This window comes from Cucurbita pepo, chromosome 2 (assembly GCF_057944985.1).
Source record: "Cucurbita pepo subsp. pepo isolate OVF chromosome 2, ASM5794498v1, whole genome shotgun sequence".
Taxonomy (NCBI): domain Eukaryota; kingdom Viridiplantae; phylum Streptophyta; class Magnoliopsida; order Cucurbitales; family Cucurbitaceae; genus Cucurbita; species Cucurbita pepo.
The window spans coordinates 9,797,478-9,859,481 of record NC_141799.1 but is presented as its reverse complement, the minus strand read 5'-3'; the positions used below and the strand labels follow the sequence as shown (position 1 = coordinate 9,859,481).

At 37.2% G+C, this 62,004-nt stretch overlaps 3 protein-coding genes across 3 annotated transcripts; all 3 read right to left on the bottom strand.

Annotated features, from left to right (window-relative positions):
- Positions 1–6,393: 6,393 nt before the first annotated feature.
- On the bottom strand, positions 6,394–7,072 carry LOC111788993 (cucumber peeling cupredoxin). The gene is made up of 2 exons (XM_023669602.2): positions 6,846–7,072; positions 6,394–6,772 (listed from the first exon to the last, which is right to left on the bottom strand). Exons 1-2 carry the CDS (start codon positions 7,018–7,020, stop codon positions 6,564–6,566), a joined length of 384 nt encoding a protein of 127 aa, XP_023525370.2. The 5' UTR covers positions 7,021–7,072; the 3' UTR covers positions 6,394–6,563.
- Positions 7,073–28,844: 21,772 nt separating this feature from the next.
- Positions 28,845–29,331, bottom strand: LOC147793598 (uncharacterized). Its single transcript, XM_087121153.1, has one exon. The coding sequence runs from the start codon at positions 29,221–29,223 to the stop codon at positions 28,960–28,962; it is 264 nt and encodes an 87-aa protein (XP_086977279.1). The 5' UTR covers positions 29,224–29,331; the 3' UTR covers positions 28,845–28,959.
- Positions 29,332–59,323: 29,992 nt separating this feature from the next.
- Positions 59,324–59,725, bottom strand: LOC147793597 (secreted RxLR effector protein 161-like). The gene has a single exon (XM_087121367.1). It carries the CDS (start codon positions 59,723–59,725, stop codon positions 59,324–59,326), a length of 402 nt encoding a protein of 133 aa, XP_086977493.1.
- Positions 59,726–62,004: the final 2,279 nt, after the last annotated feature.

Sequence of the window (62,004 nt, the reverse complement as noted above, 5' to 3'; positions counted from 1 at the left end):
TTCATTCTTGAACTTAGAGTATCACATTGATTACTTAAAAAACAAAAGGCTATTTGAAACTTACTTCTTGATCTTTATCCTTAGAGTAGCATATGATTGCTTGAAAAATCAAAGCAAATTATGGTTCATATGGGTCAAAAGGTAGCATCCTAATCCAGAGTTGTCTTAAAATGTATCAAAATTTATCTTGAAGTAACATCCAAAACCGGAAGCTTACCTAGAGTTCATCTTATTTTAAGGTAGCCACTTGATTATTTCAAAATCCAGGGCTATCTTAATCTTATCATGAAGTAGCATCGAGGGTGCTGAAAGATCAAAAGCTAACCTTGAGCTTATCTTGAGATAGAAAGCATCTTTAAAATTTCAGAGTAACAAGGTTCATTTACTAGGTTATTTTAACGACCATTCACAATTATTGCTTTTGTAAACATAGTAGTTAAATAATCTCAACGTGCTTGATTTTCGAGGAAAACGCTCGATTCCAGCCCTTAACTCACGATTTTTGATATTTTTCTTTCCTATTTTCTTAATTCATATAAGGTTCATACTAAAATTCAAACGATCTTTCTGAAGAAAATTTTAAGATGGCTACGTACCTTGTCATTGATGTTCAGGACCTCCGCTCTCAAGCTTTCGATACCAAAATTACTCCAAATTTTCTTTGACAGACTCCTTAGAGTGTCAAATTTCTTGAATCATAAAGTATTTCATGAGAACCGGTCTGGAAGGCGGCTAAAATTAAGAAAAGCGAAGGAAGGGTCATTTTTGGGCTTACATGACTGGTTCAATTGGATCGACAACGTCATCATCTTCTTCCTCAGGAAGGAAAATCGTCATTTCGTATATCGCCACCGCTTGAAACTTTCTCTTTTCAACTCATGTTAGATCGTTTCTCTCCTCGATTTATTCATGAAAATTAAAGATGGAACATCAAGGAAAAGCTAGGGACCGATCTCTTACCTTTCGGTGCACTATGGCGTGAGTTATGCTCGTTCAAAGTTGGCAGAAAACTTAAATCCGCACCCGCGTAAACCCTTTGAAACTCTTTATTGGCCAGGTCGACTGGGACACTTTAAGGCCACAATTTCTGCATGAAAGTTTTTTCTTATATGTCCCTCAAGCTTAATAATTTATTTTGGAGGGACGAATTTGCGTGTGACCTTAATTTTGGAGTCAACTTCCTCGAACTACATGTTAACCAAAACACAGAAATAGGAATTCTTGGGCAACTCGATCCTTACATACTTATGTCATGGCTCCTTCATGAAAATCATCCGTCTTAGGCCCCTAAAGCTTAAGGAATCATCAATTTTGGACGAGAGGGGCTGTAGAAAGGAATTTAAAACTTACCCCTAATCTTACCCGAAAATGAATTTCTTCAATTGGACATTCTCCTGGACTTATTGGTCTTTAAGGTTTTCAACGAAAATGTTTCTTAGAGGTACAAAAACCAATTACGATAGGTCTTACACGATGAATTTGTGTGTAGTCTCCAATTGAATCTCCAAGTTTTTTTTTTTAGCTCCTTTAATAGCATATTGATTTGGTCTTATAGGTTAGAGGCACTTTCAATTTTGGCTTTCTTCACCAATCTTGTGGGCAATCTTATTTAGAAGATGAATGACAAGTTTAAAAGAAATTGGTGTACTATAGCACTCGAAAAAAGTAAAGGCTTGTAACTTGAGTTGGAGGGCATGTTAATTCTTGATTCTTGTTCCAAATGAAAGCCCTACTTCAAACTTTGTAGAGAGAGCTTAAACTGACCTTGTAACCTCAAAAATTACCATGATTTTAAGGAATTTTGTAAAACCTCTGCCGAAGATATCTTCTTTAATAAGGATTTTGCCGATTTCATCTTTGAAGTTTCATCGTTGGATATCATGAGTTATGGACATTCTAGATCATACCCAAATTTAAAGGAAATCCAATGCCTACATGGGTTCGATAGCAAATATGACTTGATTCAGCAGTGGCATTTTCGTAATTTTCTTTTAACTTTAAGGGGTTTTTGATAATTTGATTTTTTTTTTTTTTATAAAACTCTAAAATATTTCTAAAAATTCCTTATTCCTTGTGTCACATTATTCTCTTCTTGAGTACCTTGAAATTCATTCTTTTATCGAGATTAAAAGGATAGAAAGCTCCTTAGAAATAAAAAATGACAATTTTGCCCTTTAAGCCTACGTTTTCCTTTTTGATCTTCCCCCATGGCCCTAAATCCTTATGAAGCCTTTTTAGGGCTTTGAATTTACCTTCTTGAAATTCTTAAAAATTTTCTTTGATGTATTATAAAATTTAAATATTCACGTGTCACCAGCATTACTATATTGATTACAAATGCTAAATATTTTTAATTTTCATAATAATTTTAAAGTTAGGATAAAGTTGGGTTGAGTTGATCGTAACTCTAATTTTTTGATTGATTGGGTTGACCGAATTTTCAATTTTCCAAAAATTAACCCAATTTAAAAATAAATAAATAAAAACTCAGATTGAATTGGGTAGTATTGGTAACTCAAATTATCGGGACACATGAACTCCTTAGTGTAGCACAAATGTTAACCAGACGATGAATTGAGGTTACAAAGTTAATCATTGTAGCCACTCATCATTGTACTACTAACCCCTTAGTCACTCATCATCTTAGCCACATTTATCGTGGATCTACCATGGCTAGAGACGAACCAATTTAATTCTGCATATAATGGTTTTGTTTTCCATTGATTATATTACAAAGTATACTAGTTGAGCTATCTCATTTTAGATTATTTTTTTATTTTATTAGAAAAGACAAGAATGTCTTTAACCCTTTTTTAGATTAAATTTCTAGTTAATGAGTTGTTGGATTTTATAAAGTAGAAGAGTGAGGCGAGAAATTAACAAAAATAATGTTGGGTCGATTGATGTAACACTCCAGTCTCAACGAAAAATTAAAAATTCGATTTTTACTTTTAAACTCAAATTTATAATATTTTCTTAAGAGTGTTAGAGACCGAATTTCACAATAAGATAGAACCGAACAATGCTTAGAACCATTCTAGAAATTCAAGAAAAATATAAAATAAAATAGTGAATATATATATTTTTTTAAATTGATTAAAGTCAAATTACATATTAGTAAATGGGTCATTTTGACCCTCCCTTTATTAAGGATTTTGGATTAGCTCTAATCATATTGCTAAGAATGAAGAGAAAGAAAGAAAAGAATAAGAGAGAGGAAAGAAGATGAGAGTTTAGTGATTCTTGAGAGAGAGAGTTAGAGAGAGAAAATTGAAATCTACTCCAAATAATTGAACTTCCTTGACAAGAATTGCTCGGTGGCTTTGGGAGAACCATTTTGAACTTTTGATTTGTGCAAACTCGTCAAGAATCAAGGAAAAAAGATGAAGTAAGTATTTGAGGTTCTTGATTCCAATTTTCGTTCAACTTTTCTTAAAGTTAAGTTATGAACTCTTAATATGTTAAAATTGTAGGATTTGACACAAGTTTTAAGTTTTATGAAGGAAGTAGAGTTGATTTAGACTAGAAGGTGACATTTTGAAAAATGTCAAGAAATTAATATATATATATATATTTTTTTTATAACATTTTAGTTTTGGATCACAATTTTTTGTTCGATATTTGAGGATTCTATTGACATGGTATCAGAGCCATGCCCTAAACTTAACTATGTCAATAGAATCCTCAAATATCGAACAAAGAATTGTGAGCCTCGAAGGTGTAGTAAAATGACTAAAGTGTCGAACAAAGGGTGTACTTTGTTTGTTCGAGGGCTCTAGAGAAAGGAGTCGAGCCTCGATTAAGGGGAGGCTATTCGAGAGCTCCATAAGCCTCAGGGGAGGCTTATAGTGGACTTTGTTCGAGGGGAGGATTGTTGAGGATTATTGGGAGTGAGTCCCACATTGGTTAATTTAGTGGAAGATCATGGGTTTATAAATGAGGAATACTATCTCCATTGGTATGAGGCCTTTTGGAAAGCCCAAAGCAAAGCCATGAAAGCTTATGCTCAAAGTGGACAATATCATACCATTGTGGAGAGTCGTCATTTGACAAAGTAGTGGAATGCATAGGTGTGTTTGACCTTAGTTAAAATCACTTTGCTTGAATTATAGCAAGTAGAGTGAATTTAGAAATTTTGGAGCTTCTAGCATGTGGAAATTGGTAAGACACGCGTCATCCAAGTATCCACAGAGACTTTAGACAAGTAATACGTGTAGGGATCATTTAGGACATGTAGCATGCGAACATTTCTTATCTTAGGTGGTTAAAAAATACATGTTAAGGACTTCATAATACCAAAATGCCTCTATTTCTTATCTTAGGTGGTTAAAAAATACATGTTAAGGACTTCATAATACCAAAATGCCTCTAGGATGAGACGTGTGATGAATGCTGTTTAAATGCTTTTCGCTGTGTTAGAAAGAAGGATGGACTTTTGTGATATGTGCTCTAGGATGGATGTTATCTCTCCGGATAGCTTGTTTTCTTGTATGTATGTATGATACGACTTTTGTGATATGTGCTCTAGGATGGATGTTATCTCTCCGGATAGCTTGTTTTCTTGTATGTATGTATGATACGGTATATTTTAGCTCCAGGCGTTCGACTATATATTCTCCCTGTAAAATGTGTTTATTTGCATAAGGTTAGCGCATTAGAGTTAGGTTGGCTAGACGATGACCTAGGTCAAGACGCCTCTAGTAGGATTGTGAGTGGGCAGTCAGAGGGTCCGGACCCTAGTTCTCCCAAACCGAGATAAACTTAAGGAGTCATTTATTATTCTTTCCTTTTATTGTTATTTTCATATTATTTGTAATTTACCATATTTCTGTATTCTGTAAATGATTATAAATAAAAGAACTATCACCACCATTGAGGTGTGGAGGATTAAGCAAACATTCTCACGCGTTATGAAATGACATGTTAAAAGCATGGAGCATTATGTTATGTTTTCTAAATTGTATGTATACAGCATGTTATGAATGACATGATATCACGATAAATGAAATTAAATATAACCCCGTTAGGATTATGTATGATACGTAGATTGAAAAATGAGAAATGACATGTTAAGCATAAAAGATGATAGCGAGGTTATATTCATTAATGATAAAAGTAGAAATATTTGGGACCTTATGCATTATGTCTGCTCATGCATTTGGGGGATACCCCTATTCCATCACGAGGGTACGGTAGCGTACATCCAATGGCAGGACAACGGTCGTTATGTTTTGCATAACGTTGTCGTGACGGTTACTAGTTCTAACGGGTGTCCGGCCTAAGGAGCTCCCAGAGTATGCTCGCCCGACAAGGAAAGTGGCCCAGCAGTGTGCGAACTGACTAGTGAGCCCATACTCGCATGTATGGGTTGTGTGTAGAGCATATGATACACGTCCAAATTACCTGTTAGGACAGTACAGTAAGAAAATAGATTGAAAGAATATGTCCCGTCATTGCATTGTCATGTTCTTGAATTTAACCCCAATAATGGGGTCACTTACTGAGTATTTCTTTAAATACTTAAGCCATGTGCAATTACATTTTTCAGGTTAAGGCAAGACATTCCTGTACGGCTGACGACGACATCGCAACTCGAGACCATGACACATGCATATGATAGTGGTATTTATTTTCTTAGACTTAGGCTAGAATAGAATGTTTTTAACTTAAACGCTTATTTATTTTATTTAGTCTTTTGTTGTGTCGTTTTAAAGATGTTTTCGAAACACGTAAGTCTATGGCTGTGTTTTAAGATAAAGGATATATTTTATGGAATTCAAATGAAGTCTTCCGCATGCCATATTTAGGATATGTATATAGTAGTGACTTTAAATTAAGTAGAAAATTTTAGATCCTTACAGCTTGTATGTGATTTAGCTTTTGAAGGAGAATTAACTTATCAACAAATTTAAGAGATAATAACATGTGCAACAAGTTTACGTGAATTAACTTGTGAAGCAAACTTAGAAGATTATAATTTGTTGAGCAAGAAAATTAACTTACGGAGAAAATTTAGAAGATGGGTAACATGTGAGAAAATTTAGGAGAATTAACTGGTAGAGCAAACTTAAAGAGTCCTTCTTCCCCTTTAAATAATCTATGATTTATTCACCTTAAGAAAATAAAAAATTCATTATGCTTAAAAGTTTTTTTAATACAAATCAATTATTTCAAGTTATTGTGTTTTTTTCTGTTTCGATTATTCGCTTAAATGCGTTTCAATAGAGGGTCAAAAAGGTCAAAATTAATAGAGATAGCTGTTATGCAACAATAAGTACCTACCAATGGAGTTATGAAGTAGAATAGATAGCTGCTATGCAATCTTAGATCACCATGCTGACCAACTTAGTAGAGACGCTATCAACACAAGCAAGCATTACGACAGTAACACAGTTGTTAAAATTTGTTGCTTTAATTTTGTTGAAATATATCTTCAATGAGGAAAAGAAAAGATGAACATAAGAGTGGTTTAGAGAAGTAGAGAGTGGAGGAAGTCCCACAATTATGTGTTTGGTATTATTTGAAAATGATGATATCATCCTCCAACAATTTGGCATTCATGTTCACAACAATGGTAGGACGTCGATACCAAATTTCATTCCTGCATTGCAATCATTTCCCATAGCGGAGATAAAATAAAAGCGGCCAACACGCGGTAGCGAAATGAAACCAACAAAATCATAAAAAAATGGTGGGAGGACACATCCGTCAAAATCTGCTTGAGATTTTGGGCTTGCAACGTCGTGAACTTCGTTGCCTCTTGATTTGATTACTGCCCAACAACACATGCATTCAAGTTACGAGTAGCAGAAATGAAAGAAAGAATGAATGAAGTGAATAATTACTGAGTCTATCATTGATGTGGAATGTTGAATTGCGAGCCCATTCGGAGAAGAAGGTGGGGGTTGGTGGGAGGTTCCACCCATGATCGCCTCCGACAATGTGGCCGATGGCAACCGCGTGGTGGAGGAGGGCTCCAAGGAAGAAGAAGGAAGCAAGGGAAGTGATTGAGGCACTCATTTTTTTTTCTCTTTTTCTTGATGATTTTGATTTTGGATTGGGAGGAAAGAATAAAGTAATTTATGAGCTGTCACGAATGGGATTTTAAAACCACTACGCCCACAGATTTATTTATTTTTTATTTTTTAAGATTTAAGAAAAATATCCCCTCTCTCAAACAAAATTGGCTTCCTCCATTAGAGCTGTCAAGGCTGACCGACATAGGTAGGAATTCCAATTGAAGTAGGAAGTAATAAAAGAATAAAACAGATTTCTTCCATCCCTAACTATTTTAATATTCAATTTATTAGAATGTTTTATTTTTTTAAAAGATAGAGAACCTAGTTCTCTCAAATTTTGTACACCGGTTCTTGTCATAATAGGCACAAAAGAAAATTAAAAATTTGATAGAGATTAAAATTGAAATAGGAGGTAGAGACGGAGACTGAAAGGACTTCTTTGTCTCTGCCTACTCTACCCCACGGCACCCACCCCATAAATATCTATAAATAAAAAAAAAATATATTTATGAGAGTGTTTTTGGAGGCCAACTTTAGATATAACCAAAATAGTTAGTCTTAGAATTAAATTTTATTTTGGGAGTTGGAGTTCCACAAAGATTATAAGTTTTAAACTAAGCTAACTAATAGATAAAAATAAACGGACAAAACATAACCCTTACCGAAGTCATCTTGAGGAAAAGCGAAGGAACTTACTTTAAAAAAAACTAAGTACAATGATTACTAGAAAGATGAAAAGAAAGGAATCTTCATCTTCATCTTAATGTCATATGCCATCCTTAGGGTCTTGCCCGCGGACGCCTTAAAAATAATAATAAGAAGAAGAAAAAAGGATGGAGTATAAAAAATATTTAGTAAACAACCTTCTTGTAAGCTTTAGAAAATTGGGGCTTAGTCTCTATTGTTATCTAAGCTTTTTGGGTACATCGAAGTTCTAGGTAGTTATCTAGCTACTCATGGACTCTATGGGTTCGAATAATGTGGTTCAACCTTTCACGACATCACAAATTTGCCGAGCAACAAGTGACATCTCTGGGGTAAACTACTCTTATGTTTTTTAATTTAAGGTAATTTTCTTTGTCTATGTAGTGAGAAACCAATGTCGTGGGTTGAGGCGCCTACCTCATAAAGCTTCTAGTGAGACAATATGGTGTTTGCTAAATCTGAAAATCATCCATAGAATGTTAGTTGTAAACTCTCCCATAAGACCATAAAGTTACCTAAGATTGGGGGGAGTGTCCCCTGCATGCCAGCTGTCACAAGTATGAAGAAAGTAGGTTATGACCTTCATGTCGAGACAAACAAAGCGGCGACACTCAAGTAGCGCCCATCAAGCCACGTGAGAGTCAAGATAGATGAGTGTCATGATGCGACCAATGAAGACAGTGCATCATCTAACACATCATATAAAGTAGACATTGAAAAGAAGACAAGACATAAGATAGGGGAACAAGTAGACAAGAGTGTCAAAGATAGGCTTGTTGAAAGGTCGAATAGGGCCCCTAACCTTAACCCCAAAAGTCAGAGTTCTAGAGGGAACTTGAGCATGCAGTTTTGGAGTCAAATCCATCCATTGAAATATAAAAGCTCACCAAATTTAGTGTCAATTGGACATTGAACGAACACTCCACAACATAGTATGTCCGTTCGGCAAAAATCATGTGTACACCTATCAAATAAAAAAATGCCTCAAAAGTACCTTGGGGGAGGAATGATGTTAGCTCTCCACCACCCTTGGGCCTTGTGGTCTAAGCTAGCTACCCTATGGCACATGCAGTGTCACAATGAGGGCAAGTGTTGCGAGACGAGTGTCTTAGGCGACTTCTTTTGAAATGGATCTTTCAAAGATAGTGGCGGACCATACAAGTGTGCTGACATTGCGTCCTTGCCCATGTGTCAGAGGTTGAATTATGCACTCATTATCCAGAATGAATTTCTTAAATGAACTAGAATGGACACAGAAAGGCCAATGCCTTGATTTAACCTAAATGGATGGATGTTCAAGATGTCCTGATGATATGAATGACACATGGACTCGTCCTCGATGACCATGATCAAGTGAGCTCAGCTAGCCGATGACATTCCTGGACCTGAGGTGGAATCGAGACGTGATGATATAGTTAACTGGGAACCAAGATGAGAATTGAGATGCGATGTTGCATTGAGAGACCTTGGCCCCAAGTAGAGGCAAGGTCAAACTAAATGACTTTGCCTAGTTAGAGCAAGTCGCTTGGGTCGTAGAAGATTGAACATGTATGCACAGACGGCTTGTGTCGTCGAACAAGCTTGGATTCTACACAAGTTGTGTTCGGTTGACAAAGACAAACCTTGCCTAAGGTCTAACGAAGCCACAAGGACTAGAGAAAAATATTCATGAGGCTTGCGTTCTCCTCAAAGCTTGTCATGAGTGTGCCAAGATCACAACGTCGTACGTTTAAAAAAGTACGTCCGTGACACCGGCCAGCTACTGGGTCAATCTATGTGGTCCCATGCTCCCCTCTCGGGAATAGATTTATAACTTAGTGACCCTTTTCAGGAGACCCTTGACCACATGGTTGGGGAACACATTCCCTAACTGGCCTATGCCTAACTCGACAATACTGGTGCCAGAGTGGAAAGGGTAGTGTAGTGGAGACTCTGACGAAACTATTCATACTATTATAGTCTTGAAAGCTACCTGGGCCACACAAGGATGTCGTGAAGATTTATTAGGTTCTTATGGGCGTCTATGCAGTTTGGTTCTCAATTATCATTTACAGGAATCTAACTTATCACCGCTCAAGATCCTAGGGAGCTCAGTCTATTGGAAGTGTACTAAGCTAGGTTAACTTGCAACTGCTCTAGCTTTAGCGTCCTAGTCTTAGCTTGGTTTGTTAGGAATCACAGATCTCCACAATGGTATAATATTGTCCACTTTGAGCATAAGCTCTCGTGGCTTTGTTTTGAGCTTCCCCAAAAGGCCTCATTCCAATGGAGATAGTATTCATCACTTATAAACCCATGATCTTCCACTAAATTAACCAATGTGGGACTCACTCCCAATAATCCTCACTCTTGTGCATTCTTTGTTTGGGAGATTATCCTATCGATTATAAGAGTGTGGTATGCATAATCTAAATCTTCGTGCAAACTTATTAGGAAGATATTTTATCAATCACCTAAAGTAATGAAAATATACACTAAAATATATACCAAACAAAAAACCTTTATAAGGAGATAACATCCATCAACCGCCTGGAACACAGATCACAGTATATGGACAAGGAGTGCGTTTCTATTGAGTGTGGAAACAGGTCAAAGCTGACGCTACGTTCTCGTAAATCGGTCATGAAGAAAGATTTGAGACTACATAGGTAGATGATAAGGTGAGTGCTTATATTAAGTGTAGGGATGGGTCCAAGGTTGAGACTGCGATATCATAAATTTATCCAAAAAGAGGACTTGGGACTACACAGTTAGTTGACTCATGATGGTTGCCCGTGGTATGTGTAGCAACTTCCAGACCTTGAAAGGGTCTATGAAATGCAAGATAACTACTTGGAACTTCAAAACCTACTCAAAAGCTTAGATAAATGTGAAATTAGGCCCAAACTTTGTAAATATTAAACAAAAGTCTGTGGAAACTTACTTGGATGAGAGCGATGAGAGTTTACAAGTAGGCTGCTTACAGAATATTTTTATACATCTTTTTCTCTTTTTATTCAGGTACCAATCAAAAGGATGCTCTAAAGCTGCACTGTTACAGGCGGATGTCGACCCGATGTATCAGTTTAATTTGTATTTTAAAGATTGACATTCATATTCATTTGTATCGTGCTCCCGTTTCCCATTTGTAAGTAACTTGAACAACACATGTATTGTATTGTTATAATTTTGGATTTTATATTTTGACTATGGTGTTGTGTTTTGGTTTTTAGTCAAGGTCCCAAATTCTAAACCTAAAAAATCGGATCATAAAATTTTATTGGATACTACCTCGAGGTTAGAATTTTATTTTTATCATTCTTGTGTGTGGAAACAAACCGAAATGAGTACCTAATAGTTTGGCAAGCATGAGCTCTCTCGTAGAACTTGACATTATATTATGAACCTACTTATGGTTCACCAAACTAATCTTTTGTAAATGAAAATTCGGTATTCATCAATTCTATTTTATAGACCTTGTACTAAACCGCCAACTGCGAGTTTGTGCTTTGCAAAATGATATCATGAACTTCATTCATTTAAATCTCTCACGTATGGGAAGCTTTAGAGTCCATTACAATGGTACATGCATCAAGTTTACCTCCTAAGTCTTTGTAGATTCTTACGCCAATGATGCGTTATTGAAAATCCTACGATAATGTTATTAATCAATAATCTTGACTTGTACTTAATTTTAATTTTTCTATGGATCAAATTTAGGAGAAAATAACTTGTAGAGCAATTTTAAGAAAATTAACTTGCAAATCAAATTAAGAGATAATAATTTGTGGAACAAGTTTAGGAGATTATATTTATAATCTCTTCACAAGTTTAGAAAACTATTGTGTTTCTTTTTGTTCCGATTATTCATCACCAACATTTGGTATCAAAGATAGGATGCTAAAACAAATGTCATAAGTGCAAAAGATCATCAAAGCAAATGTGACGGTGATATAGAGCAGAAAGAAGGGCAGTGTAAAGCTCCGGTAACCATTACTCACGAAGAGTAACTATGCATTATGGTTGATAAAAATGTGTGTTAATTTATAGGCACAAAGAGTGTGGGATACCTGTTAGGATCGCACAACAACGCACACGCTCGATCTAGATGAACACAAAGAACAAGATAGAGAAAATTGCAAGGAGAACTCTGGCTAAAAGAATTTTTTATTGATGACTTCAGGTATGTACAACAAGAGAGAGTACAGAGAATAGAAAGTACATTTTCAAAGGTTTACTGGACCGGATATATATATGGTTCAGTCTACTAAATATAGCTTTACCAGATTTAACCATCTACTATATATAGCTATTTACCATATATAGCTTTACCGGATATAGCTTTACCATATATGGCTTTACCAAATATAACTTTACTGAATATAGCCGTTGACCAAGCTATAAATACAGGGAGCAGACTCCATAACTTAACAATTCTCCCACTTGGAGACTGATCCTACACCATACCAATTAGGGCTTTGCATAACCTTAATTTTCCAACATCAACACATTTTGTCAACATGTCTGCTGGATTCTTTGCACCCTCTATCTTCTCCAAACACATATCGCCTTCTTCCACTAACCTGCGAGTGAAATGGTACCGTCTTCTAATGTGTTTTGTCCTTGAATGATAGACTGGGTTTTTCACCAACTGTATGGCACTCTGACTATCTGTATAAAGGATCTTCTTGCACTACTTCCAGCCTAATTCTTCTAGATAGTCTGTCATCCATATCATCTCCTTTCTAGCTTCAGCTATGGCCACATACTCAGCTTCAGTAGATGAAAGAGCAACGTATTTCTGAAGCTTGGACATCTAACTCACTGCTGTTCCATCTATAGTGTAGATATACCCAGATGTGCTCTTGCTGGAGTCTACATCTCCATTCAGATCAGCATCCACAAAACCTTGCAAAACTACTTTGCCATTGCCATAACAAAGTGTAGTATTGGATGTACCACTCAGATATCTCAGAAGCCACTTCACAGCTTCCTAATGTTCCTTCCCTGGATTTGCCATGTACTTGCTAACAACTCCCACTGCATGTGTTATGTCAAGTCTAGTGCAGACCATAGCATACATCAAACTCCCAACTGCAGAAGTGTACGGAACTGATGCCATGTGCTCACGTTCCTCAACTGTCTTGGGAGATTGCCCCTTTGACAATTTAATATGATTTGCCAAGGGGGTAGTCCTAGGTTTAACGTTATTCATCTTGAATTTGGACAACACCTTCTCAATGTACTGCTCTTGAGATAGATTTAATGTGCCAGCAGATCTATCTCGAGAAATCTTCATCCCAAGGATCTGCTTCGCTGCACCTAAATCTTTCATCTTAAATACTGAAGACAAGCTTGCCTTCAGGTGGTTTATCTCCCTCATACTTGATCCAGCAATTAGTATATCATCCACATACAGAAGTAGAAACACATAAGAATCAGTGTATTTCTTGAGGTAGCAACACTGATCCTTTTCACTTCTGTGGAAACCACTCTTGCTCATGAAGAAGTCAAACTTCTTGTACCATTGTCTCGGTGCTTGTTTCAGTCCATACAAGCTCTTATTGAGCTTACACACCATGTGCTCCTTGCCTGGAGCTGCAAACCCTTCTGGTTGTTGCATATAGATCTCCTCATCTAGATCTCCATGTAAAAACGCCGTTTTTACATCCATTTGCTCAAGGTGCAAATTCTCCGATGCAACAATACTCAGCAGAATTCGGATAGTAGTTAATTTCACCACTGGAGAGAAGATCTCGGCATAATCAATGCCTTTTCTTTGTGAATATCCTTTAACTACTAACCGAGCCTTAAACCTCCTTCTGCCATCTGGTTCAACCTTGATTTTGATCACCCATTTGTTCAACAGAGCTCTCTTTTCTGTAGGCAACTCAGTCAGCACCCACGTATTATTCCTTTCAAGTGAGCTCATCTCATCATCCATGGCTTGCTCCCACTTGGTTGAATCTTCCACTTGTAGGGCCTCATCAAAGGACTCTAGTTCTCCTTCGTCAGTCAGCAACAGATAATGTAATGAGGTTGAATAACTATCTGGTGCTCTGGTAGTTCTGGATGATCTTCTCAACACCTGCTCAGGTGCAACTTGCTCCACGTCTGGTTCTTCAGCAATAGGATCAGGAGTTTCTTGAGCTTCTGTTGTACCATCATTGCGTGAAATTTCTTGCCACTCAAGTTCAACTCCCACTTGCTTCGTAGTCTCAGAGTTTATCTTCTCTCTGTCCTTGTACATGACATTTTCATCAAAGGTCACATCACAGTGTCTTAGGATCTTCATATTTTTCTCATCCCAAAACCTGTACCCGAACATGTCAGAGCCATAGCCTATGAAGTAGCATTTCACAGCCTTAGCATCAAGCTTATCTCTCTTCTCTGGATCAACATGAACATACGCAGTACAACCAAAGGTTCTCAAGTGAGAGTACTTGAGTTCTTTTCCTATCCATACTTCTTCGGGCAATTTGAACTTCAAGGGTACTGACGGCCCTCTATTAATCAAATATGCTGCTGTGTTCACAGCATCAGCCCAGAATGTCTTTGGCAGTCCAGAATGAATCCTCATGCTTCTTGCTCGCTCATTCAATGTTCTGTTCATCCTTTTTGCAATACCATTTTGTCTTGCCTTACCGAGAATTGTTCTTATTAATCTAATTCCCTCAGCTGCACAAAATGTTATAAACTCTGATTTGTTGTACTCTCCTCCATTGTAAGACCTCAAGCATTTGATCTTCAAGCCGGTCTGATTTTCAACTTCAGCTTTCCACTTCTTGAAGGTGGTAAACACATCTGACTTGTGTTTTAGAAAGTAAACCCATACCTTCCTGCTGAAGTCATCGATGAAGGTGACATAGTACCTTGATCCACCAAGTGATGAAACTGGAGATGGTCCCCAGACGTCTGTATGGACCATTTCCAACCGCACTTTCTTCGGTTCTCTGGCAGCCTTTATGAAACCAACTCGTTTCTGTTTGCCCATAACACAGCTCTCACAAAGACCCATATCAACAGATTTTAAGCCTTCTAAAGCTCCTTTCGCAGTCAGCATCTTCATTCCTTTGACGCTCATATGTCCAAGTCTATTGTGCCATAGACTTGAATTGGAAGCACTCTCAGCAACAACAGTCATGTTTATACACTCTGCAGTAGTGTATAAGGTTCTGGATTTTGTGCCACGTGCAACAACCATGGCGCCCTTCATAATCTTCCAGGAACTCTTTCCAAACTCTGCTGCATAGCCTGTGCTATCCAACTGACCAATAGAGATCAGGTTCTTCTTGAGACTAGGAATGTATCTGACATCTTGTAATGTCCATTGATTTCTTACTGGAGTTTGTATGGAGACATCTCCCTTTCCTTCAATCTCCAAGGTTTTGTTGTCGGCAAGATACACCTTCCCGAAATTTCCTGATTTGAAATTTCGAAACAATTCCTTACTTGGAGACGAATGGAACGATGCACCTGAATCCAAAATCCAGGATTCAGCTGGGCTGTCCACACTAAGGATAAAACGTCCTCAACATCTTCTGTTGTATATATAGAATCATCATCATCTTCAGATTTATGATTCTGCTTCTTCTTCAATTTTGTACAATCTGTCCGAAAGTGTCCTTTTCCCCCACAGCTCCAACACGTTACGTTGGGTTTGTTTGGAGATTTTCTCTGGTTCTTTGATTTTGAACGCCCATGTTTGTTTGAGCTCTTTGATTTGCTTCTTCCCCTTCGATCAACACTGAGAGCATTGCCTGATGAATCTCCAGTTTCCCGTTTGCGAATACTTTCGCTGAGAACTACATCTCGAATTTCATCAAACTTCAGTTTATCAGATCCTCGAGAACTGCTGATTGCGGCAACAACAGTATCCCATGACTCGGGTAAGGATGACATCAAAATCAACGCTTTAATTTCATCTTCGAAATTAATTTTCACCGAACCCAGTTGACTTATGATCATATTGAATTCATTTATATGATCAGCAACACGTCCACCTTCAGACATCTGTAGATTGAACAATCTACGCATCAAAAACACCTTGTTCATAGCCGACGATTTTTCATACATATTTGACAGCGCCTTCATCAGATCTGACGTTGTCTTCTCCTTGATGATGTTAAACGCCACGTTTCTGGATAGCGTCAACCGTATCATCCCTAAGACTTGTCAATCCTTGAGCTTCCACTATTCCGTGGTCATGGTATCCGGCTTCACCCCCAACAGAGGTTCGTGAAGATCTTTCTGGTACAGATAATCTTCAATTTGCATCTTCCAGAAACCGAAATCGGATCCATCGAACTTCTCAATTCCAATCTTTGAACTTTCCATCTTCACAGATCGTGGTGAATTTCGCCTAGCTCTGACTTCTGCCTGGCTCTGACTTCCGCTTGGCTCTGACTTCCGCCTGGCTCTGATACCAGTTGTTAGGATCGATATCAGTCGTTAGCTCTGATACCAGTTGTTAGGATCGCACAACAACGCACACGCTCGATCTAGATGAACACAAAGAACAGGATAGAGAAAATTGCAAGGAGAACTCTGCTAAAAGAATTTTTTATTGATGACTTCAGGTATGTACAACAAGAGAGAGTACATGTAACGACCCGAAATTTTCTACTTAATTTAAGGTCGCTACTGTATACATACCATAAACATTGAATGCGGAAGACTTCATTTAAATTCCATAAAACATAACCTTTAACTTAAAAACACAGCCATAGACTTACGTGTTTCAAAAACATCTTTAAACGACACAACAAAAGACCCGAAATAAAATAAATAAGCATTTAAGTTAAAACATCCTATTCTATTTTAAGTCTAAGAAAATAAATACCACTATCCTATGCATGTGCCACGATCTCGAGTTGCGATGCCGTCGTCAGCCGTATAGGAATGTCTTGCCTTAACCTAAAAAATGTAGTAGCACATGGCCTGAGTATTTAAAGAAATACTCAGTAAGTGACCCCACTATTGGGGTTAAATGCAACAATCACATGCAATGAAATGATGGGACCTATCTTTCATTTCGTTTTGTTTCATTTCATTTTGTTTCGTTTCGTTTTCCCTACGGTGTAATCCTAACAGGTAATCGTGGACGTGTACCATATACTCTACACGCATCCCATACGTGCGAGTATGGGCTCACCAGCTAGTTCGCACACCGCTGGGCCACTGTCCCTAGCCGGTGGGCATGCTATGGGGGCCCACCGGGACCCGTTAAAACCAAAACCGTCACGGCAGCGCTATGCAGGGCATAACGATCATTGTCCTGCCATTTGGATGTACGCGTCCGTACCCTTGTGATGGGATAGGGGTATCCCCCCAAATGCATGATCACACAATATGCATGAGATCCCACTAGTCCTACAGTCATCATTTAATGAACATAACCCCGTGTCACGTTTTCATGCTTACATGTCATTCTCATTCTCGTTTCGTTACATATCATACATATTCCTAGCGGGGTTATGTATCATGCAATTTACCGTATTTCATGTCATACAATTCATTCAGTTACATTTCAATACCCATACAACAAGCCATAATCGTACAAGGGCCACACATCGTCACATGCATTCATATCACATCAACTAAGCAGCATAAATAACATACATTCACGTTCACATGATTTCGTACTTAAACACAATAATCTAGCATACAATGGATCATATCATAACCAAGTCATAACGTAAACACTTCATAGTCATATCGTTCTCTAACTTACCATAGCCTTAACGTTCTTATACCTATCACAGACATATCATTACGTGACGTACCTTAGTCATATCATCACCAGAACGTATCCTAACGCCATCGTTCTATCAATCTATCACAAACCTATCCCTTTCTACCCATAACCTAACCGTATTCTTTCATCAATCTCTCTTATCCATAGCACTCTGGTATGTAACCTAACCTTAACGTTTCGTGAACGTATCTTACTCCTATCATTACATTTTGTTTTGTGCATCCTTCTCGTATCCTATCTCAAACATCTCCTAGAGCACATCGTACCATAATTATTATCATACAATCCACATATTATATGACATAACATAACATATAGGAAGCATATCGATCCACAGACAATTCACACATATTAATATATATGACACGTGCAGAACCACAGGGCACGTGTCAACATCAAAAAACAACCATGCCGATAGTAAGGTCACTTACCTGGTTCGCTTAAGTCGTTGTCACGATATATCCTTAATGAAAGTTCGATTCCGTCGTTATCCTTAATGAAAGTCCATTGAACTCCAAGTCAACCTATGTGAGCCCATGACATCAGTTCCGAGTTTGAATTTCTACAAAATTGTTTCTCTAATTTATATTGATCCATGTGTTATACTTCATGCGAACGTTAGAGTCTTTGCCTGAGTTAGGTCTTGAAATATTTATATACGTTTGTTATAGTATTATTTTCATATAAACCATTTAATACCCATTAAAATTTTCCAGATATTCTATTTAAACACTTTAACATTTTCCAGATAATTTCAATTATATTCACAATCTTCCCCCTGTCTTTTATTGTATTTCCCTTTTAATAATCCCCTGTGTTTGAGGATGACTTTTAATATCATTAAATCATATAAAAGGAAAACTACTGAAATGCAAAATCTTTTTAATATCATTAAATAAAATAAAAGGAAAACTATTGACCTCTTCAAATGTAAAATTTTTTTCTAGCAAAATATCTCGCCAAAACTAAATCTGAACCTTTTTTTTGTGTTTGTTTTTGCCGAAGAAGAAATTCTGATAAGTTAAATCTATTTAACCTTCTTCTTTAGTTTTGTTTGCTACCTTTTTCAATTAGGTTAACAATTATTTTGGCCAATTTAATCGATTCTATTTTTTTTTTCTGGTATTGATCCTGACGATCTTTGTAAATTGCTAGATAAAACTAAATAATTGGATAAAAAAAAAGGAGATCTGAAGATATAATTTACAGAGAAATCTCAAATCTCTCTCCCATGTAAATCTTGATATCTCTGCAACATTTTTCATTTCTGTTTCATTTTTTTTTGCAGGAACTATCAGGTGGATTGAGGAGAGATTGTTGGGAAACTGACTAGGAGAGATTAGGGAATAATTATTTTTATTTACTCATTTATTAATTTATTATTATTATTATTATTATTTTACATAATAATAAAATTTTTTTTGTTCTTTATAATAATTTTTATTTATTTATTTATTTATTTATTTTTGGCAGAGAATAGAAGTACATTCCTACGAGATATATATGGTTCAGTCTACTAAATATAGCTTTACTAGATTTAACCATCTACTATATATAGCTATACCATATATAGCTTTACCGGATATAGCTTTACCATATATGGCTTTACCAAATATAGCTTTACCGGATATAGCCGTTGACCAAGCTATAAATACAGGGAGCAGACTCCATAACTTAACAATACCATCTAGCACAATGATGACATCGAGAAGCGTAAGGACAAGATGACTCTGGTTGTCAACTACCAAGTTAGGATGTCCTTCTCATATTGGTAGAAAAGAACTCGACAAAAAAAAAAAAAAAAAAAGGGAGATGTTGCAAACAATGCATATGGGTGTGGAAGTAGTCAAGTAAACAAACATGCAAACCATTAAGAGTGATTTCAAGGCTATTTGCATGAAGAATGATGAGTCGGTGGACGAATTTTCATGAAATTGACAACGATCGTCACCGACATCCATATGTTAGGCGACAAGTGAGGAGATCTTTGTCGTCAAAAAGTTCCTTCTAGCTATCCCTCGAAATTTATGTAGATCATTACCTCTATCGAGCAGTTTTGTGACCTCAAGAATTTATTGAGGAGGCTGTTGGTCGTCTTAAGGCTCATGAGGAGAGAGTTTGTGGTCATGGCAACAGAGAGGAGGAAAAACGTCTCTTACTCTCACATGAAGAGTGACTCACACGGACAAAAAAGAAAAGTGCAGTTGATTCTTATTTTTCAAGCACAAAGGGATATGGTGGCAGCAACATGGAAAGTAGAGGTCATGGGTGGCCTTGGCTGCAGACGTGGCGGTAAAGGAGGCGGTGATAATCTCTCATAAACCCATAACAATGTCAATTCCCAAAAGGACAAGAGCATGATTAAATGAGTGGTTTCAATGCCCTAACAAGAAATTACAAGGATTCAAGGTCTTTAGGAAAGTTCTAGAAAAGAAAAAGTAAGCATAAGGACAAAAAGGTCATTTTTCAATTTTAAGGAACTTCCCGAAATTTTTATTCCTTATTGAGAGGAGAGAGGAGTTTAAAGATGCTCAAGAAGGTGAAAATGTTCAAAATGGGTAAAGGTTTTTTTTTTAAAAACTTTCGAATTTATCAAGAAATAATACTAAAATATTTTTGAATCCAAGCATAGGATTGAACTAAAATTTTAGTTCGTTCAAGAAAACTCGAGATAACTGAAATCCAATAGTTGAAATTCGAGGATGAAGTCAATAAGCCTATGATCAGAGGAGATGTTTTTGACAAAAAAAAAAAAAAAAGAAAAAAAAAACTCTAAAAAGTGAACTTCAAATTCACGAAAATTATGAAAGGTTCCGGGTTGGTTTAAGTTTCCTTTATGAAGTATGAAGTAGGGCTCTCATTTGGAATAAGAATCAAACCCTTGAGGATTCCTTAAACTTAGAAATATGCTTTTAGTTTATGTGTTTTCTTCTTCATTAGATTTCTTCTAGCAATGGTTAACTATTTTTCTTCAAACCAATCCCTACCCGTTTTAAATGAGCTTCCTAAAATACTTCATGAAAAATTTGAGAGCTAAAAACTTCCCAAACATTTTCTCCCAGTTCAAGTTTTCATGGCTGACGAGTAAAGAAGATTAAAAAATTCAATTGGAGCATACGGCAACATCGTTTCATCTAAATTAGTCCCAATTGACTGTTTGGCACTTACAAGGAACATTTTTTATGAAGGCCACGAAGGGCAAGGAGTTCAGACTAAGAAGGATATGACATGACCGAGCATAATACCCTAGTATTCTAAGGTGCGATTAAGAGCCTACTTACTAAGTGTTTTTAGGAGACAAGAAGGAGTTGGTAGCGGATGGACGAGTTCTGAAAAAGGTGTCATACAGAGCCACATCGTGTTTCAACTATCTAATGTTTTAAGTTGTGTTATCTTATCGAGCCAAATATATTCAAACTTGAATTTGGTTTTTAAATATATGTTTTTTTAAATGATTTTTTTTTTTTTACCGTATTTTACTTTGACTTTTATGTTTTTGTCGCGACTCGACTTGAAAATAGTGTGGAAGGGGTATCAAAGAGTTCAATTAGTAAGTGATGAAAGAATTTGAGATGACTGACCTCGAGATACTCATGTACTACCATGGTATTGAGGTGACCAAAAGTAAGATTGCATCATGCTAAATCAACCAACCTATGCTACGAAGGTGTTGTAGCAATTTAAGATGGAAGAACGCAACTAGATTAAGTATCCTAAGGAAGCAAAATTATAGTTTGGGAAAGACGTTGAAGGAAGCTTAGTGAATCCCACCGTGTGTATAGGCACACCATTTGAAGTCTGAGGTACTTGACTCGTACTCATACCGATCTTTCATATGCTATCAGAATGTTAAGTAGGTACGTGGAGAAGCCTACTTGATGCATCATCAAACGATCAAGCACATTCTCTGCTATGTAAAGGAAACCACAAGTTACGGATTGAAGTATCAAAGAGGGCGAGGACTTGAAGAACAAGTCGGTTTTACCGATAATGTTTTAGTTGGACTCATCGATGATAGAAAAAGCACCAGAAAAATGATGTTGTATTTCAACAGGAATTTGGTCACTTGACGATCTCAAAAGTAGTGGACTATGACACTGTCTTCCAATGAGGCCAAGTTCATGGCAGCAACTACGATGTTGTACCAAGTATTGTGGTTGAGAAACTTGTTGAGCAAAATGACCAGAAGTGAGTTAAAGTCGGTAACAGTCTATGTCAACAATAAATTTATGAGCACACTGATGAACAATCCAGTATTTCACAGACCCAACAAAGACACACTCCTTCCACTTTATTTGTGAGTATATCGAGAAATGATAGATTATTGTAGAGTTTATATGCACTAGAGAACAATGTGTGAATATTCTTACCAAAACCCACAAGGATTCATTGGGTTCAATTTGCAGAGATGTGGGAGTTGCTTGGAATGAAAAATCTGAGTAAAGTCAAATTTATGGGAGAAATCATGAGTCCATAAATTTGACTTCTACTTGATTTAGATTTTGCATCGGAATTAAATTGAAAGCAAATTTAAGAAATAATAACTTGTGGAGAAAATTTAAGAGATTATAACTTTTACAGCAAAATTAGGAGGACTAACTTAGAAAACTTGAGAGATATATGGTAATCTCTCCCCAAGTTTAGGATAATAACTATCAGTAATTTCTTCCCTTATAAATAATTATTAGAAGTATGCTTTATCTCCATAGAAAAATAAAAAAATTCATTAGATTTTAAGTTCTTCAACAAAAATCAATTATTTTAAGTTATTGTGTTTTTTTCTATTTCGATTATTTGTTTCAGTGTGTTGTAATCGAGGGTCAAAATCAGCCGAGATAGCTGTTATGCAATAGAAAGTACCGGTACGTACCAGCATAGGGAGTTATGAAGTAGAATAAGTAGCTGTTATGCAAGGTTAGATCACCATGCTAACCAACTTGGTAAAGACGCTATCAACACAAGCAAGCGTTGCGACTATGTGCATCTTGTAGAGATTGCTATAGTCCGTGACCTACCAACCTTGAATAAATTTTTTATAGATGGTATATATATATAATGTCGTTGTTTGAATCATTTAAATGATAAACATAGATTTGATGACATTCCTTAGATTTATAAGTTTCAACTCGACATAAACTAACACAATTATTAAAATTTGTTGCAATATTTCTTGAAGGAAGAGAAAAAAGAAGCTGAACATAGCTGTGGTTTAGAGAAGTAGAGAGTGGAGGAAGTCCCACAATTATGTGTGTGGTATTATTATTTGAAAATGATGATAGCATCCTCCAACAATTTGGCATTCATGTTCACAATTTTGGTAGAACGTCGATACCAAATTTCATTCCTGCATTGCAATCATTTCCCATAGCGGAGATAAAATAAAAGCGGCCAACACGCGGTAGCGAAATGAAACCAACAAAATCATAAACAAATGGTGGGAGGACACATCCGTCAAAATCTGCTTGAGATTTTGGACTTGCAACATCATGAGCTTCGTTGCCTCTTGATTTGATTACTGCCCAACCAAACATGCATTCAAGTTACGAGTAGCAGAAATGAAAGAAAGAAAGAATGAATGAATGAAGTGCTGAGTCTATCCTTGATGTAGAATGTTGAATTGCGAGCCCATTCCGAGAAGAAGGTAGGGGTTGGTGGGAGGTTCCACCCATAATCGCCTCCAACCACCTCCAACCAGGTGGTCGACGGCGGCCACGTGGCGTAGGAAAATTCCAAGGATGAAGGAGGAAGCCAGGAAAGTGATTGAGTGTCAGAATTTAGTGCAACTTATTTCTAGTTATGACCGTTGTTGAGAATCATTGGGAGTGAGTCCTTGGTTAATTTAGTAGAAGATCATGAGTTCATAAGTGAGGAATACTATCTCCAACGCCTTTTAGAGAAGCCCAAAACAAAGCCACGAGAGCTTATGCTCAAAGTGGAAAATATCATATCATTGTGGAGAGTCGTGATTTCTAACCTTGATGATCAGATTGGAGAGCAAAAATGGTAAAGTAGTTAATGAGGTGCCATGCATGGGATTTTAGATTAAGAAAAATATCTCTACTCTCAAATTGTTCACAAAATTGGCTTCCTTCTTTATGAAATGAGGTACGAAATTTCTATTTATATACCAAATAATAGAACATAATGGATTTCTTACCTAACTAATAGACGCCAACCCTCCAACCCTCCCCTATTATATCTATATATGATCATTCTCTATTTGATAAATAAATAAATTTTTGTGTGAAATACTAATTTAATTTTTATAAATTTGGTAGAATACTATATTATATTTTTGTTTATAAAATATACTATTTTTTTTTTTAATATTTTAGCTTTTTAATAGAAATTATACGTTAAAATATTATTTGAAATTAATATTTTATAAAAATATTGGAGAAAAAAATCACTAAACCTGTGTGTTCGGATTCCTACAAAAGTAAATTAAAAATTTTGTGGGGATGAAAATTGAAAGTCGCCTAAGATCTGAGGGAGGGAGCGTCCCTCATTTGTCAGCTGTCACAACCATATTATGACGAGAGTATGTTGTGACCTTCATGTCGAGACAGCAAAGCGACGACCCTGAAGTGGCGCACATCCGACAACGTGAGGGTTACATAGATGAGTGCCATGATGCGACCGAGTACATCATCCAACACACCATATAAAGTGGACATTGAAAAGAAGACAAAATATGAGTAAGATAGGGGAACTAGTAAACAAAAGTGTCAAAGATAGGCTTGTCGAAAGGTTGGTGTAACGACCTAAATTTCCACATACTCAAAGTCGCTACTAACGTCTCATACTCATCTCTAACGTGGAAATATAACTCTTAAAAGAAAACTTCATCTATAGTATAAATGTCAAAAACAACTCCTTCTATAGTATAAATGTCAAAAACATTTAAAACATACTGTTCTCTATTCTCTGAAAAACACAGCCATGGTCTTACCTATTCAAACACGAAACACTGAAATTTAGAGAAAATAAAAGCAATATAAAATAATTTAAAACAATAAAATGCATAACAACCTATTAACGGTTGTGAACGATATCACCAGAGCCAACATCGATTCTTATCCCCTCTAGTATGTTTTTAGTATTATTAGAGACATAGGTTAGACCTAATAATGTCCCTGGCCTAATTGGTAAGCCCATGAGAGAGTATTGTCGAGCTTTACCTATATGAGTCTTATATGATAGTGTTTCTAAGGTTTATCATGTTAGGTGCCACTATTATGTGTGTAAATGGATAGGAGCCTTCTGAAATGGGTCACTGTTCCATAAATCCATCTTAAATGGAATGAGGTACCACGTAAGTAGACTCAATTAGTTAGCTAGCGCACAGGGTCAATCCCCGGAATCAATGTGATTATATAGTCGTGTGGAAGGGTTATCAGCTAACCTTTTAAATGCAATGAACTCTTCATCCTTAAAGCGAAAGTATTGAGAACTGCTTTGATTTTATTAAGAATTTTTTTAAAAAAAATGCATTTAGCATACAATAAAAACTCTACCTTTGTAGAAATCTTTGATTTTATTAAGAATTTTTTTTAAAAAAATGCATTTAGCATCAGAATAAAAACTCTACCTTTGTAGAAATCGTTGGATGCTAGTCTCTTAGGTATGTTCAACGGCGTAGAAGTTCCTCATGCAAGTCTCTTAGGTATTCTCCAACAGAGTATAAGTTCTCCATAAAATGTTCCTCGCTATGAATTGGACACAATGTCAAGGTTTATAGGAGTTTATTAAAAAAAATATTCAAGGGAAGGGAAGAATGAGAGTTTTAGAAAGATGTGAACCAAGACCCCGACCCAAATAACTTGTATTTGGTGGTGACACGTTGCTTGATATCCAACTCGCACCCGCAATTCGACCTAATAACTTGTGTACCAAGACCCAACCCAAACCGATGCTTGAACCGACTCAATTATGTCACAACCTATGTGTGCATGCCACGTGCCGTGCAATGAACATGACTGTCCGTGTCTTAGTGTGCGCGTGAATCCACATGAAGGTGCACTCAATTTTTTCGTCCCGATTTTAATATTGAGCTTAATTTTACTTGAAATATGACTTACTAGTGAACTGTTAAAAATTTTGGAGTTTCCAACATGCGGAAAAGTAAACTCAGGAAGACATGATTCATCCATATAAGTAGACATTCAAACTTTTCTCTAAGTAGTACTTGTAGGGATCGCTAGGGCATGTTACCATTTGAGCATATTTTAGCTTAGGTTGATAAAATATCCATGTTCACAACTCTACAATTTGTATGAAAAAGGCTAAGTACGATATGAAAAATTACGAAATTTCCCTTGGATAAAAAATTTGATATGCATGACAATTTTAAATGTTTGCAACTGTGCTTGAATGGAGGATGGATATTGTGATCTTGATTTGGATGATGGAAATATGTTATCTCAAGGTATGATTGATTAAGTTACGTTTTTTTTGTACTTTAGGTAATCAATAAAAATATCTCCTTAATATGCAGGTATAATGTTTGATGTTAAAATTAGGGCATTAGAACTAGAGTAGTTTTTCGTTGACCTAGGTCAATAAGTTTTTAAATAGACTAAGCACTTTAGGATCATGAGCAGTGATTATAGATTTAAAATTGTGTGCACTTAAAGATAGGATTAGCTCTATTGAGCTGTCCCTGACTATCCTCATATGCGACTTAAACAACCTAGGCACCTTAAGAACCTAGTAGGCCTTCGTGGCAAGGATTACTAAAAAAGCCTAACAGGCTAAAAGTAGTATGAACGGTGTCACTAGAACCATTGTGGCTATTTAAGTTACTATTGAGTGCGGGGACGGTTCAAGATTGACGTCATGATCCCATAAACTGGTCTTGAGGAGGGACGTAGGACCACATAGATAGTTAGTGTTTCTATTGAGTGTAGAACAGGTCAAGGTTGACAATGTGACTCTGCAAAATGGTCTTAGAGAGAGACTTGGGACTACATATGTAGATGACAAGGAGAATATTTCTATTGAAGGTAGAATCGGTCAAAGCTGATGTTACGACTCCGTAAATCGATCATGGAGAGAGACGGGACTACAAGGGTAGATGACAAGGAGAGTGCTTCTATTGAGTGTGGAAATAGGTCAAGGCTAATGCCGCGGTCTCGTAAATTGGTCATGAGAGAGACTTGAGACTACATGGGTAGATGATAAGGTGAGAGCTTCTATTAAGTGCAGGGATGGGTCAAAGGTTGAGCCCGCGGTACCATGAACTAGTCTTGAAAATGGGACTTGAGACTACACAGGTAGTTGACTCATGATGGTTGCCCCTAGTATATGGTAGCAACTTCCCGACCCCGAAAGGGACTATGACATGCAAGATAACTACTTGGAACTTCAAAACCTACTCATAAACTTAGATAACTGTGAAATTAGGTCCGAACTTCCTAGAGACCAAATAAAAATTTGTGGAAACTTCCTAGGATGAGGGCGTTGAGAGCCTACAAGTAGGCTGCTTACTGAATATTTTTATACTCATCATTTTTTTTTTAGGTACCAGTCGAGGGAGAGTGTTGTGAAGCTGCATTGTTACATAGAGATGTCAACCCAATGTATCAGTTAATTTGTATTTTGTGGGTTGTCAGTCATATTCATTTGTATCCTACTCCCGTTTTCCATTGGTAAATAACTTGAAAAACACCTATATTGTATTGTTATCATTTTAAATTTTGGATTTTGATTATGGTGTTGTATGTCTTTAAATCATGCAAAATTTTACGGTATTTTTTCACTATTTTGATTTTTTTTTTTTTTTTTTTTTTTTTTGTTTGTTTGTTTACTATCGTCTTGTCTTTTTAGTCAAGATCCCAAATTTTAAACCTCAAAAATCTGATCGTGAAATTTTGTTGGATACTAGGTCGAGGTTAGAATTTTATTTGTGTCATTATTGTGGGTAGAAAGAAACAACACTCCCTCGTAGAACTTGACATGACATTATGAACCTACTTAAGGTTTACCAAACTAATCCTTTGTAGATGAAAATTTGGTTTGATGGACTCTATTCCTATACCCCATGCTAAACCTTGAGGAGAATATGCTCTTTGAGGAACCTTGTAACCATGTGGTACACTTAACTTAGGCCACGATTAATTTGACCATGAAAACATACAATGTTAGCCTAGGTGAACCACCTAGGACCCAGATAGATTCAGAACATGAAAGAACTTTAGGTTAGAATATTAAGGACTCACTTCAAGGTTATATAAAACTTCAGAATTTTAGGTTAATTTTCGAGAGTCTAGAACCTAAAAACGTGAAGTTTAACTAAAAGTTTTATTGGATTTAAAACTTGTGTGAAGGAAACTTCCTGAATGTATTTTTATATCCATTCTTACTACCTCATACTTTTCATATAGCAACTGAAGAGCCGGTCTAGGATGAGAATGTTCTAGAGCTGAGATTCCAATTATTGTTTAATATTCAGTATTTTCATTCACTTGCATCTTACATTTTTAAGAAGAAAAATTTTATTGAGTTTTTCATATGCCTCGTGTCAATACGTAGAAGTTTGTGGTTCAAGTCTCTTGAAAAGCGAGTCGTTGCATTATTTCTCACACTTAGTTTTTTTTTTACCGTTGCCCAATTAATTTCTATCTTCACCTTCTTGATAATATGATTATTAATTCTATGAGACAATTGACGTTGCATTCTAGACATTTTGCCCCCGAATTATGACACATTTGGGGTGGAGATACCAAATATTCGTATCAATGAATTTCACTTCGACCAAGCTACGACTCATTTGAACTCACACCAAATACACCTTAAAAAAGTAATGCTCACTTAAACTAACATCAAATATCATCTCGATCAAGTTATGACTCGAACTGACACCAAAATTCATTCTAATCAATCTATGACTTATTTCAACCCGTTTAATTGACATATAACTTTAATTTAAATAATTAGATCTCATTCATGAAAATGCAAATTAAAACTTAATGTTCTATACCATTTGTCCCTTTGTTTTTGGTTTATTGGTTTATTGTAATCAATTCATTATCCCAATATTTGAAACACTGTTGAACTAAAAAATGACATCATTTTGGCAAGGAATCTTCATTTTAATTAAAGGCAAGTGGAAAAAGGAAAAAGGTCTCAACTTTTTTCTTTCTTTTTTCAAATAACTTTTCTTTTTGCAATAAGAAAAAAGAAATGCACTCCCAATCACTAACCTAATTTTTTATTTAATCATAAAAATACATAAGAAAAATACATATTTTAAAAGAAAAGAAATAAGTAGATAAATAATCATTGAGAAAGATATAATTTTGGATTGAAAAATATGAACTACTTTAAATCTTATATTTATTTCAACCAAAAATAGAGGTAATTGGGTTTTATACTTCCATGGAGAAACAAAGCCACCTTCCAAACTCTTTAATTATACCTTCAATTTGGTTCCAAGTCTTTAGAAACACACACAAAAAAAGAAAAAAAAAAAAAAAAAACTTTAATCAAGTAAGAAACTCACAAACCGTAGCGACGGTCACTAAACTTGGTTTTGATCCATTTGAAGCTGTTCTTTACACTGGACTTCACTTTGTTTTCCATATTGAAAACATTATAAGAGGCGATCCTTCTCTTCCTTTGAAGCTCGGGATCGGCCGAGGACGAAAATCCACTCCCCTTCTCAGCCGAGCCGTTGAAATTGTACGAGTTAGACTGGGTTTCGAAACCGAACTCGCCCGAAGTGGAGGACGAGTACTTGGGGAATGTTTTGCTCTTCTCCATAGCCTGGAAGTACTTGGCCCTTCTCTTCTCTTCTCTTCTCTTCTATTCCTAATTGGGTTTTGATTGGATGGTTTTTATAAAGAAAAGATGGAGAAAATGGAGGGAGGAGATTGAAGAGAATGATGATGATGATGGAGAAAATGGAGGGAGGAGATTGAAGAGGATGATGATGATGATGATGGAGAAAATGGAGGGAGGAGATTGAAGAGAATGATGTGATTATTGTGGCAACCCATGTGTGGGGTTGGAGGGAATGATGGAGACTAGTTGGGGGGATAATGGTGGTGGATCATCAACATCAATCAAGGCCCTTTTTTTCAAGAGTTGTGGGCTACTTTGGTAGATTGATTTCTTCATTTTTTTAGAAGGAAACTTTTCATTTTCTTACATCTAAATTTGAGAATACGAACCTATTTTTATGACTTGTTTCTCTAAACCCTACTCGTCATTATTGTACCGTGGCAGGATCTTTTTTTGCAAACTAACTTGAAAATGAGTGAATATTACTAATACTCGATTAATAATATAGAGATTAAGGAACAATTTTCTTTTCAAAATGGAGTTATGTTATGACTCGATTTTTTAGGATTTTCAAATCACGAACCATGACTTTGATTCATAACACCCAAAACAACATTTTTGTTCAAATACAAAAGGAAAAGGTTGACAAAAAGACAGACAAAATCTTACACAAAAATTGGAGGCTCTGGTTTCTAGGCTCAACTCTCTATGACACCTACTTTGGATCCTCTCCCGTACTCGACCAATTTCTTATTAATTAAAAAACATAGAAAACATGAATGAGTACACGATTCAATAAATAACCTATTTTTAGGTTCTTAATCGCGTCCCATGTGAAAGTTGCGACAACCATACTCTTTTCTTGATCATGAGAAGTATCTTGATTCTTATGTTCAAAACCGTAGTCCTCAGATTCTAGTTAGGAATTTTGTGCATAGTTTTATGCTTAAAAACTTGATTATGAAGTTTTGAATTTCTAGTGCTTGATTTTTAGTTTTTGATCTTTGGTTTATTGTTTTTGGTTTTGAAAGGCAACAAATCCCAAATTTTGCTTCAATCTTAATTCGACTAAACATACGAGTTTGATAACATGTTAAATCAATTATGGTTGGTTGAACAAGGACTATAGTCTATTAATTATCTTAATTTAAGTCATTAAGAATCTCCAATAATTCCAACTTATCCAATAAATTCAATGTAATCTCCAATTATTACTTTTCCTCCGATACAAGTGTTACATTTGTATATTTGGGCGGTCGCTGGAATTCTTGCATCCTCCAACGACTTCGCTTTTTTTTTTTTTTTTTGAGTTCGTAGGAGTTTTCTTATCATTTTTCTCATCTACCTTGACTTTAAATCCGTCTCTAATACTCTCAATAAAGTCCCAAATTTAGAACTTGAAAAATTGGATATTTAAATCTAATTAGGGCTTGAGTCTTACACTCCAGTAAGCCTTCCTCTTGTGTTCGAGCCATAGCAAATAAGATTTTATGGAGAAGATTCTACCATTGGAGGAATTGGAACAAGAATATTAAAGACCCGCTAAGACTTTCTTCATATTTCTTCATTGTAAACGTACTTAACCTTTAGTTTTGTTCAATTCTATATAAAATCAAGTCGATTGTAATGCTTTTATTGCACAAATAAAACATTCATTCCTATATATATCATAAAATTAAGTTGGTTGAATCTGTTTAATTAATTAATTGTTCTTCATTAAAGCATAGCTTATGTTAAGATATTATATAAAATGAAGTCATTATTAGTAGGGATAGATATAGACATGGAATAAGGGGACCCCTTGGAACCATGTTTTTGGTGTGTGAAGTGATTGTAGTGGTGGAAGTTTGATGAGTGAGCCAAACAAGACTTTTTGAAAAGCCAAATGTTCCACTTTATGCCAATGTTGGTTGTTTGGGTGCTCTGTGGGCTCTTCCTCTTCTTCCCAACATACATTCCTTCATCATCTCTCGTCTTTGCTTTTTTGGATTTTCACCATTATCTCACCTCTTTCTTCTTAGCCTTGGATTCATTCAATCATCTTACTCTATAATCTTTCAAATAATTATCCCTTCAATAGTTAACTTCTTCAATTTTAATGTTTGGATCGTTTTAATTATGTCCGTAACGTCCGGTTAGGTTTTAAAATAATAATAATAATAATATGAACAGAGAAAAGAAAAAAGTTACGTAACCTCTTCAATCCCACTATCCAAAATTAATGTAATAATTCCAAACCATTTCAATAAGTTAATTTCCAAATTTACTTTTTGTGACGAGTTATCAATTTCCTTACAAATCTCTTGAATTGTCTCGTAAAAGAAATACCAAAAATGATCCCTGTGTTCTAGAAAAATCATAGCGAGTTATATCTTAGATTTTGGTCTGGTTTATCCAAATTTTGTTACAATTATTTAGATTTTAGTTAGAAATTAAATATCATGATATTAGCCTAACAAAAATTTTATATAAGAGTCGAAGCCCCAAAAGGGGAATGGGGGATTTTTTTTTTTTTTTATAGAAGATCACGGTGGTCTTCCTTAGAGATGAAAAATTCGCCTGCCACCATTTATCAATTTGCAAATTCTTCCTCGGTTAGTTAAAAGAATGAAATTAGCTAATATTATGATAATTCTAGGTTGCATAGATATCATTATGGGAGAAGTTGATCGTTAAAATGATAATTGATACATTACAAGTTCAAGATATCAATTTTTTTTTTTTTCGAGATTGAAATTCTTAAAAGAAGTCTATAGAATTCTATGGGTGGAACTCAATAGCCATTTTTTAGAAAATCAATTGGTACGGGCCAAAAGTAATTGTAAAGTGAACAAAACTATAACATAATTAAGAGAAAGAGAGAGGAAAATGGAAGGTTGAGTGAGAATGTTTGTTTAATCCACCCTGTGTGAAAGTTCTACATAGAAAGATACCTATGGTAATAAGGGAAATATCACAATATTTGTCTTTAATAAAATATCAAATATGATATGTATGATAAACTATAATTTAGTATTACATATCCTTAACACCCCTTCGCAAGCTGAGCATCGGATTTGAACGAACGTGAAGCTTGGATCTGAAAAATTTAAAGAGAGGTCGAGAAACACTTTTCGTGAAGATGTCAACAGCCTGGTTTGGAGAAGGTGTAGAGAAACACTTTCTTGACCATCGGAAATTACATAGGGATCGCCGCTCAGCTGCGATGCTGGCTTGGCTTCGGCGAGAATATGTCTAACCTTGGCTCCAGTAATAATATTTCTAACCCAAGAAGTAGAAGGGGGAAACCTAGAGCAAGGGACAAAGACAATGCTGAAGCCGGTAAAGTCGCCACAGTGGGCGAATAAGCAAATTTTAGCGAGAAGGCATGCGGCGACTTGGTTGGCAAAGAGGTCCGTGTGGCACCCAGATTCCAAAGGTAAATCTCTGCAGAAGGTCGATAGGTTTAGGTTAAGGTTTCTATGAAGGATGAAGGGAAGATTGGGAAGAAAATGAGGGACAATATGTTGGTTGAGGGAAAATTGATTGTGTTGGAGAAGGTGAGGTTGTATGTACAGAGTATGACGAAGGGTGATTTGGAGGTCAAAAGGGTGGAGCCGAAGAGTAATCAATCGGCTCCGCTTGCGGCCGCCATGGAGACTGCCCCTGCGGCGTCAAAGTCAGCAGAGGTGGTGGAGAAGAAAATGAGTAGGAGATTCAAAAATCATTGAAAATAAGGGATCACGGTTGTTAAACTGAAATGACTCTCTGATACCATGAAAATATTTGCTTAAAATGGTGTAATATTTGCTTAAAATGATATAGGAAAGTTTCTATTTATAATCAATAGATTAAGGATATGGAAATGGTAATAAAAGAAAAGAATAATACATAGAAAGATACCCATGTTAATAAGACAAATATCTAGATATTTTTCTTTAATAAAATATCAAATATGATATATATCTATTAAATATCCTGAACATTGAGAAATTATTATTATTTCTACTTACTGAATATAATATTATAACAAACAATATTTGAATTAAATGATTCAAGCATCATTAAATAATATTGACATATTTTTAATTTAAGTTTTAGTGCCAAACACAATTTAGAAACAATGAAAATGTGGACTTCGATTTTTACTGAGGCCGTTTAGAGCCGTATTTTCCACTTTTAGTTGGATTGTTAATTAAAATGTGAAATACCAAGGAAAGGTGACGAACGGTGCGATAAGAAGCAAACTCTGACAACCTTTGGAACAGCTCTCGAGGAACAAGATCTTACGTTAATTAAATTAGGGAGTACTTCGGCTAAGGTCAACCAAGTATGTGGCCTTACTATAGGATAGGCTAGAAATTGCATGAGTTATGATGACGTATGAGCTATATTGTATGATGTCGTATACTAGTATATGATAATGTATGAATTGTATCGTATGATGTCGTATACTAGTATATGATGATGTATGAATTATGATGTTTGATAAATGTGCGTAATCTCCTGCCTTAAAACGGGATTGTAGAATTCGTTGAGTGACTAAACGAAGAAATTTAGTATATGTGGAGAGAGAGTTTTTTAGGAATTTTCTCAATGTTTTTTCAAGAAAAATTTCATGTACCTAGGTTACTCTATTTATAGAGTCATATTTGCATGCTCATGCAAATTGGAGATTACCAAATTTTGACACTCAAAATTCCGCTCAAATCGGTGGGATATGTGCAAGCATGCAAGTAGAGTGAACTAAATTTTGACCCTCAAAATTTCACTCAAATTTTTTATGTTGCCACAAGTTTGGTTAAACCATATATTAACCCTCAATATTCCAATCACTCAAACGTGGACTTTTCCCTTAAGAAAAGTCAAAGATTTTGACTTTCTATATTTTAATTCAACAATTAATTTATCATTAATTTTAAATTAAAATAATATTAAATGATTAATTAAACCATTTAATTAATATTTAACCTTAAATCAAACTAGAATCACAGTCAATTCCAGCACATATAATGAATCTCTATTCATAATTATAATATTTAAATCTTATTTAAATATTTTCAATTCTCTCTTCTTGTTTAATTCATAATTAAAACAAAATGCGGTTAAATATATCGTATATATTTAGCTCATATTCCCTAATTTTAATTCGAACATTTTGAACCCACTCATCATGTTATAGTCCGATATGAGCTAGCAAGGGACCTAATGAACCTATATAGATCATGGGCTCCAAAGATCCGAGATTAACCGGCTAAACTCATTAACCTTGTTAACCAACATTAGTTAACTACTAGGACACTCCACTATAGCCTACTAGTTGCACTCCTCTCCCTCTAGATCTATTTCTGTCCATTTGATATAACCATGATAGCAAGCCGATCCTTCACGGGTTATTCGTAACTACACTTGGGTCAATTTACTGTGTTACCCTTGAAGTTACTTCTTGTTTCTTAAGTCCCATTGATCCTTTAATGAACAATTGGTTTGTGGTCTAACCACTAAATTAAATTCCTCTCTACTATCCCAAACTATTCACCTAATCTTACCCCTGAAATGGGAGCCTCTCAACTATTCACCTAATCTTACCCCTGAAATGGGAGGCTTATTGAGTCTGCGAACTTGGGCCACTCTCACCCATGCAAATCCAAGGATAATTCTAAATAAACAGAAGTTCATAGTTAGCTCAGGATTAAGATCAAATTACCTAGGTTATCGATTGAAAAAATCAGTCTCAATAGTAAATGACATGCTAAAAGTGAGAGTGACTTTCTTCATGGTTTGATCTTATGCAATACTCATTGCATAGGACGCCCCCACTCACATGTCTCCACATGTACGATTTAGTGATCACATTGTTTATATCATATACAAAAGTGGATCGCATTCATAGTGTCCCCAGAATAAGATACTCAGCCTTATTCCTGTACTACAAATTATTTTGACTATATACTTGAACTTGATCCACTCTTATGTCTTCACATATAGTTGAAGTACCCATACTATATCAAGAGTGTTCTTTGTTTATTGGATTTGGATTAATGATCATAAAATTCACTTTATTGAAGAAATTTTTTTACTGAATAAACATCAATAATAACTTTATTGCAAATAGAATATGTTTTTGTTTACAAACTATGAGTTTTAGGACATAAAACCCAACAAACTCCCACTTGGATTAAAACTCGAATGGGGTTCTTATAATGTTAAGTAGAGATAAAGACGTAAATTGATAACTCTCCAAAAGTAAGGTTATATCAAGTCTTTTTATAGTTAGTTATGCACTCAATACTTACTATTTTATCATTAATTGCTCCCTTTATTCTAAGTAGTATACATGAAATAGTCAATTGTGGTTTAATATGAAAAGAAGATTAATTTGCATAAATCGAGCTTAATTGTATACTTAATTGAGTTATTTGGTAAAATTTCATAACATTCATGCTGAACCATAATGCTGTAGCAAATCTGGAAACAACACTTCTTGCATCTGGAAATAAATTGCTGACTCTACTGCTGAAGCAATTTGGAACGCAAACTTTTCGGGGTTGACTTGAAAATTTTAATCCACGTCAACAGTCCACGTGGATCATTGGCTACCAAATTAGAAACATCCTAGGTGGACGAATTTATCCTTTCTTAACCCTAAATGAGAAGAAACAAGCATTATAATTGGAAAAAGATACCTAAAATAGGGGGGAGCCACATTTTGGGAGAGAAATCGGATTAGACAGTAGCAGCCTCCACTGCTGTGAAACCAAAGAAGAAGAAGAAAATCCTAATCCAGTGGCGGTTGATAGCAGAAGGAAAAGGAGACCAACAATGATTGATTAGGGTAAAGAGGTGGACGTGAGAGCTCAAGGGAAGGGAACTTTCATTGACGAACGGCAACAAACCGAGATAACTCTCTATTTCCTTATTCTCTTTTCTCATTCCATCAATTTTACATTATTGAGATGCGAATTCCTCTGTTTAATTCAGTTTGTATGGAGAGCTAAACTTTATAGGGGAGACGAGAGAGTTTTATATAGTTTAAGTATGTTGACGGTATGATTTTAGTTTATTAAAGAGTTGTTGTTAATGATTTACATGTATGTTTAATTAGCTACTTTACATACATAGTTGTTCTCTTGTTTGAGAGTAGAGAGGGAACAATGAAATTCTCTTTAATACTATATAGTTCCATAGCAAGGAGACTGGAAGAGTAATAGAAGGGTTAGGAATAATTCTTTGAAGAGTAATAGAATGGTTAAGAATAATTCTTCTCCTAGAGCCTTGTTAATAGAAATTACAAGGATTATGGAAATAATCACCATTCATGACCCTCGAAAGGCTTGGGAATCTATTAAAAGGAGCTAAAATCTACCACAAAACTCAAACAACTTATCTATTTAAAATTTCTCTTAGCTGAACCTTCCTAGTTGATTTTCTCATCATTTTCTGATATTCGACAGCAGTGGCACTCTGCTTTAGTTTTGTTTAATTAGTCAAAATCACCAACACTCATTTGAATGTTACCCAAAAACTCACTTAATTTTCCGCGATAAAATAACCAAAAAGAGATTGGTTCTCTGTGGAATCAATAATTTACTTATTACTCCCTACTTGTGATAGTGTATACTTGCACTTATTCTTGTTAATTTTACATCATTTTAATATATACATCCACAAGCAATCATAAATACAATAAACAAGGGCATCACATAATACCCATGTCTTTTCTCCCACTTGACCTAGATTACATGACTTATAATCCTAGACTCACTAGGTGCCCTTCAAACACTATAGCCGTGAGGGGCTTTTTAAATGGATCAGAAATGTTGTGCTCGGAAGCTATCTGTGTGACAATTACATCTATTCGTTTCATAATCTCCCTTATGAGATGATATGTGCGCAAAATATGTTTTCCGCGTTTATGGCTTCTAGATTCTTTATAATTTGCAACTATTTCACTGTTATCACAATAAAGAGTGATAGGCAGATGCATATTTGGAACGACTTCCAAAGCAGTTAAGAACTTCCTAAGCCATACAGATTCTTTCGATGCTTCACAAGTAGCAACATACTCAACCTCCATGGAATTAGCAATACAACCTTTCTTTATGCTTCTCCATATTATTGCTCCTGTGTTCAGAGTGAAGACAGATCCCGATGTCGATTTCCTCGAATCTATATCGGTCTAAAAATCTAAGTTAGTGTACCCTGTAAGTGTTGGGTTTTATGTCCTAAAACTCATAGTTTGTAAACAAAAACATATTCTATTTTCAATAAAGTTATTATTGTTGTTTATTCAGTAAAGATTGTTATGAAATAAAATGAACTTTACGATCATTAATCTAAATCCAATAAACTAAGAACACTTTGGCTATAGTATGATTACTTGTACTATATGTAGAGACATAAGAGTGGATCAAGTTTAAGTATATAGTCAAAATGATCTATAGTATAAGGATAAGGCTGAGTACCTTATTCTGGGGACACTATAGATGCGACCCACTTTTGTATATGATATAAAGAATGTGATCACTAAATTGTACATACGGAGACATGTGAGTGGGGGGGTCCTATGCAATGAGCATTGCATAAGATTGGACCATGAAGAAAATCACTCTCACTTTATAATGTCGTTTACTGTTGAGACTGATTTTCTTTTCATTCGATAACCTAGGTAACTCGATTTTAATCCTGAGCTAACCATGAACTTCTATTTATTCGAAATTATCCTTAGATTTGCATGGGTGAGAGTGACTCTTGTTCGCCGACTCAATAGGCCTCCTATTGCAGGGGTAAGACTGGGTAAATGGCTGGGGACGTGGGGTGCAAGATGGAATTCACTCTTACCCACTTTTAGGGATAGAAGAGAGGTAGTTCCCTTAAGCACTGACTCCAGATCTTGAACAAGGGGCCCCTCCCTCTCATTGGCCTAAGAGGGATTCGGTTTACTGGTTGGACCACAAACCAATAGTTCATTAGAGGGTCAGTGAGACATAAGGAACAAGAAGAAACTTCAGGGGTAAAACAGTAAATTGACCCAGCTCTAGTTACGAACAACCTGTGAAGGATCGACTTACTAATCATGGTTATATCAAATGGACAAAAATATATCTATAGTGAAGGGATTGCAACTACTAGGCTATAGTGAAGTATTCTAGGAGTTAACAAATATTGGTTAACAAGGTTAATGAGTTTAACCGGTTAATCTTAGATCGTTGGAGCCCATGATCTATAGATCCATTAGGTCCCTCTGCTAGCTCATATCGGACTAAACCATAGAACAGTGTGACAAGTGAGTTCGAAGTGTTCGAATTCAAATTAGGGAATATGCTCTACATATATACGATATATTTAACCGCATTTTTGTTTTATTTATGAATTAAACAAAAAAAGAGAATGTAAGATATTTAAATAAGTGTCGGAATTGATTGGGATTAGCATTTGAATTAATATTAAATATTAATTAAATAGTTTATTAATCATTTAATATTACTTTAATTTGAAATTAATTATTCAAATTAATTGTGGAATTAAAATGAAGTTAACTTCATTTAATGGAAAAATATATGTTAGTGATATTTTGAGATGTCAAAATTTGGTTTAACCAAACTTGCATGCTTGCCAAATAAGCCGCACAAGTTTGAGTGGAATTTTGAGTGTCAAAATTTGGTGATCTCAAATTTGTATGAACATGCAAACATGACTCTATGAATAGAGTGATCATGCAACATGAAAGATCTTCTTGGTGAAAAACCTCTCACAAACACTCTCTTCATATATACAAAATCCCTCCCAAGTTTAGTCACTCACCGGATTCCACAATCCCGTTCTAATACCGGAGGAGAGTGGAGAAGACACTAGTGGTGGTTCGAAACCAGTTCGTGAGGAAAAAGGAATTTGAACTACAAAAGGTTAGTATTCAAACTCGTTAAGTTTTAATACTTATGAACATGCTAGTTATTTACTATAATTGATGTTTTAAAAGTGCCTAAGATCCAAATTGCTTCCGCATGTGTTATATTAACACCATCAGTAAGGATCAAATCCTTAGCGCCGTACATTAGCATATAGTCCCTTGTTTTCCCAAGATACTTGAGGATATTCTTAATGGTAGTCCAATGAGCATGTCCTGGATTGGATTGATATCTGCTGACAATTCCCACGGCATAGCATATGTCGGGTCGGGTACACAGCATGACATACATAAAACTACTGACAGCTGATGCATAGGGAATATGTCTCATATCCTCAAGTTTTTTAGGTGTCTTAGGACTTTGTTCCTTCGACAAATGAACTTCGTGCCTGAAAGGTAGTAAACCTTTCTTGGAGTTCTTGCGATTCCGAACAATTTGACTTCCAAGAATAAGCTGAGCCTCTCCCAAATCATTCATTTGGAATTGTGTCACTAGCCAATGCTTAATGACATTCAGAAATCCTACATCATTCCCAATGAGTAGGATATCGTCAACGTACAACACCAAGAAAACTACTGTAGAGTTAACTATCTTCTTGTAAACACAAGGTTCGTCAACATGGTTGGGATTTATGCCCTAAAGCCTCGTAATTAATTATTTAGTTTTTAACAATAATTTTTTTATTATATTTGTAATTTAATTGTTATCCATTGTATGAAAATCCAAGGTTATTAATGTAATCTTGAACAATATGTGGTTGCATAAAAGAGAATCGCGTTCAAATAATAACCTAAAGGGTCTATAGTATATGGATAAGGTTGGGTGTCTTATCATGGTAAAACTTTACAAGGTACAGAATTTAACATGAGTACAGCTTTCCAGCCCTAGATCGAGGTGGTTAACCTATTGATACTAGGAGTGTACACCCAACCCGAAAACTCGAGAACCCAACCTGACCCAACCTAAAATATAAGGGTTGGGTTGGATTGTGTTAAATTTCGGGTTTGGGTTGAGCCCATTTTTTTGAATCCGATATGATTTGGGTTGGGTTTGGGTTCCAAAAGAAAATGATTGGGTCAACGTGACCCAACCCGAAAATATTGGAAAAAAAAAAAAAAAAAAAAAGAAATTGAAGACCAAAGCCCTAAAGTCAAAGCACAATAACCCATTGTTAACTTTTGTCTTGTCTCTACCACATTTTACAAAGCCAAGTCTAACCACTTTTTACAAAGCCTAATAATTACTTAAATGGTCTAAACAAATTTAAAATACTTAGGTAGGACAAAAAGCCTCATTTCTGAGTAAGCCGAACATTTCTCTCCCTCGTCCTCATCCTCAGTCAGCCAAACTCTCTCTCTCCTTAATTCTCTCCTAAGTCTCTTCTCTCTCAACCTCGAGTCAAAATACAATTACGCAGCTTCTTCTCTCTCACAACCTAAGGGCATGTTTCTCTCTTTCAACCTCTTCTTTATCAGCCTCAAGCCAAAATACAAACCTTTTGTCTTAGTATCATTCTCTCTCAACCTCTTCTCTCTACCAGCCTCAAGCCAAAATACAAATCTCTTTCTCGACACTTAGTCTCTCATAAGGAATTTGATCTCAATAGCATTCTTTCGCGTTCTTTGTCTTGTTTCTCTCTCGCGTACCACGAAGATCAAAGACAAAGATGGTTCTACAAATTTTGTTTTATTTTATCTTTATTTCACATTGATCTTCATTGCATTGAATCATGATATTGTTTATTTTAACTTTGATGCATCCTATGCTAATTGTTCAAATTAGGTTGAATGTTTGAATCATAATAATTCTATTTTACTTTTTATAGATGGAAATCAATAGTGCAACTGGATGTGCAAGTTGCTCTAGTAATTATAATGCATTGAAGCCACCATGCACAATCTGAATTTAAGAAGAAGAAGCTTGGTAAATCAACCATGTGGGATCATTTTACTAGATTAGAGAACAATAATAAGAGGTGCAAGTGCAACTATTGTTCTAAGGAGTATGCTTGTGATACTAATTCTTGTGGAACTAGCACGTTATGGAAGCACTTAAAAAATCAGTGTAGAAAGTACGCATATAAGGTGGAGGACAAAGGACAAACCACACTAAGTTTTCAACCTTCAATAAATGGAAAGGGTAGTAGTAATATTGTTATTTCATTATTTAGTCAAACAAGATGTCCCTCCGTCAAGAGTAACCATTGCTAGAGATATATTTCAAGTCTATCTAGAAGAAAAGAGAGGTTGAAAATTTTTTTAGTCAGTCATTCCAAGAGGGTTTGTCTTGCCACTGACACATGGACTTCGTTGCAAAACATTAATTACATGGTAATCATCGCACATTTTATTGATCCAGAATGGAATTTGCATAAACGAATTCTCAACTTTTGTCAAGTTACTAACCATAAGGGAGATACTATTGGCAAGATTATTGAGAGTTGTTTATTGGAATGGAGAATCGACAAGGTTTTCTCGTCACGGTTGATAATGCAAGTTCCAATGATATAGCTATTTCATATATTATGAGAAGGCTTAGAAGTTGGAATTCACTTGTCTTAGATGAGAAATATTACACATGGGGTGTTGTGCTCACATAATTAACTTGATTGTGAATGAAGAAGGGCTTAAAGAAATGCAGGACTCCATTTCTAGTGTTCGCAATGTCGTGAGGTATGTTAGATCATCCCCAAGATATTGACAAAATTTAAAGATTGTGTTGAACAAGAAAAATTAAATGTAAAGCATTTGTTTGTTTGGATGTGGCGACTCGATGGAATTCTACTTATTTGATGCTTGATCCTGCATTGAAATTTGAAAATGCTTCCAAAGTATTAGAGGAAGAAGAATAAGATTATGTTGATTATTTCAAAGAGGGGATCATGAAAACAAAAGTATAGGGCCAACCAACCATTGATGATTGGAAAAACGTTGCAGTGTTTGTAAAGCTTTTGAAAGTTTTCTATGATTTCACTACGAAGATAAGTGGTTCTTTATATGTGACTTCTAATTCTTAGTTTCATGAACTTTAGGGTATTTGAGAGCTTTTAATTCACTGGAGTACAAATGTGAACTTTGTTTTAAGTAACATGAGTTCAAATATGAAAGTTAAGTATGACAAATGTTGGGGCTAATTGGAAAGAATTAATAAGTTGATATTCATAGCAGTGATACTCGATCCTCATTATAAATTGGATTACATATCACTTTGCTTTTCGAATATTTATGAAGATGCTATGGCTAAAGTGATGGTGGATGGCATAAAGAATTATTTAATTCGTTTGTATGATTACTACAAGTTTTATGATAATGTTCTAGATCATCATTAATCTGAATCAAGACTCACTTCTAAGTCCATGAGTATGGAGATGGACACAATTGATGAAGTGAATTTGAGTGGTTCAATATTAGTATTATCAAGATACAAACGAAGAAGAGAAGAGCAAAATTCACTCGAGTTAAAGAATGATGTGGATCGATATTTATCTGACCCTAGTGAAGAACTTGATGATAATTGTGATGTTTTGGTATGGTGGAAAGTGAGTTTAAATATCGAGTTTTATCGAAATTTCTCAAGATGTTTTGGCCGTTCTAGTGTCGACTGTATGTTCTGAATCAGCATTTAGTAGGGTGGGAGGATTCTTGATCCTTTTAAGAGTTCTTTGACACAAAGAGTGGAAGCTTTGATATGTACACAAAATTGGATTATTTGAAGTTACAGTATGCTTCCTCCAAACAATTTTAAAACGGTAGGTAACTAACTTTGAAAATGCTATTTTTCTTTTGGAGGAATTAAGAAGCAAGAGAGGGTTGGATAGTTTTAAATTTTTAGGCATTTTGTTGAATGTCCTAACTTTGCAATTGATTCATTGAATATTCTTTACATATTCATAGATAAATTTTTAGGCATTTTGTTGAATGATTATATATTGTGAATGTAGATAATTTAATTAGATGTGATAACTTTGGAATCGATTCATTGCATATTTTTTACATATTTATAGGTGATAATATGAATGCAATATAGAGTTTGATACTTTTAATCTAGAAGCTTACCCGTAATTATTTTATCATTTTAGGTCATACAAATTAAACTTTTTTAATTTTTTTTTAACCAACCCTTAAATCCATCCATCCAACCAACCAACCCTTTTTTAACCCACCCTTAAATCCAACCAACCAACCAACCCAACAATCCAACCAACCCAAACTTTTGGGTTGGGTCAAAAAAATCCTTCAACCCATCCCAACAAGGACCATGTACACCCCTAATTGATACGGCCCACTTTGTAATCGTTACAAATGATTTGATTCAAATTGTTCATGTGGAGACATGTAAGTGGAGATATCCTGTACAATGAGTTTGTATGGACCAAGAAATATTTAATCTCCCCTTGTAAATCCATTAATTGAGAAAATTTATATTTCACATGATGATCATATGCGACTCGATCATAATCCTGAGTGAGTTATGAACTCCTGCGTGTGAGGGCTTGTCCTTCGATTTACATCGGTGAGAAATACTGTTTTAGCCGATTCAATATGCCTACCATTTTGAGGACTTGACCAAGGGAGTTGGGAACATAATATCATGAGATGAATTCACTCCTTTCCATATAAGGGAAGTAGATGAGTTTCTCTAAGTATTGATTTCGGGACTTGAACAATGGGGTCCCACCTTTTCATTGGCCTGAGAGGGATTTGGTTTACGATTGGATCATAAACAAATTGTTCATTAGTGTAACGACCCTAAATTTTCACATACTCAGAGTCGCTACTAATGTCTCGTGCTCATCTATAATGTGGAAATATAATCTTACATGAACATCATTTATAACGTAAACTTCAAAAAATGCTTAAAACAACTTCTTCTTTGGAAAACACAGCTATGGTCTTACATGTTTAAATACAAAATACTGAAATTGAGAGAAAATAAAAACAAACACAAAATAATTTAAAACAATGAAATGCAAAACCTCTTCTAACCGAAGACTATGAATTTAAATATGAGTCTACCCTATGCACGTGTCACAGTCTCTATTCGCGATGCCACTGCCCACCGTATAAGTGCGTCTTGCCTTAACCAAAAAAATGATGTGGCACACGGCCTGAGTATTTCAAAGAATACTCAGTAAGTGGCCCCACTATAGGGGGTCATGCAAATGCAAACACATGCATTCATGATTTAGAGACCTATCTCTAATTATTATAGGGGTGGCCTCCAGTCTCGAAAAAATTGGATGTGTAGTACTTCCCTACACACGATTCACATGTGCGAGTGTGAATCTCCAGGGTGCTCGCATACCCCTTGGACCTTTTGGTCAAGCTAATCTGTAGCGATGTCCGGAGGTCAGTGGAACCCCATAGTGTCATGCGCCTCATGAACACCCTCATCTGTGCGCATTCACACTCATCATTATACTGTGCGCGTTCGCACTCATCATCTCTAGGGAAGTAGCCCTATGCTTATGAACATACAATATGCCTGAGGTTCCTCTAAATCCATCATAATGTCTCTTCTGACACAACCCTCTAGTCTCATCTCTTTGTTACTCTAGGTAACACATACTCGTGAATATTTATATTAAATATCGTTTTTATACTCTTAGGGTTGTGTCCCCTGTCGATCTAACGACATGATGCAATATGACACTCATCATCATATAACATGCTCAATATGGAAAACATCATCATATTAAGGTAAACGTCATGCAATTATCATACTCATCATATTGTCATAAAGTGTATCAAGCATATCAAGTATGTCATTCATCGAAATATATATATATTAGGAACATCATCAAGCATCATAACTCACACATCATCATAACTCGTACATCATTATAACTCATACATCATCATATAATAGTATACGACATCATATGATACAGCTCATACATTATCATATACTAACATACGGCATCGTACGACACAGTTCATACATCATCATAATTCATATAATTCTTAGTTTATCCTATAGTAAGGTCACTTACTTGGTTGGCCTTAGCCGGAGTACTCCCTAATTTAATTAATGTAAGCTTCCATTCCTCGGAAACTACAATTGTCAGGGTTCGGTTCCTATCACACCGTTCGTCACCTTTTGTTAGTATTTCACATTTTAATTACTAATCCAATTAACAATGTGAAATACGTCTCTAAAATGACCTCAATAAAAATCAAATTCCATGTTTTCATTATTTCTAAATTGTATTGGGTAATAAAACTTAAATTACAAATGTATCAATATTAATAATATTTCAGGCTGCTTGGATCATTCAATATTTAATATTAAATACCAGAAGTACAAATTATAATAATTTTTCATCTCTTCCATTTTTCTTTCTCTCACTCTATTTCTCTCCATTTTATTTTTTTGTTCATTAGGATAGTTTAATTGAGGAAAATGAATGGTCATTTTTTTTAATTATGTTTACATACTTGCCATTTTCAATCAAAATTGATTTTAATTTTCTTTCTTTAAAAATATCTATGCAATTAACCAAAGTCATTTTAGACCGACTCTAATTTTGTTTTCTTACCTAAAAATCTTCCTCTCTTCGTTTTTTTTTTTTCTTCTAATTCTAATCCTTTTAAGCAATTTAATTCTACATGGTTTAAGTCTATTACAATGTTTAATTATATTCCCAGATTTTTTATTGGTTTTATTAGTTTAATTCTTCTCTAATATCTAAATGGTTTAATTCTTTTAGGCAGTTTAATTATATTCCCAAATTTACTAGGTTTAATTTAATTATATTCCCATATTTTCTTTACTATTTCCAAATCTTCCTCTCTTTACTTTTTATTTATTTATTATTATTTGAAAATCTCTGTTTTTTTTTTTCTCTTTTTCTAAATCTTTGTATTTTTTTTTATTTGATCTGTCTTTCCAATCTTCCTCTTTTTGTCTGTATTCCTTTCTTAATCTTTATTTCTTTTTTTTTCTCATGTGAATCTGTTTTTCGGATCTTCCTCTCTCTCTTATCTATTGTTTTTTAGTATTTGACCAATTTTAATAGACTCTTTTGCTACAATTTCTAACTCAAATATAAATAATTGCAACATATTAATATCTCTAATTGCAACATATTAATATCTTCCCAAGGAAAAAGTAAATGTAGTCATTAACCTTTTCAAAAGACATCTCTTCCATTATTTGTCTTATCATCTCCCCATTATTAGACCATCTCTATTATCTGCCTTTCTTCTTAATCTTTTCATTATTGTCTAGCCACCTGCCTTTCTTCTTAATCTTTTCATTATTGCCTAACCATCTCTCCATTATTTGTTTTCGGAAATATTTTATTTCTGATTCTGTTTCGTTTGTCCAATTATTAATACGGAATGAGAGAGGTATCTAATAGACCTCCTTTTTTACTCAAAAAACAAACAGTTGTGTGAAAGTGTGTAGGATGAGTCTGAAGAGTAGTAGTCTAAAGGTTAGATTTTCTCGCCGCTCTACCAAACAAAGGGAGTATGGGTCTTGATCGTGGTGGACTCACAAACAAAAAGAAAGATGCAAATCTCTTGCAACGAGACCATCTATATTCCTTATAAAAAGACAAGACTCGGGGAGAGTTTCCCAACTATATTTGAAAATGGATTGGTTATCCATAAAGATAAAGAAAGCTTGATTGTAGTTCCGGGAGGTATCTAACTCGGAGAATTTTTCACTTATTTCGACCTCACGCTCCCATGTGGCCTCTTCGGTGTGGTGATTTCGCCACAACACCTTAATGAATGCAATGTTTCTGTTGCACAACGCTTTTACTTCTCTTGCTAAGATTCTTATTTGTTTTTCCTCGTAGCTCAGATCTTCATTGAGTTGGAGTGGTTCATAATCTATTACATGGATAGGGTCCGTAATGTACTTCCTAAGCATCGACACGTGAAATACATTGTGAACTCCTGAGAAGGCAGGAGGTAGGGCTAACCTATACGCTACTGGACCAATTCGCTTTAGGACCTCGAATGGTCCGATGAATCTAGGACTTAGCTTGCCCTTACGTCCAAACCTCTAGACACCTTCCATGGGTGCTTCCTTTAGGAATACTAGATCCCCTATCTCGAACTCTAAGTTTCTATGTCTTACATTGGCGTAGCTTTTCTGTCTACTTTGAGCAGCATGCATTCTGCTAGAATTTTCTAGACAACCTCATTGGTGACTCAGACCAGCTCGGGTTCTACTAGCTCTCTCACATCTACTTTGTCCCAACATAGTGGGAACTTGCACCGTTTCCCATACAGGGCCTCGAACGGTGTCATTCCAATGGTGGTTTGATCCCAACTTCCTTTAAAGTCTAATACGCAAGCGCGTAGCATGACCTCTAAGATTTGGTTTAGGCGCTCCGTTTGTCTATCTGTTTTTGGGGTGGAAGGTGGTACTAAAATCGAGGCGATTACCCAGCGCTTTTTGAAGTTCGCGCCAGAAGCTGCGTATAACGTGGATCTCGATCCGACAATATAGACATTGGAACTCCATATAGTCTTAATATTTCTTTCACATACAGTTGCGGCCAGTTATCAGCTGTATATGTGGCTTTCCTAGGTAAGAACTGTGCCAACTTGGTCAACTTAACGACAATTACCCAAATCACTGTATAGCCTTAAACCATTTTGGGTAATCCTACCATAAAGTCATTGTTATGTTTTCCCACTTCCAATCCGGTATACTTAGGGGCTATAACATCCCCGCTATCTTTTGTCTAGGAGCTTTTACTTGTTGACAAACTAAGCAATTGCTCACAAACTTGGCCACGTCCCTCTTCATGCTCTTCCACTGGAAATGTTCTTTTAAATCTTGGTACATCTTAGTACCTCCTAGGTGCATGGCAAATGACGAGTTGTGAGCATTCGTCAATATCTCTTTCCTTAACTCCTCTATTGCCAAACCACATGGGCGTACCTAAATCAATAGTCCTTCATTTGAGGACTTCGATAATCCATCTATTGAACTTTCGTCTAGCTGGCCTAGGAACTTATGTACGTTAGGGTCCTCTCACTGGGAGGTAATAATTCTCTGCCTAAGCATAGGTTGCATGTGAGTCAGGCCAATTGTGCTATGACTCTCTCGGTCGCTACAACTATGTTGGCTCGCTCGAATTCTCTTTGTACCCTTACTTCCCTCATAATGAGGGCCGACGAGTGGGCCGTCTTTATACTAAAAGCGTCTGCAACCACGTTTGCTTTTCCATGGATATCTACATCGTAGTCCTTCACCAATTCTAACCACCTTCTCTGCCTCATATTTAACTCTTCCTTGGTGAAAAAATATTTTAAACCCTTGTAGTCGGTAAAAAATTGAGTTTTCTCTCCATACAGGTAGTGTCGCCAAATTTTTCAGCGTGAACACTACAATGGCCAACTCCAAGTTGTGGGTAGGGTAATTCTTTTCGTATTCTTTTAGTTGACAGGACGCGTATGCAACAACTTTACCGCGTTGCATTAACACAAGTCCCTTTTGGCCAGTTTAATTGAGTTTGATTTTTTTTTTTCCTAAATCAATCAAATTCTGCATTTTCAATCAAATCTGATTTTCTTTTCTTTTCTTAAAAATGTTTATGCAATTGAATTGAAGCATTTTCGACCTACTCTAATTTTCTTAACTAAAAATCTTCCTCTTTTTAGTTTTTTTTTTTCTAATTCTAATTTCTCATATCTAAATGGTTTAATTAAGTTCAACCCTTTAATTATATGACAAGATTTTATATTCACTTCATTATTTCCAAATCTGGTTTAATTCTGTTATGTCCTTTAATTATATTCTCCTTTATTATTTCCAAATTTTGACATGTATGGAATTTTTCTCTCTCTCCTTCTTTTGTTTATGATTTCCAAATTTTTGTATTTTTTTTTATTCGATCGGTTGTTCCACTCTTCCCCTCTTTCTGTTTTTTTTGCTTTTGATTTGAAAATCTTTGTATTTCTCTCTCTTTTCCTTTTATGTTTTCCAAATCTTGGTATTTTTTCTACTTGATCGGTTTCCAATCTTCCTCTAGTTATCTGTATTTCTTTCTTAATATTCTTATCTTCCTCTAGTTATCTATATTTCTTTCTTAATATTCTTTTTTTTTTCTCATTTGAATCTGTTGTGAGATCTTCCTCTCTTTCTTATCTATCTATTAATCTTCCTCTCTTTATCTGGATTTCTTTATTAACCTTGTCAAGTGACATTTAAGATAAATCTGACTTCTAACCTTCAACATCTTAAATGTGATTACTAACCTTTTCACATGAATCTCTCTTACAACCATCTCTCCATTATCTGTCTTTCTTCAATCTCTCCATTATTGTCTAACCATCTCTCCTGCATTTCTTGTTTGGAGAAAATATTTTGTTTTTGTTTCTGTTCTATTTGCAGAATTATTGATACCTAATGAAAGAGGTATCTCTAGTATATTAGGGAATGAGAGAGTTATCTTATGGAAGGGAAGGAGAGATTAAAGGAGATGTGGTCGGTTCCTTTTTTTTTTTTTCATGTTTATATATATATATATATATATATATATATATATATATATATATATATATATATATATATATATATATAGATATATTAAACCTAACAGGGCGTTACATTATTATGTAAAGTATGTCATACGGGATGAAACATGTTTAGCCTATGGTGGGATTTTAAATCTATATGACATAGTTTGTGCATATACAGTTTCTATTTAATTAAAACGTACATTCACAATGCATAATTAATTAAACACACTAAAATGGATTGGTTTTGGCATTTTAAATCGAAGTAATTAACTAAATTATTACATTAGTAATTAAAAAATAACTTGATCCACTCCCTAGAGCCTGTCGCGGTTCGAGTCAGGTCTGGAAGCAAAAATTCTTCCTTCTTCTTCGGTTCAGCTTGTCATCTCTTCCATTTTTTATCCATTACCACCTAAAATGGACTCTAATGACTCCATAAAAATTACAGATCTTTCTTCACTCGTTAAAACACATATAAATTAGGCCAATCACAATAATTGTTTCAAATGGAAGCATAATCATAAACATCCACTTTAGTAACCAAAAGTTTTCATTCATGAAATGTGGTACCCACCCTGATCAAATTAATGTAAATGAAGTGCCTAAAACTTGCTCTAAAACCAATCGATGGTGTTAATATAACACATCTGGAAGCAATTTGGATCTTAGGCACTCTGAGTACATCAATTATAGTAAATTAGCTAACATGTTCAAAAGTATTAAAACACAACGAGTTTGAATACTAACCTTTTGTAGTTCAAATTATTTTATCCTCACGAACCGGTTTTGAACCACCACTAGTGTCTTCCCTACTATTCTTCGACCTTAGAACAGGATTGTGGAATCCAGTGAATGACTAAACTTGGAAAGGATTTAGTATATGTGATGAGAGAGTTTGTGAGGACTTTCTCAAAGTTTTCCCAAGAATATTTCAATGTACCTTGATTACTCCATTTATAGAATCATATTTGCATACTCATGCAAATTTGAGTTTACCAAATTTTGACACTTAAAATTCCACTCAAATTCGTGGGATTATGTGGCAAACATGCAAGTTTGGTTAAACCATACATTCACACTCAATATTCTACTAACTCAAACATGGATTTTTCAATTAAGTGAAGGCAACATTTTGACTTTCTCTATTCTAATTCAACAATTAATTTAAATAATTAATTTCAAATTAAAATAATATTAAATGATTAATTTATATTTAACATGAAATCAAATGTCAATCCCAATAAATTCCGGCACATATTGATTATGAATCCCTATTCATAATTAAAATATTTAAATCGTATTTAAATATCTCTAATTCTTTCTTTTTGTTTAATTCGTAATTAAAACAAAATGAGGTTAAATATATCGTATATATTTAGCGCATTTTTCCTAATTTGAATTCGAACACTTCGAACTCACTCGTCACACTATTCTAAGGTTTAGTCCGATATGAGCTAGTAGGGGGACCTAATGTACCTACAGATCATGGGTTCCAGCGATCCAAGATCAATCTGCTAAACTCATTAACCTTGTTAACCAACATTCGTTAACTACCAAGACTCTCCACTATAGCCTAGTAGTTGCACTCCCTTCACGATAGATATATTTTTGTTCATTTGATATAACCATGATTAGTAAGTCGATCCTTCATAAGTTGTTCGTAACTAGACCTGGGTCAATTTACCGTTTTACCCCTAAAGTTACTTCTTGTTCCTTAAGTCCCACAGATCCTCTAATGAACAATTGGTTTGTGGTCCAACCACCAAATCGAATCCCTCTCGAGCCAATGAGAGGGTGGGGCCCCTTGTTCAAGACCTCGAGTCAGTACTTAAGAGAACAACCTCTCTACTATCCCTAAAAGCTGGTAGGAGTGAATTTCATTTTTCACCTTATGTCCCCAGCTATTCAACCAGTCTTACCCCTAAAATGGGAGGCTTATTGAGTCGGCGAACTTGGGTCACTCTCACTCATGCAAATCTAAGGATAATTTCGAATAAATAAGAGTTCATAGTTAGCTCAAGATTAAGATCGAGTTACCTAGGTCATCGAATGAAAAAATCGGTCTCAACAGTAAACGACATTATAAAGTGAGAATGATTTTCTTCATGGTTCGATGTGATTTTCTTCATGGTCTGATCTTATGCAATACTCATTGCATAGGACGTCCCCTCTCACATGTCTCCACATGTACAATTTAGTGATCACATTGTTTATATCATATACAAGAGTGGGTCGCATCCATAGTGTCCCCAAGATAAGGTACTCAGCCTTATCCATGTACTATAGATCATTTTGACTATATACATGAACTTGATCAACTCTTATGTCTCTACATAGTTGAAGTAATCGTACTATAGCCAGAGTGTTCTTAGTTTATTGAATTTAGATTAATGGTTGTAAAATTCACTTTATTCAACAACAATCTTTACTGAACAAACATCAATAATAATTTATTGCAAATAGAATATATTTTTTGTTTGCAAACTATGAGTTTTAGGACATAAAATCAAGAAACTCCCACTTGGACTAAAACTCTAGTGGGGCTTTATAATGTTAAGTAGAGAGAAAGACATAAATACAATAAACTAGGGCATCACATACCCACGTCTTTTCTCTCACTTACCCTAGATTACATAACTCATAGTTCTAGACTCACTAGGTCCCTTTCAAACACTTTAGCCATGAGGGGTTTTATAAATAGATTAGCAATGTTGTGCTTTGAAGATATCTGTGTGACGATCACATCTCCTCATTGCACAATCTCCCTTATGAGATGATATTTGCGCTCAATATGTTTTCCTTGCTTATGGCTTCTTAGTTCTTTAGAATTGCAACTGCTCCACTATTATCACAATAAAGAGTGATAGACAGATGCATATTTGGAACGACTTCTAAATTAGTTAAAAACTTCCTAAGTCATACAGAGTCTTTCGCTGCTTCACAAGTAGGAACATACTCAGCCTAAAAAGTAATGATCATTTCTTGTAGTCCTGCATCTTATATCGAACCAACATTTTATCGATGTACGATGCCTGAGACAGTACTAGTGTTTTGTTCTTGCGATTCTGAACAATTTGGATTTCAAGGACAAACTAAGCCTTTCCCAAATCTTTCATTTGGAATTGTGTGCTAGTCAATGCTTAATTTTATACAGAAATTCCACATCATTCCCAATGAGTAGGATATCGTCAACGTACAACACCAGGAAAACTACTATAGAGTTGACTATTTTCTTGTAAACACAAGGTTTGTCAACATTCTGTTTAAAGTCATAAGATTTGATCGTCGTATCAAACCTTATATTCCAGGATCGAGATGCTTGCTTCAACCCATAAATGGATCTTTTAAGCTTGCAAACCTTTTTCTCGTGATTCTGTTCAATGAACCCCTCTGGTTGAGCCATATAGATACTCTCCTCAAGATTGCCGTTTAGAAAGGCTGTCTTGACATCCATTTGCCAAATTTCATAATGATAAAATGTGGCAATGGATAAGAGTATTCTAATCGATTTAAGCAACAGCAATAGGAAAGAAGGTTTCTTCATAGTCCATCCCTTCTCTTTGGGTATAACCCTTTGCTACAAGTCAAGCTTTAAAAGTTTGTACTTTACTGGCTTGGTCTCATTTCCTCTTGTAGATTCATTTGCAATCAATATGTTTTACCGCATCTGGTTGATCTACAAGTTCCCAGACTGAATTGAAGTACATTGACTCCATTTAAGATTCATGGCTTTGATCCACTCATCTCCATCTTCATCATTCATTGCCTGTTTATAGGTCAATGAATCCTCAATGCCATCATTAGGTATGATGACCTGTGTTTCCGCCAAACGCAAGTAACGATCGGGTTGAGTTATAACCTGTAACGCCCCTAATTTTCTCTAACCTAATTAGCGACGTTACCTTGTACTTGCATAACGACAGAACGAGAGTTCACGTAAGACAATCTCAATAACGACAATACGTTCATTATTATAAGCAGTTCATACCTGGGAGAAAACAATAACGACAGTCTAAGCTAGAAATAATCAATAGAGAACTAGAGGAACAATTGCAATAACTATGAACCGAAAGAATCCAACAAGACGCCTACGACACTACAAACCCTCCTTAAGACTTCCATGGCCTTCGTAGCATCCACCGTCAGCCGTACATGGGAGACTTGACCTTACTTGAAAATATGAGTAGCACGTGGCTTGAGTATTATATAAAATACCCAGTAAGTCACCCCACTGTTGGGGTTAAGCATATAATCATACATCAGGATACATGCGGTCGCACACAATACACATACATGAGCACAAGTGTCAAAAGAAAGAAACTGAGAGAGGGGTTTGTCTTCCATTCCTTCCCATGGCCTTGTTGGATTTCGATAATCGCCAGGGAAATCCTTTCTTTTTGGTGAGAGGAAAATGTCGACAGGAGGTTGTTGGAAGAAAAATAAAATGCGTAAAATAAGAAGGTCTGAAAGTTTGACTGCTCTTCAAAATCAGGTTGTTAAATCTTCTAAAGAGATCTCCTATTTAAATATAACCTATCCTAAAAATGGGTGGAGAGTGGCCAACTGAATCTGTGCCACTTCCTAGAAAATTGCCGTCTAAGAATTAGCTAATCCATTCGACGTGTTTGTCAAATGGTCAAATGGAGAATTAAATGTAAACGTGTGAATCTAAATAAGGAAATACAAAGGTTTTATCTAACAATCTCCTCCTAAAACCTGTGTTATATCTACCTTATTTCGTTTCGTTTGAACTTCGTTTTGAGCCCTATGGCTCGGTGTCCCTGGCGGCATGTCCTCCAGACTCCACGTCTTGTTCGGCCGCCTCTTCTTCGAGTTGGCACGCCGCCAGTCCAGGTGGTTCACCTCTCCCTAATAGGTTTTCCATCTTCCGGTACCTGGCCGAGAAGTTGACTTGTTGCTCTATCTCTAGCTTTAGGATGTAAAGGCAGTTTGCCGTGCACCGAACTTGCGTGAGCAACCGTCGTCGATCATCGCGGATCCTAAGTAGCCCGCGTTTGATGGAAATGTGGAAGCCGGCCTTATCGAGTTGACCCAGGCTCACAATATTAGCCTTGAGTCTCGGGATGAAGTAGACGCCGGTCAGCTTGTGATGATTGCCTCCCTTGCCGACGAATAGGATGGTGCCGTGCCCTTCGATCTCGACGACGGAGCCGTCGCCGAATTTCACAGTCCCGCGAATCCCCGAGTCAAGCTCGGAGAACGCAGACTTGGCCCCGGTCATATGGTTTGTTGCCCCCGTGTCGACGACCCATCGCCGGTGCTCTTGCTGCTCGCCTCTTTCACCTATTTGAGCGAGCACTCACTCCTCCTTCAGTCGAATTGGCTCCCCAGCCGGTGCATTTGTTATGCACAGTTGGAGCTCTTCCTCGGGTTCGACGCTCACCGGAGCAGTTATGCTGTCGTCGATTACCTCTGTGGATTTGGGGAGCTCTTCCTCGGGTTCGACGCTCACCGGAGCAGTTATGCCGTCGTCGATTACCTCTGTGGATTTGGGGAGCTCTTCCTCGGGTTCGACGTCAGGTAGGACTGATGCAGTCACCATGAAAAGGGCCGGGTCATCCTCCTCGGATTGAGCCACATGGGCCTTTTCGGCCGTCTCCTTGTTCCTGAGCTTGCTCCAGCAATTCTTGCTCAGGTGACCTCTCTTCCCACAGTACGAGCACTGGATTGGCCCGTCATCAGTCGACTCCTTCTTTTGATCCGCCTCTTTCCCGTGCATGCGCCGGCAAGATTTCCACGGCTTCTTACCGCCTTTGCGGCTGGAGGGCCCATTGCTCTCGCCGGTGTCGTCACGGAGCTTTAGGCGTGCAAGCCATTCCTCCTCAGTGAGGAGTAGACGACCCTCCTTGTCGACAGCTGAAATGGTATTTTTCTTCCGCTGCTCGACGTTACGCAGTCTTCCGGTCACCCCTTCCACCGTTAGGTCATTCACGTCAAGTCACGTCAAGCAATGTCTCGATTTAAATTGCAACTTGCTCGAGGTGATCGGGGACGACCTGCAGCATCTTCTTCACAATTTCTGTCGACCTCTCTTCCCACAGTACGAGCACTGGATTGGCCCGTCATCAGTCGACTCCTTCTTTTGATCCGCCTCTTTCCCGTGCATGCGCCGGCAAGATTTCCACGGCTTCTTACCGCCTTTGCGACTGGAGGGCCCATTGCTCTCGCCGGTGTCGTCACAGAGCTTTAGGCGTGCAAGCCATTCCTCCTCAGTGAGGAGTAGACGACCCTCCTTGTCGACAGCTGAAATGGTATTTTTCTTCCGCTGCTCGACGTTACGCAGTCTTCCGGTCACCTCTTCCACCGTTAGGTCATTCACGTCAAGTAATGTCTCGATTGAAATTGCAACTTGCTCGAGGTGATCGGGGACGACCTGCAGCATCTTCTTCACGATTTCTGTCTCGCTGATGCTGCCACCGAGTGTGGTGATGTTGTTGGCGAGCCCCGTGATTCGCATTGAAAAATCATCGACAGATTCGCCGTCCTTAAAGCGGATCTCCGAGAGCTCCTTCCGCAGCTGCTCGATGTTGGATTCCCGCACTCGCTGTACACCGACCCGACGGGATTTAATTCCCTCCCAGGCCGATTGCGCGCCATAACCCTTGCGCCTGTAGGTTGATGCGCATCAACAAGGTCCACTCGTTATAGTTGGATCTTGTCAATATCGGATAATACTGAACGACGGCAGTCGTTGTCTCCCTGATCACTCGCTCAACGACACCTCCTTGCGCCTGTAGGTTGATGCGCATCATCAACAAGGTCCACTCGTTATAGTTGGATCTTGTCAATATCGGATAATACTGAACGACGGCAGTCGTTGTCTCCCTGATCACTCGCTCAACGACACCTCGACGCCCGTCATCACGACGTCGGCCTCTACGTGGTGGTGATGGAGATGCCGGCACTTGGCGGCGATGTGGAGGAGTGAGCGAGCCTGCTCGGGATGGAGGACCCCACGATGTGCTTATTTTTGCACTTTGCATTTTCTTCTACTCGAACCTGAGATCTGTGTGTTGTTTGGTCGACACTCTAACCACTTGAGCTATTCAACTTCATTGTTGATAGGATGGCTCCTCCGCAATGATATACACCGATGGCTTCAACTTGGCTCTGATACCACTTGTTGGATTTCGATAATCGCCAGGGAAATCCTTTCTTTTCGGTGAAAGGAAAATGTCGACAGGAGGTTGTTGGAAGAAAAATAAAATGCGTAAAATAAGAAGGTCTGAAAGTTTGACTGCTCTTCAAAATCAGGTTGTTAAATCTTCTGAAGAGATCTCCTATTTAAATATAACCTATCCTAAAAATGGGTGGAGAGTGGCCAACTGAATCTGTGCCACTTCCTAGAAAATTGCCGCTAAGAATTAGCTAATCCATTCGACGTGTTTGTCAAATGGTCAAATGGAGAATTAAATGTAAACGTGTGAATCTAAATAAGGAAAAACAAAGGTTTTATCTAATAGGCCTTAGGCCCTTTCTTTGTCTGGGTGGGGGTGGATGCATAGTACTTTCCCACACATGGCCCACGTGCGTGACTGTGGGCCCACTAGGCGAGTTCGCATGCGAACTCCCTGGGCCTGGCTTGGTCGGGTATGTATGACATACAATACCGGACGCCACGGAAAAGGAGGGCCTGCATGATATCGTGGCGAACACAATATCGAATGTACTCGTCCATACCATCAGTAGCATAACGAGGGAGTACCATCAGTAGCATAACGAGGGAGTATCCCATGTACATAACCATAGCGTGCATAAGGTCCTTAAGGTTTACCTCCATGGCATTATACATACAACGTTCCATCCCCTCACCGCATTACATAGCATAACTGGTTTAACATTGAGTAAGCATATCGTAGCATACTAGTCATCACATTCATGGCATGCGGGGTTCTCATTACAATCATGACATATCAATCAAGCTCATACATACAGGGTAGCAAACCGTGTCACAAACATCACATACATAAACATGGCATACATAGCATTTCACTGCAAGAAACATATAACCTAGCGTACTTCAACAACACACATGGTGCATGCAAGGGCCACAGGGCACGCACCAACATACATACATAACTAACGCCAACAGTAAGGTTACTTACCTCCTTGGCCTTGTCCGAAGTCACTCACCACGCTAACCCCGGCGCCTAACTACCTCCTATAAGACAACATGATATACTTAGAGTCATTTCACAACTAGCTCTTATGCCTAGTTACCAAGGTACGACTCTATCACAAACTGTTCTATCAAAATGGAGTTATATTGATCTCAGATGGTTGAAACAAGGGTGGGAATGGCTCCAGAAGGGTCGAAAACCTAGCAATCCATATATTATACGTATGTCGAGCCTGCTAAGCCGCACCGCCAAGTCGACCTAGCCGAGCCGGGAGTGCAACGAAGCCGCCGACAACGCCGAAATCGATGGGCTGCGAAGGACACTGACGGCGAAGAGTTCCTGGATGCATCTCTGGGTTGGGCCGAAAGGGAACGAAGGCCAATGGTGGTGTCCGAGCGCGGCCTGTATGCTGACCGAGACGAACTCGCGGAATGCCGAAGGGTCAACCCGCGGCCGTCGCTTCGTCTTCCTCGCCCGAAAGCCTCGACAACCCTAATCAAAGAACTCGACTACTGTCGCCGGTGGAATGGTCGTCGTCCGTCCGTCTGCCTCTGGTGGCGCGTCTATCCCTCCCTGCCCGATGTACCCTGGCGCCAGTTTGCTCCTATCTAAGGACTCACAGAAGTCTGTAGTCTCGAGACATTTTCGATTCCTCACCTGAACCTTTCGTCTCCTCCCTCACAGGTACGACAGTGGCTCAAAAAGAAAGGACGACTACTAAGGTAGCTAGGGTTTAACATGGGCACTCAAGGAATTAATACGCCCTTGTTGGCAAGGCATGCCTCACTAGAAATCTCGCGATTTCTGGCGAGATTTAAGGTTTTTTTTTTTTTTTGCCTTTTTGAAACCCTTATCGTTACATAACCCTCCCACTACGTCGAGGCTAATGTCTTTTGACTGAGGAAATCGACATTAGTGAGAGAAAATTGTTGACGGAGGAAAAATAGCAGAAGAAAATTTGTTAGAAGAAGAATGAAAACAAAAAGCTTAAGAAAATAACAGAGAACCAAACTTGGGATTTGACTTTGTTGAAAAATAATTGTTTCTCGTTTAATTAGACTATTTAAAACCAATTAAATCCTAAACATGGCATGACCAACAAATCTTACACATAAAGATTCCCAAATGGCTAGCTAAAAATATGTTTTTCCGTATGCGTCAATACAGATTACCTACAAACAAGATTCAACTAAGTAATTTTAAGGGAAACGTGAATAACCTAAATAAAGAAACCACAGGCTTTTATGTAACAATATCCTCATAAAACTTGTGGTATATCTACCTTATTATTTGAACTCCGATCTTTGAGCCAAGTTCCTCAAATTTTACCCGTGTCAAAGACTTGGTTAAAATGTCTCCAAGTTGATCCTCTGCTCGATGAAATCAATCTTGATAAGCCCCCAATCTGTCGAATATAATGAAACCTGATCTCTAGGTGCTTTCTCCGGTCGTGCAAAACTGAATTTTGTATCAGGGAGATCGTAGCTTTGTTGTCCACGTAAAGCATTGGTGAATTGCCTTCTCTTCCGATGAGTTCTTCTATCAGCCGCGCAAACCAGGCCCCCTATGTTGCCATCGCCGAAGCGGCGATGTACTCTTCTTCGCAAGAAGACAAAGCTACTATCTTTTGTTTAGTTGATTGCCAGCAGATCGCGCCGCCTGAGAGGAAGTAAATCATTCTGCTAGTGCTCTTACGATCATCAACGTGAACGGCCATGTCACTATGACTGTAGTCGACCAGCTCAAGCTTCTCCTTTCCTCTTCGTGCACAGTATCTCACACACCAGCCTCTAATTCCAGCCACATAGGGCAGGATGTGCTTGATAGTCACAAGATGCTCCTCCCTAGGTGCTTCCATGAACCTACTCACGTATCCAACGGAATAAGCGAGGTCAGAGCATGCGTTTACTAGATAGCGCAAGCTCCCAACAATGCTGCGGTAATTGGTGGCGTCGATTGCCGTCATAATGCCGGCCTTACTTAGCTAGGTGAATACAGACAAAACCTTTGTGTTTTCTTGATACTCTTTTGGTGTTATTCTTTTTCAAACCTTGCTTTAGGTTTGATGTTTAAACCGATTCATTGAATTAGTTTTGATCAAGCTAATTCTGGAGTGAATTGTCTTGGTATCTAAGAGTGACCATCATAGATTCCAAGTTCGATCTAAGAGTCATTCATCTTCTAACCAGCTCTTGGTTGGAATCAATCCGTTAAGTTTGCTTTCTCTATGAACATTTTGCAAGGATTCTAGAAGGACCTCTAGCTTTGCAAATTCCAGCATTGTAGGCGCTTATCAGCTAGAGTTGGGCCTCCATTAGCGTCATTGTAGGATTACTGTCCGCTAGCCCAGCTGTATCCAGCAGCTTCTTCACGTACGCACTTTGGCAGATGGTAATGTCGGCAATACTCTGTTGCACTTCGATGTCGAGGTAGTAGCTAAGCACGCCGAGATCGCTCATCTTGAAGTTCTTTGACATCTCCCTCTTGAATCTTCCAAGAACTTTCATGTCGTCTCCAGTGATTATGAGGTCGTCGATGTACACTCCCACAATCAGCCGCTGCTCGCCATGGCCGTGCATGTACATGCCATGCTCAGAGACACAGCGCTTAAACGTCAGCGACAACTGGGTACTGTCGAGCTTTGCACTCCAGGCTCATGGTGCTTGCCAAAGCCCATAAAGTGCTTGGGCAGATGCAGTACCTTACTGAAATTGTTGTTGTCCAAGAAGCCAAGTGGTTGTCGGACGTAGACGATTTTCTTCAGCTCTCCGTTGAGGAAAGCGGACTTCATGTCCATGTGGTGGCTCCCAAGCGCAATGTGTGGCGATCGCCAGCAACAAGTGGACGGATTCTAACCTTGCCACCGGCGCGAATACCTCTTAGAAATCTACTCCTTGCTTCTGGACGTAGCCCTTTGCCACCAGACGGGCCTTATGCTTCACAACTTCTCCCTCTTCTTTCCGCCTTAGTTTGAACACCCATTTGAGCCCCTATGGCTTGGTGTCCTAATGGCATATCCTCCAGACTCCACGTCTTGTTCTCAGTGATGGACGTCATCTCTTCCTGCATTACCTTCAGCCAGCACGAGCTCCTTTCTGCTTCGGCGAATGAGTTTAGTTCATCCGCACTGATGGCATGCAGTTCGGCCACCTCTTCTTCAAGCTCGCGTGCCGCCAGTCTCAGTGATTCACCTCCTACCAGTAGGTCTTCAATCCTCCGGTACCTGGCCGCCAGACCATCATCGTGATCAACATCCAGCATTGAGTCCGCAATACGTGGTGTTGCGAACTCCACTAGTTTAGGGGGCGTAGCAGGAGTTGTGGTTGGTGTTGGCGTAGGCGTGCCTCGTGTAGCTGCTGGCGGCAGTGACAGTGCCCGATGTTGCGGTCCTCCTTCTCCCAGCTCGGTGACGAGGTATTCCACCGTGAATTGATTTAGATTTTGGTCCTCCTCAGTCACGTCGTTCCATTGCCAGAAGGTGTTCTTGTCGAAGACGACGTCACGCGACACATGAGCTCGCCGACCTTGCTCTCGGGTTGCCTCCGAGGACGCGTGATCTTCATGTACGCAACGCAATCGAACACTCGAAGATGATGTACCGCTAGCTTCATGTTGTATCAGACCTCGTGTGGCGTCTTCTCGTTGAGGCTTCGCGCATTGGCAACTGATTGAGGAGGTAGACGGCCGTCATGACCGCCTCTCCCTAGAACCTCTAGAGCATCCTGGCCGTCATCAGCAGTAACCTTGCCATCCCGACGATGGTCTAATTTTGGCGCTCCATCAGCACTCGTATCTTCTTCCCGCATTCGGCCTCCGCTCGCATTTGAATGCTCTTAATCGCCTCTGCTGCCTCACTTTTAGCTTGCAGCAGAATCAGCTACATGAAGAGGCTTTTGTCATCGACCAACAACAGGAAGAGGGTCTTACCGCCTGGGGTCGCTGAATTGATGAGCCTATAGATATTGTCATACATGAGTTCCAAAGGCTCACGGCATGGTAGGATGCCTAAGATGAAAAGGGGGTGCGCTTCTGCTTGCCGATGAGACACCCGTCGCACAGCCTGTTCACGCCTTCGATTGCTGGCAAACCATGCACCATCTCCTCCTTGTGTAGTTTTTGTAGAGTAGGAAAACTCAGGTGCCCATACCTTGCGTGCCACCTCAAAGCTAATTCTTCGGTCCTGGCCGAGAGACTGACCGGCTGCTCTATCTCGAACTCTAGGATGTAGAGGCGGTTTATCGTGCG

Coding starts and splice junctions, on each gene's coding strand:
- LOC111788993 (XM_023669602.2), bottom strand. CDS start 7,020: ATGAGTGCCTCAATCACTTCCCTTGCTTCCTTCTTCTTCCTTGGAGCC. Junction 6,773..6,845: donor CCACATCAATGATAGACTCA/GTAATTATTCAC, acceptor GTTGTTGGGCAG/TAATCAAATCAAGAGGCAAC.
- LOC147793598 (XM_087121153.1), bottom strand. CDS start 29,223: ATGGAGAAGAGCAAAACATTCCCCAAGTACTCGTCCTCCACTTCGGGC.
- LOC147793597 (XM_087121367.1), bottom strand. CDS start 59,725: ATGACGGCAATCGACGCCACCAATTACCGCAGCATTGTTGGGAGCTTG.